The 71263-nt window shown below is 44.5% G+C and overlaps 4 protein-coding genes across 4 annotated transcripts; 1 reads left to right on the plus strand and 3 right to left on the minus strand.

Annotated features, from left to right (window-relative positions):
* Window positions 1–14594: 14594 nt before the first annotated feature.
* Window positions 14595–15155, minus strand: LOC137824854 (filament-like plant protein 1). The gene has a single exon (XM_068630532.1). It carries the CDS (start codon window positions 15153–15155, stop codon window positions 14595–14597), a length of 561 nt encoding a protein of 186 aa, XP_068486633.1.
* A 90-nt stretch (window positions 15156–15245) lies between these two features.
* LOC137824855 (predicted GPI-anchored protein 58) lies at window positions 15246–15863 on the minus strand. Its single transcript, XM_068630533.1, has one exon. The coding sequence runs from the start codon at window positions 15861–15863 to the stop codon at window positions 15246–15248; it is 618 nt and encodes a 205-aa protein (XP_068486634.1).
* An 18701-nt stretch (window positions 15864–34564) lies between these two features.
* On the minus strand, window positions 34565–35242 carry LOC137824856 (uncharacterized). Its single transcript, XM_068630535.1, has one exon. The coding sequence runs from the start codon at window positions 35240–35242 to the stop codon at window positions 34565–34567; it is 678 nt and encodes a 225-aa protein (XP_068486636.1).
* Window positions 35243–39561: 4319 nt separating this feature from the next.
* Window positions 39562–51524, plus strand: LOC137825670 (uncharacterized). Its single transcript, XM_068631400.1, has 9 exons — window positions 39562–39696; window positions 40731–41060; window positions 41256–41289; window positions 41472–41699; window positions 42068–42157; window positions 43322–43387; window positions 43470–43561; window positions 43643–43690; window positions 50954–51524. Exons 2-9 carry the CDS (start codon window positions 40732–40734, stop codon window positions 51063–51065), a joined length of 999 nt encoding a protein of 332 aa, XP_068487501.1. The 5' UTR covers window positions 39562–39696; window position 40731; the 3' UTR covers window positions 51066–51524.
* The last annotated feature ends 19739 nt before the right edge of the window (window positions 51525–71263 follow it).

Genomic DNA, 71263 nt, shown 5'->3' on the forward strand with positions numbered 1-71263 from the left:
AAGGAGCTGGGCCTTTGGGGGGCGATCTGCCCTGGGCAGCGGCGATCTCCACCACCGAATTTGGCACGGTCTGGGAACCCGACGCCAACCCATGGGCTCGGGCGAGCGCCCTCAATTCTGCCAGTTTTCCCTTGCCCAACATACGGTCTGCATAATGCAAAGGTACATGGGTCAGCTCAGAGAAAAAGATAAACACATGAGTCAATAAGCAAGTAAAGCAGATAAGTGGTGCAGAAAATAAAACCAAAGTCTTGTGCACAACAGACAAGACGCCCAGAAACAGTTAGCAGAGGTATCGCCAAGAGTAATGACTTAGACACTGAGGTGAGCTCTAACCTATGCGAACCTCGAGTTGATCCTCGAAGAACTCGAAGGAGGTGAGCGCAGTGGTGAGGAAGGTGATATTGGCATCTGCCACGCTCTTCCAGAAGAGGCACAGATCCTTGTCCAAAGCACCCATGCTGTCAGGACTTTTTGGCCTCCTGAAGCATCCCTTGGCGTCTTTGTTTCCCTTGTTTACCTAGTACAAGGGAAACCCGTCGAGCATCGAGGCATCCTGGTCGTTTTGGCGTATTTGAATGAACTTCCCCTTCCAATCCTTATAAGATTGCTGGAAGATAGAAAGGATCGACCTCCCAACAATCCCGTTCAGACTCACCCAAAGGTGATCTCCTGGGTGTTTGGCTTCAAAAAGGAAGAGGAAAACATCCACTGACGTTGGCAGTCCCAGATGTGCACAAATGATCTGGAACGCCCTTACGAACGCCCAGCTGTTGGGGTGAAGCTGGGCGAGGGCGATATCGAGCTCGGTTAGCAGCTCTCGCTCGAAACGAGTGAAGGGAAGTCGGAGCTTCACCTTCTTGAAAAACATTGTGTAGAGGAAGCAGAACGACTCGCCACCGCTCGCTTTGTCGTCAGCACAGATCGGCTCCTTAGGGTGGCAAGGCAGCACGGTCACCTTGCTATCGTGCTCCTTGTGAAAGGAAAGATTCGACTGGTCCCCTTTCCTTAGTCGGAGTACCGCAGTTTCAGAGTTTATCGAAGAAGTTTCTTTCAGCAGTGCCGAGCTGGCCCATGGGTATAGCTTTTTGAAGTCTGGGGAAGGAATGGAGGCTCCTCCGACGACTGGTGGAGTAGCCTGAGCCAGGTTAGGGCGGGAGGTTGCAGGCCTCTCAGCCTGGGAAGAAGAAGCACCAGGTGCTCGTGGTGGGTTGTGAGCTTGAGATGAAGGGTTTCGTGACGAGGGAGGAGGATTCGCGGTGGTCTTTGTTCGAGCCATCGCGGAAACTGCAGAGGAAAAAGAAAAGGAAAGGTGAGCAGGGTTCGCAGAGGCTGACTCGATCGTGAAAGAAGGGTGAAAAACGAACGAACGAAGGTTCGTTGTAACGAAGACGAAGCCCTAAGTTACGACAAGGGAGAAATAGAAGAAACAGCCTACAGCGTATGCACCAGACAGTTAATGGATGATGCGAATCGGTTAAAATGCAGGAAAACTCAGCAGAAGAAGTAAAGGGAGTACCTTTCTAAGATCGGATGAATGCTGAAGAAAGTTGAGGATTCAGGAGGTTGAAGAGCGTCGTGAGCTTTTGCAGAAGAAGCTTGAAGCGTTTGAGAAAGCGAAGAAGTGATGGAACAGTAGAAGTGAAATGGGTTTAAGGGTTTTTCGAATGGGTTCTGGAAGCGCAAACGACAGTTAAAGGTAACCGTTGATGAAGCCACGTGTCGAGTGATTGGAAGAGTGTTTGGTGGAGTGTCAGGAAAGCAGAAAGTACAACCGTTTGGAATTCTGCGCCAGCGCCACGTAGATCGGTAGTGACATGACTCCTTTAGTCTTTTCGCTGGACAAGTCTTCGCTTAAGACTGGGGGGCTTGTGTACCGCCCTGGTAGTCGGAAGTGATGACGTGGAATCAAGCTATTGTATAGGCGTGTTGATGGGACGCCTGGCTGGCAGAAAGGAAGGAAGTCGGGGGGCTCGTGTAGTCGCCAGTTATTAAGTTGGCGTGCCCCGATCTCCAGCACACCAGAACCGGCGGTCACCGGGTTGAAGATGAAGTCGCCAGATGCGAACCCAGGCGACCTCGTAGTTAGAGATCGCCGAAACAAGGACATCGCCGAAGATGAAGGCAGATGGTCATTTCCCAGCTGGCCAGAGAACGAGCTCGGGAGATAGCATACTTGAACATACACGGTGAAGCAGGTAGGGCAGATCATGAAGGCGGCCGGCGAGACCACAGGGAAGGTGTGTACGAAGGCACCCGAACTCGCCATCCAGAAGAGATCACGCTCCAAGGCAACTATGCACTGAGTAGTATCATGCATAAGTAACTTAGCCAAAGAAGAGTCAGAAGTAGCGCCCGAGTCAAGGATGCTCCAGATGAAGGCACGTGTACAACTGGATGCGAGCCACGTGTCCAGATGTGTAACTGCAGGAGAGAGAAAGTATCCAGGTATATAAGAGTTTCCAACGAACTTCTGAGGTACGCACGCGTTTAGATTACTTCTTTACAACTGCGAGAACGAGAGTACACTGAGAGAGAACTGGTTACGGTTCCTTAGAGTTCTTGAGTTTTACTCTTGAGTAATTGGTGGTTCAGTCGCTGACTTGGGCGTTGGAGCGCGATCGGCCGCAGCGGCGCCGTTTCGTCTTTTGCAGGTTCTTGAGGTGGATCGCGGTGAAGGACGGAGGCTGACACGGCGCATACGTCGATCCAAGTTTGACGAGGCAAAGCTCCAGCGTTTTGGTCAACAGGTAGGATCAATCATCTTTACCTTTTTTAAGTATCTTTATGTTTTAGCTTTTTCTTTTTCAAATAATTTCTTTTATTTCTAAATTAATACTTTCTTTCATATACTTTTCTATTATAATCTTTCACAAACATTAATATAATTTATTAAAAACATAATATAAATTATTTTAATCTATAAAATTGTTTAATGTCATACATAAATGTTCCTAGCAGTTTACCCGAAACGCCGTTGTGCGCCTACGTCACTCTTACGTCCAGAATCCTTGCATTTGCACGCACCTTTCCTGTGATGAATGCCTGAAAACACAATGACAAAGGGCGCCCTAAAGGCCGTTTGCACTCTGACGCTCAAGTCAGTACTAGGGCTAGGAAACACCAAAATGTATAACTGTCACTATGGGTGTTAAGTGGCGCAAGGGAATAACGTACCTTGCCAAGTTTGTTACCTTCCTTTTTATAGACTAAAACTAGGGTTTCCTTTTTACCTGAAATGGGCTTTTCTGATGGGGCGGGCCCAACACTGTCGTTACCCTACTTTCAAGACAACCTAGCGCGTGGGTTCCCTCACTAGAGTGCGACCTCTGGCAGGCTGACCACCTGGGTACTTCCACGTGCACCTGATCTCTGTGGTCACTCGCCTCTGGGAGTGCCCCAACTGTTCATATGCCATGCATGCAGCTTGTCCTTGGAACACGACCTTCACAGGTCATATCTTTCCAGTGGCTCTGTACTTGTGTTACGCCTAAAACGCATCATCCACTCTACACGCATGGACCCTCATGACCTAGGTTTCTCCCTTACTAATAACTGGTGTGTGGTCTGGAATCCACCTCTCGTGGCCCAGCTCTACTGTTCAAGTCCGATGTCCGACCTCTCCACACTGTCTAGTGGCACGTCGGTACATCCTGGTGACCGATGGCTGACCACTCTTTGGTTCCCTGGCGCACGTGCTTCGCAAGATACTGGCCCACACCGCTCGTGGGACCCTGCTTACGTGGCACCAATAGTACCAGTGGTCAACGACGCCCGAGGACTGGTCGGTACACAAGCCCCCCAGTCTCGAGCTGTAACTTGTTCAGCGAAGAGGCTAAGTCCTTGCCCTAGGTGACCTACATGGCTCTTTGTGTCAGGACGTAAATACTGTGCCAAAGTGACGTCTTTCTGAGCCTGTCTTATCTATGCACACGTGTTTTGATCAACGGCTAGGGCTTAATGTCGCTTACGCTTCTTTATTTGCCTTAAACTTTCAAAAACGCGTGAGTTCAATCACTGTTCCATCATTCTCTGAAACTCTTGATTGCTTCGTCTTCTTGCTCAAGCATTCTCGCGTTTCCTCTACACATTCCAGCATCTTCTTGCTATCTGATCGGAGGTACGGAATTTGACTACTATTCGCACTCGTTTATTGAATCTAATTCTGGATAACTGCCTGGGTTGTTTAATCTCTGCATTTCTATCGCTCTCTGTTTTTCTCCTGTGTTTCCTTCGACTTAGGGTTCAAGAAACCTGGGACTCTGGTGGAGCTAACTCTTGTTATCGTAATGTTGTGTTTGTGCGCTCTTCCTTCGTGCATTCACATGTTTTATCTCTGTGTTTCTATTCTGAAATTTGTACGCAGGTATGGTTCTGAGTGAAGAGAAGTGGGCCAAACTGAATGATATCCTTGCTCACCTCCGCGGGATTTCTATGGATGTGGGCACTTCTAGCCACCACGCCCTTGCTTCCGCTACCGCGCCCTCGCCTACTCCATCCACTCCTGGAGTCGCGGTCCCTCCTGCCACCACCCAATCGTCTCGCGCTCCATTTCTTTATAAGGGTAAAGCGGTGGAGATCGAATCAGACGAGAACTCCGCCGAGGGGCCAATCTCTAAAAGACTCAGGCCTACGCCAACGATGGTCTCCCATTCATCTTCTACCGGTCGCTCAGTTTCGCCCCTGGATCACATGACCAGCGTGGCCCTGTTTCCTGACCTTGGTGTGACGAGTGCTTCTGTGACTCCTCCTGCCCTTGAGCTACCCCTTGTCCTTTAACATGCTCTTAAGGGCTTTCAACTAAGGGTGACTGTGGACTTGGATGAGGCTGCTGCGAGGGAAAGACTAGGCTTCAATTTTGGGGCTCTTCTTGCTCAGTCCAACGCCCTCCTAACCAGGTCTGAACTGAGGGTAGTAGAGGCCAAGACTAAAGAAGAAACGTCCCTACTGGCTTCGCTTGTTGCCCGCGAGGCTACACTGGAACAAGAGTTGGCCTGCCTTCGTCGTTCTGGGAAGGATCTTTCCAAACAACTTCGCGCCAAATGCCGAGAGGTTTCCGGGCTGGAAGCAAGAATCCTGCCCTTGCGAATTCGAGTCTTCGAACTAGAAGAGGCGGCTGAGGTGTCTAAATCCAAGATTGCGGGGCTCAAAAGAAGGTCCATCAGTCGAGAGGTGCAGCTAGGTCAAGTGGAGGCCGAACTCCTTCAACAAGCTAAGAGATTTGAAGAAGCTGAGGCTGAGCTTACTGGAGATGTTCTTGATGCCTAAGACGCGGGTTTCGGAGATGCCCTCGCTCAAGTTGCTTGCGCACATCCTGGGATGGATACTACGCCCTTCACGGTATCAAACCGTGTCGCAAACGGGCAAATCGTTCCTAGGGTCCTTCCTTAACTTGTATTTGGTTGTTAGACGAACAATTTATTATCTGCTCAAAACTTTACTTTCTCGAACATATAGCTTCTTTTCATTTCCTTAAATCGAAAATTGCTCTTTAACTTGCTTTACTGCTAACTCATGGTGCCTAGCACCAAGACGCTTCTTCTAGCGTTCCGTGATATGCTCCCCTCATAGTGAGGAGGGAGTTTTAATCTGTGAACTAGATCGTTGCTCAAAAGGAGAGGTGTTCTTTACGAACCTACTTCTCTACTTTCAAGGCCACTAATTGCAAGGGGAACAAACCCTCAACTGACCTCGGCTTCGCTCAAGGGCGTGGAGGATTTATCTGATGAATTATTTTGTTCAACCTTGGCGTTTTCACTTGAGAGGGCAGGTGTTCTCTCGCGAATCTACCTCTCCACTCTCAAGACCTCTAACGCAAGGATGCTCTTTAACTGACCTCAGCTTCGCCCAAAGGCGCGGAGGATTTATCTCGCGTACTATTTCGTTTAACCCTGGTGTTTTCACTCAAGGGGGGAGGTGTTGATAGAGATCAAATAAGAGAGGATTTTACTAATGGAGGAAGAGGTCATTCACCCAAACATTTGAAGTTCTTCCTTCTAGTCTTCTCAAAAATTAAAGAAGAATTAAAATAAAGAGAAGACCAAGCCTAAAGCCAAAAGAAAACTACAAGCTTTCAAGAATGGGCTTCAATTAATATCTCTCTTTATAGTTTCTTTTGTATAAATTTGTAAATAATATAGAATAGTGTTTAGGTAGGTGCTAAGAGGGAAACCTAAAGATACCTCTTGTGTAAAGCATCTTTAGATATTAGCTTTAGAAAAATCTAGAAGGTATCCCTTCTATTCTCCACTTTAGGCGCTAGAAGTGGAAGGGTTGCAAGGTGTACCGCCCAGGTGATCGGAAGTGATGACGTGGCAGCAAGCTATTATATAGGCGTGTTGAACGGGACACCTGGCTGGCAGAAGGGAAGGAGGTCAGGGGCTCGTGTAGTCGCCAGTTATTAAGTTGGCGTGCTCCGATCTTTAGCATACCTAAACCGGCGGTCACCGGGTTTGAGATGAAGTCGCCGGATGCGAACCTAGGCGACTAGGTGATTAGAGATCGCCGAAAGAAGGACATCGCCGAAGGATCAGGGAAGCTTGTTCCAGGCTTTAGAAACAGAGGATGAAGTCGTCAGATAGTCATTCCCTAGCTAGCCAGAGGTTGAGGTCGAGGAACAGCTTACCCGAGCATGCACGATGAGGCAAGTAAAGTAGATCATGATGGCGGCCGGCGAGACCACAGGGAAGGTGTGTATGAAGACACCCGTACTCGCCACACAGAAGAGATCACGCTCCAAGGCAACTATACACCGAGTTACTCCTTGCATGGATAACTTAGTCGAATAAGCCTGAAGAGTAAGAAGTGACGCCCAAGTCAAGGATGCTCCAGATGGAGACAGGTGTACAGCTGGATGCGAGCCACGTGTCCAGATGTGTAACTGTCAGGAGAGAGAAAGTGCGCAGGTATATAAGAGATTCTAACGAACTTCTGAGGTACGCGCGTTTTAAAATATTTCTTTTACGCTTGTGAGAACCTGAGTACGCTGAGAGAGAATTTTGCACGGTTCCAGAGAGTTCTTAAGTTTTCTCTTAGTATTTGGTGGTTCAGTCGCTGACTTGGGCGTCGGAGCGTGATCAGCCGCAGCGGCGCCGTTCTGTCTTTTTGCAGGTTCTTGAGATGAATCAAAGCGAAGGACGGAAGCTAACACGGCGCAAAGTCGATCCAGATCTGACGAGGCAAGGCTCTTGCGTCTTGGTCAGCAGGCAGGATCATCAGGCGCCCACCGTGGGGCCGTGTAAAACTTGTTCCCATCCGCAACGTGAGTTCTTGGAGTTTCTGCAGTTTCTGTGTGGTTGTGTGCTGGTGCAACCATTTTCCGCTGTTCGTTGAAGTTTTGTTCGGTAAATTCGCGTTTCCACCGTTCGTTTGAAGTTTCTTTCGTTCTTATTCGGTGAGGTGAAGTTTTTCGCCGTTCACGCGAGTTTCAATCGGTGAGATCGAAGCTTCACCGTTCGTTTGGATTTTCGACCGGTGAATCAGAGGTTTTGGTGGAGGAGTGGTAGGTTCGTGTCGAGATTGGAAGTTTCTGCGAAGGTCTTTGCTGTTGAGATTGTGTTCTTGAAGTTCTTTGGAGTTCACGAAGTTCTGACCGGTTGATTGCTGGATCGATCGTTGCTGAAGGAGGTTTTGTTCGTCGCTCGTTGTGGTCTATTAAGTTTTCATGAGAAAGATGAGAAGCAACCGTTCAAGTCCAGTTGTGCCAGTTGCTGCTGAAGGCGCCATGACTATGGCGCAGATGGTGGAGATCATGCGTGCACTGCAGGCGAATGTGGAGGCCTCGCGCATAGAGCAGGCAAAGATGCATGAGGACCTAGTTGCCTCTCAGGCCAGGAATGAAGAGCTCAGCAGAGTGACTGAGGAGTTGCACCAAGCTCTTCAGGAGCAGAGAGGGCGCCTAGTCGCTGCAGAAGTCGCACCATCGTCGCCACCTCACGTTTTCCCCATGCCATTCGCTCAGGCGATCACGGACACGCCTATCCCTGCGAGTGTGGTACCCGTGAAGGCTACTTTTACCGGCGTGGAGGATCCTGAGGCACAACTCACCACGTTCCACACGCAGATGATGCTGTCAGGAGGCTCGGATGCTGTGTATTGCAAGATGTTTGTGAGCACGCTCCAGGGAACAGCGCTGGAATGGTTTGTGAGCCTGCCTACAGGTCACAACCAATTTCCAGCAGTTTTCGAAGCTTTTCGTCGAGCAGTACATAGTGAACAAGGCGCCGCCTAGGGTGTCTTATGATCTGTTCGACATAAGGCAGTACCAGGGAGAGTCCCTCAGGGACTACTTGAATCGTTTTGGGGCGCAGATGGTCCGCTCGCCAGCCAAGGACGAAGAGATGTTGGTCTACGACTTCAAGAAGAGCGTGCTGTCGGGACCTTTCTGCGAGGCGTTGATCAGGGCTCACCCCGCCACGTTTGCTGAGGTTAGGCGACTTGCGGTGGCCCACATCGCCGATGAGAGTGAGGTCGCCGAGAAGAGAGGGAGCGTGGCCCCCGCTAGGCCACGTGCCCAGACCAGGATCCAGCTGCAGAGGGTGCTGGAGACAGCGGCGGCTAAGAGGGATCAAAGGACCCGCCATCCTTATGATCCAAGGAAAAATAAGGGCAGGGGCCCAGGGCGCCCCAGGGAGTACAATCGCCCGCCAAAGCATAAGTTTGTCATGGGGTTGGCAGACCTGATCGCCATTCCCAATATAGCAGCCAGGCTCAAGGCGCCTGAGAAAGTGGGCGACAAGGTGTTAGGACCAAAGCCCGACGCCTGGTGCGAATTCCACCAGGGTTTTGGTCACACTGTGGATTCATGTTTGGCATTGGGATACCAGCTCGACGACCTGGTCAAGAGCGGGTTCCTAAATGATTACTTGCTGGACAGGAGGGCGGGGGGAGCGTCGAGCTCCCAGCCGGCAAGTGGTGAGGTCCAGCAGCACGAGATGCCCACTCATGGAGAGATCCACACCATCGCAGGAGGTTTCTCGGGTGGTGGGTGCACCGCGTCACAGAGGAAGAAGTATGCGAGGTCTGTGATGACGGTGGACATGTTCGAGGACCACTCGCCAGACGTGGACATCACGTTCACAAGGGAAGATCTCAGGGACGTTGTGCCTCATGACAACGATCCAATAGTCATCTCGCTTGTTACGGCGGGAAGGAAGGTCCACAGGGTTCTGGTGGACCAAGGAAGCTCAGCAGATGTGATGTTCTGGCCGACTTTCACACAGCTGCAGTTGCCCCTTGACCAGCTGAGGCCCTATGGAGGGTGCTTGTATGGCTTTCCTGGCGATCAGGTGGAGGTCAGGGGGTACATAGAGTTAAGAACTACATTCACGGATGAGGCAGGCTCAAGGACGGAGAAAATCAAGTACCTCGTCGTGAATGCTCCCTCAGCTTATAACATTCTGTTGGGAAGACCAACGCTCAAAAGAATAGGAGCTGTGCCTTCCACCAGGCACATGAAGGTGAAGTTGCCATCGATGGAAGGGGTGGTGATCACCATCAAATCTGACCAGAAGGAGGCGAAGAAATGCTATGAGAATAGCCTCAAAAACAAGAGGTCAGTAAGTTACATCACAACGACGCCGCCTCCCGGTGTGAAGCCCAAGCCAGCAGAATGGCGAGTTGTTGATGCGGCGATGGAGGTGGCCGCCGGAGGTGACGTCACCATGCTGGATGCTGAGGTTGAGGGAAAGAACGCCGATCGGGAAGAAGAGGCGAGGAACCGCCCAGAGGAAGCGAGGGAACTGGGAATCGCCAGGGCGGAATCGCCAGGGAAGCTAGACCCAAACCCGTCGAGGAGTGGCTCGAAAGGGAGATCGGGGGAAAGGTCTTCAAGCTGGGAAGATCCTTGGAGGCTGAGCTCCAAGACCAGATCGCCAAGGTGATAGAGCGGCATCTGGATGCTTTTGCATTGTCTGCTTCAGACATGCCGGGAATCGACCCCGATTTCTTGTGCCACCATCTAGCAATGGACAACCAGGTCAGGCCGGTGCGACAAAGAAGAAGGAAGTTCAACGAGGAGAGAAGACAGGCGATCAGGGATGAAACACAGAAGCTCCTCGCCGCAGGCCACATCAGGGAAGTCCAGTACCCTGAGTGGTTGGCCAATGTCGTATGGTGAAGAAAAGCAATGGGAAGTGGCGCATGTGCGTCGATTTCACTGACCTGAACAAGGCCTGCCCAAAGGATTCGTATCCTTTGCCAAGCATAGACGCCCTGGTCGACAGTGCTGCAGGGTGCAAGTTGCTGAGCTTCCTGGACGCCTTCTCGGGGTACAACCAGATAAAGATGCATCCCATGGATGAAGAGAAGACCGCCTTCATGACCGAGAGATCGTGCTACTGCTACAAGGTGATGCCCTTTGGGCTGAAGAACGCGGGGGCCACGTACCAAAGGTTGATGGATAGGGTACTTGCACCAATGTTGGGGAGGAATGTGCAAGCGTACGTGGATGATATGGTCGTGACCTCGCCGGAGAAGAGCAAGCACGTTGCGGACTTGGAGGAGTTGTTCACCACAATCGCCAAGTTCAGGTTAAAGCTGAACCCCGAGAAGTGCATTTTTGGCGTGGAGGCGGGAAAGTTCTTGGGATTCCTCTTAACTGAAAGAGGAATAGAAGCCAATCCTGATAAGTGTGCTGCCATCTTGGCGATGAGGAGCCCAGCTACCGTGAAGGAGGTGCAGCAACTTACAGGTCGGATGGCCGCCCTGTCTCGTTTCGTATCGGCTAGCGGAGAGAGGGGCTATCCGTACTTTCAGTGTTTAAGGCGGAACAACAAGTTTGCCTGGACGAAGGAGTGTGAAGAGGCCTTCGTCAAGCTTAAAGAGTACCTGGCGAGCCCGCCGATTTTGTGCAAACCGTTGGTGGGAACCCCTCTCAGGTTGTACTTTGCTGTGACTGAGAGGGTGGTGAGCGCGGTGCTCGCCCAAGACCAAGATCAGGCTCAGAAGCCTATTTACTTCGTCAGCAAGGTGCTGCAGGGCCCGGAGGTGAGATATCAGGCCTTGGAGAAAGCTGCACTGGCTGTTGTATTTTCGGCGAGGAGGTTGCGCCATTATTTTCACAGTTTTACCATACTGGTGATGACCGACTTGCCCATCCAGAAAGTCTTGAAGAAGCCTGATGTAGCTGGTAGGATGGTGAAGTGGGCGGTGGAGCTGTCGGAGTTCGATATCAAGTACGAACCCCGAGGTCCGATCAAGGGGCAGATTTTCGCTGACTTGTGGTCGAGCTCTCGTCAGAAGCAGCGCGGGTTGAGGGGGATGATTTCCATTGGGTGCTCTCGGTGGACGGATCGTCGAACCAGCAGGGTAGCGGTGCTGGAGTCATCCTGGAAGGGCCCAACGGTGTGCTGATTGAGCAGTCCCTGAGGTTTGCTTTCAAAGCCAGCAACAATCAAGCAGAATATGAGGCGCTGATCGCCGGAATCTTGCTGGCCAAGGAGATGGGGGCTAGGGTGTTGATGGCTAAGAGTGACTCGCTGTTGGTCACGGGACAAGTAACAGGCGAGTTCCAGGCCAAGGATCCACAAATGGCGGCTTACCTGGAGTATGTGCGGGAGTTGAAGAGTTCCTTTGTTTCCTTTGAAGTGGTGCATGTGCCCAGAGAGCAGAATGCCCGAGCTGACTTGCTAGCTAAGCTCGCCAGTTCGGGCAAGGGGGGTAGACAGAGGACGGTGATCCAAGAAACTCTGAAGAAGCCTAGAGCATTTGTGGCAGACCACCTGGTTCTTCAAATAAGCAAGTCAACGGAGAACACGGCGAGGGGTCACAGGTCTTTAACTCAGGAGACTTTGAGATCGCCGAGAATAAGAGCATGTCGGGGGGAGAAGGTGAACGTGGCGCAGGTCTGCGCTACCCATGAGCCAGACACCTGGATAACACAGTACAAGCGATGCCTGGCAGATGGCCTTCTCCCACTGGATCCGACGGAGGCCAGGAAGATAAAGAAGAACTCCAGCAAGTTCACGATGATTGATGGCGAGTTGTATAGGTTTGGGTTCACACACCCGCTCCTGGAATGTGTGCACGGAGAGAAATGTGCAAGAATTATGGCCGAGCTCCATGAAGGGATATGCGGAAGTCACGTCGGGGGCCGAGCTCTGGCCGCGAGAACCCTCCGTGCAGGTTACTACTGGCCAACAATGAGGGAGGACTGCAAGAAGTATGCACAGTGCTGCAAGCAATGTCAGCAGCACGCCGATTGGCACAAAACGCCTCTTGAAGAGTTGAAGTCGATTTACAGCCCTTGGTCGTTTCATACGTGGGGGATCGACATTCTGGGACCTTTCCCATTAGCGATCAGGCAGATGAAGTACTTGGTGGTGGCGATTGAATATTTCACCAAGTGGATCGAAGCAGAACCAGTGGCCCAGATCACCGCGCACAAGATCGAGAGCTTTGTGTGGAAGAACATCGTGTGCCGGTTTGGTGTGCCTAAGCGCCTGGTGTCGGACAACGGGACTCATTTTGCAAGTCACCTGTTGAAGAAGCTGTGCGAAGAGGTGGGAATTCAACAAGTGTTTGCATCCGTCGAGCATCCCCAAACAAATGGCCAAGTAGAGTCCGCCAATCGGGTATTGCTAAGAGGCTTGAAGAGAAGGCTAGAGAAGGCCAAGGGATCGTGGGCTGAGGAGGTACCCCGCATAGTTTGGGCGTACCACACCACCGAGCTGTCAGGAACCCATGAGACCCCGTTTAGCTTGGTCTATGGGTGCGACGCAATGATTCCAGTGGAGATCCAGGAGAGCTCGCCGAGATTCCAGAACTTTGTAGCGGAAGGCTCGAATGAGGAAAGAAGGTTGAATCTGGATTTGTTGGATGAAGTCAGGGAGGAGGCGAGAGTAAAAGCCGAGGCAGTAAAAAGAAGGATTGAACGAAGGTATAACTTGAAGGTGATGCCAAGGCAGTTTAAAGAAGGCGACCTGGTGATGAGGAAGGCCCACCAGTACGAGATGGAGAACAAGTTGTCGCCTAAGTGGACGGGACCATTCAGAATAACCGAGGCGCTCGGGAACGGCGCTTACCGCTTAGAAACATTGGAAGGAGGGGCGATTCCTCGCACTTGGAACGCCACGCACCTCAAGTTATATTACAGTTGAAGCTTTGTAAGTAAAAACAAACACGAAGATTTTTGCAAGCTTTCTGTTAAAACAGTTTGAAGGGGGCACTCTTTTTTCCCTGAGGAGGGTTTTTAATGAGGCCACCCAATAAAGAAGAGTTTTCGAAGTTTAAAGTGTTTTAGATTGCACGCTTATTGTTACGAAAGTTTTAGAAAAAAGACCTTGTCACTCGTATGTGATTTAAGGCAAGTTTGAAGTTATGTTGCATGCTTTCTAAAAAGTTTTTAATTCCCCATTGCTTTTCGACGATTGGCGGCATCAGTTAAAGTTAAAAGTCCCCATCGCTTTTCGGCGACTGGCGACATCAGTTAAAGTTAAAAGTCCCCATCGCTTTTCGGCGATTGGCGACATCAGTTAAAGTTAAAAGTCCTCATCGTCTTTCGGCGATCGGAGGCACCAGCAACGTTTAAAAGACCTCAACGCCCTCGCGCGTCCTGAGGCGAGAAAGAGATTAAAAGACCTCCTCGCCGTCGAGCGAGTGCAGGCGAGAAAGTGAAAAGTCCTCAGTGCCTCCGGGGGAGAGAAGATGTAGCCCCTGGGGCAATGTAGAGGCACCAGTAAAAAGTCCTCAGTGCCTCCAGGGGAGAGAAGATGTAGCCCCTGGGGCAATGTAGAGGCACAAGGTAAAGACCTTCTCGCCGTCGAGCGAGTTCAGGCAAGATAAAATCCTTCTCGTCTCGAACGAGTTCAGGTACGGTGTAGAGGGTGGAAGAAGTTTGCAGGATAGCTAAGGTAGGTTCGAAGAGAACGCCTAGCTGTCCGGCTTATTGTTCTTAAACTCAGGGAAGTAGAGAAGGATCCGAAAGGCGCCTCTACCCCCCAGATGAGGGAACAATAGCCAAGTTCAGAAGGCAAAAGGGGGCTTACATCGCCGGGATCCTCTGGCGATCAGAAGAAATTCAGGCGATGGCAAGAGTAAGGGCCCATTTTGATGGAGCAGATCAGGTGAACTACATCTTAAACTATCAGTTGGATTGAAACTTGCTGTTTAGTAAGTAGTTTCGCGCTGAAGTTCGTTGTCTTAAAGTTCACAAGTTATTAAAATGCCATCGTTCGAAAGGTGATAGTTTGATCGAGTTTGAAGCAGTAAGTAAACGGTAGAATCGCTAAGTTACTTTGTTTAAGCGGTTTTTACAAGGAGAAGCAAAGCAGGCAGAGAGACCATATGTAGAAGCAGAAAAATTTATAATAAAGGCAGTATCAGTTCAAGTACATAAGAAGAGAGGAAAAATATTACAAGCAAGGCCTAAAGATTGTGCAAAAAGATATCAGGGAATAAGCGGTGGAGGGAGATGACTAATCTTCAGAAGGCACGATCTTCCCATCCACCACTTCATTATATGGTGATACCATGGAGAGGTCGAGCTCGGGGTACTAGCAGGCGACTTGCTCCAGGGCGGCGTCGAACCCAGCGGCGAGAACTTGGGCGGAGCTCAGTTCGAGCTCTTCGTTTTGCTTTTTGAGCCCCTCGGTTTGCTATCCTAGCTCGTCAGCTCGTTTCTTCAGTTCTTCAGTTTTCTCACGAGCTTGAACGAGGTCTTCAGCAACCTTTTTGCTTTCCTCCCGCACCTGGGCCAGCTCGGCAACAGTTCTTTTGTTTTCCTCTCTAGCTTCGGCGAGCTCAGCCACGGCGTCGTTCCTCTCCTTTTCGACCTTTCCAAGGAGAACCTCCCGATTAACCAACCTTTTCTCGAGGTTCTCTACCTTGGCTGCATCCACTTTTATTGATGCCTCCAAGTCAGCCACCTTGAGTCGGTAGGGAACCAACTTGCTCTCCAGCTCGATTTTATCTTGAGCTAGGAGGTGCAGTTTCTGGCGTAGATCAGAGGCCTCCTTGCGTGCAACCCTCAGCTCGGCACTCATGGCGTCTTCCACCCTTGAGTGATCAATCTCCGCCATCATGAGGTTGCAGGACAGCTTCTCCGCCTCGATCCTTATCAGGCGATTCTCCTCTTGGAGTGTGGAGATATCATCCTGGAGTTTTTTGGTGGAGCTCTCCACAGATTTTGTTATGATGGAGGGGAGGTCCTCTGCCATCATTTTGAGCTTAGCTGTGAAGGGCCCCCAGATTTCTTTGACCGCGGGGGGAAGGCTTGCAGCCGCTGCTGGTGGAGGGGCTGAAGGGGCCTAGTGCTGACTCTCACCACCACCCTCTTGAATTGGTTGAGGAAGTTGGGTTTCCTGGCGTGGTGGTGAAGAGGGGGACTCGGTAATGAGTATTGGCGAGTTGTGAGCGCCCTCATCCCCACCTGGTGCAGCTTCAGCGATTGAGGCAGTTGAAGGAGGACCCTCTCCAGCGGATACGAATGGCGTGGAGGCGCTCGGAGGGTTCTCCATGAAGTTAGGCTCATTGCCTTCAACCGCAGGAAGTGCAGCTGCCAAGGGTATCGCTTGGACTGGCGATGTTGGAGCTGGGGGAGAAGGCGGTGTTGGTGTTGGTAGAGCAGGTGGTGAAGAAGGTGCCGCCCTTCTCCTTTTGGTTATGAGGCCGTCCTCGGTTGCCTCATCATCTTCATCTTCATCTTCTTGAACCACTTGAGGAGTTTTCCTCTTTGGTTTCTTTAAGACGAGCTTCTTTCGTTGAGGGGCGGGCAGTGCCTCTGGAGGAGCTGGGCCTTGAGGGGGCGATCTGCCCTGGGCAGCGGCGATCTCCACCACCGAGTTTGGCACGGTTTGAGAGCCCGACGCCAATCTGTGGGTTCGGGCGAGCGCCCTCAGTTCAGCCAATTTGCCTTTGCCCAACATGAGATCTGCACAGTGCAAGAATATACAAGTAAGAGCGAAGGCAAAAGTAAAATATACAAGTACGGGTGCGAATGATGCAAACGAATGGTGCGGGAAATAAAAACCAAGTCTAATGCGCCACAAGCAGGACGCCCAATAATAGATAACAGAGATGCAGCACAAGACGAAAACCTAAAAGTCGAGGTAAGCGCTAACCTATGTGAGCTTCGAGTTGGCCCTCGAGGAACTCGAAGGTGATTATTGCGGAGGTGGGGAAGGTGATGTTGGCGGCTGCTACGCCTTTCCAGAAGAGGCATAGATCCTTGTCCAACTCGCCCATGTTGTCAGGACTTCTTGGCCTTCTGAAGCTTTCCTTGGAGTCCTTACTTCCCTTGTTTACCCAGTACAAGGGAAAGCCATCGAGCAGCGAAGGGTCTTGATCATTTTGGCGCACTTGGACGAACTTTCCTTTCCAATCTTTGTAAGATTGCTGGAAGATAGAGAGGATCGATCTCCCAGCAATTCCGTTTAAGCTCACCCAGAGGCGGTCTCCAGGATTCTTGGCCTCGAACAGGAAAAGGAAGACGTCTACCGAGGCCGGTAGTCCCAAGTGCACGCACATAATTTGAAATGCCCGCACGAATGCCCAGCTGTTGGGATGGAGCTGGGCAGCGGTGATGTTGAGCTCGGTCAATAGTTCCCGTTCAAAATGGGTGAAGGGAAGCCTGAGTTTCACCTTCTTGAAGAGAGTGGTATAAATGAAGCAGAACAACTCGTCGTTGTTCCCCTTGTCATCCACGCAAATTGGCACGTCAGGAGGGCAAGGCAGCACCATCAGTTTGTCGTCGTGCTCCTTGTGGAACGAGAGGTTGGGTTCGTCCCCTTTCTCCAACCGTAGCACCGCCAAAGCAGAGTTTACTGAAGAAGTCTCCTTCAGCAAAGTTGGGGTGGCCCATGGGTAAAGTTTTTTATAGTCTGGAGTGGGAATGGAGGCTCCTTCGGCAACTGGTGGGGTTGCCTGAGCAAGGTTGGGACGAGAGGTTGCAGGCCTCTCAGCCTGGGAAGAGGGAGCACCAGATGCTCGCGGTAGGTTATGCGCTTGGGATGGAGGGTTTCGTGATGAAGGAGGAGGATTCGCGGTGGTCTTTGTACGAGCCATCGCAGGAACTGCAAAGGAAAAAGAAAAAAAGAAAGATGAACGAAGGTTGTAGAGATAGACTCGATTGTGGACGAAGGATGAAAAACGAACGAACGAGAGTTCATTGTGATGAAAGTAATGGAAGACGGAGCCCTAAGTTGCGAGAAGGAAGAAGAAAAGGAAAAAACAACCCACAGCGTATGCACCAGACAGATAATGGATGATGCGAATCGGTTAAAATGCAGCAGGTATCAACAGAATGAGTAAAGGAGGTACCTTTCGATGATCAGATGAACGTTGAAGGGAGTTGGGAATTGAGAGAGTTGAAGAGCGTCGTGGGTTCACAGAGGAAACTCAGAGCGTTTTTGAGAAGGCAAAGAGAAGATGAAGCAGTAAAAATGAAAGGGTTTAAGGGTTTTTCAAACGCTTTTGGAAGCGCAAACGACAGCTATAGATGACCGTTGATGAAGCCACGTGTCGAGCGATTGGAAAAAGGTGTTTGGTGGCGCGTCAGAAAAGCAGAGGGTACGAGCGTTTGGAATTCTGTGTCAGCGCCACGCAGATCGGCATTGACGTGACCTCTTAGTCTTTTCGCTGGACAAGTCTTCGCTTAAGACTGGGGGGCTTGTGTACCGCCCAGGTGATCGGAAGTGATGACGTGGCAGCAAGCTATTATATAGGCGTGTTGAACGGGACACCTGGCTGGCAGAAGGGAAGGAGGTCGGGGGCTCGTGTAGTCGCCAGTTATTCAGTTGGCGTGCTCCGATCTTTAGCATACCTAAACCGGCGGTCACCGGGTTTGAGATGAAGTCGTCGGATGCGAACCTAGGCGACCAGGTGATTAGAGATCGCCGAAAGAAGGACATCGCCGAAGGATCAGGGAAGCTTGTTCCAGGCTTTAGAAGCAGAGGATGAATTCGTCAGATAGTCATTCCCTAGCTAGCCAGAGGTTGAGGTCGAGGAACAGCTTACCCGAGCATGCACGATGAGGCAAGTAAAGTAGATCATGATGGCGGTCGGTGAGACCACAGGGAAGGTGTGTATGAAGACACCCGTACTCGCCACACAGAAGAGATCACGCTCCAAGGCAACTATACACCGAGTTACTCCTTGCATGGATAACTTAGTCGAATAAGCCTGAAGAGTAAGAAGTGACGCCCAAGTCAAGGATGCTCCAGATGGTGACAGGTGTACAGCTGGATGCGAGCCACATGTCCAGCTGTGTAACTGTCAGGAGAGAGAAAGTGCACAGGTATATAAGAGATTCTAACGAACTTCTGAGGTACGCGCGTTTTAGAATATTTCTTTTACGCTTGTGAGAACCTGAGTACGCTGAGAGAGAATTTTGCACGGTTCCAGAGAGTTCGCTGAGCGTGATCGGCCGCAGCGGCGCCGTTCTGTCTTTTTGCAGGTTCTTGAGGTGAATCAAAGCGAAGGACGGAAGCTAACACGGCGCAAAGTCGATCCAGATCTGACGAGGCAAGGCTCTTGCGTCTTGGTCAGCAGGCAGGATCACAAGGTAACCTTGGATAGCTTCCTTTGTAAGCTTCTTGTACACTCATGACCGGTCCTTCTCCTATAAAAGGAGGGCTTGAGTCCTTCAAATACATTTTGATATTTTGAGTACAGAAATTCTCCCAAATTGGTGAGTGATTGAGAGACTTGTGTCTTCTCTTATTCTAGTCTTATCTTGAGAGCAATCTTGGAACCTCAAGTGGCGGCATCTACACTCATCTTCAAGCTTTGCATCCTTCAAGTGGCGTGTTCCTCTCCAAGGACTCCAACCACATAAGTTCTTTTCTCCTTTCCATCTTATTCATCCATTTCCATTCCCAAATAAACTCTAAAACATGTCTTAGGCATTTCTAGTCTTTGTAATCGGTTCATTTGCATCTTTTCTTACTTTTGTTCGGTTCATTTGATTCCTAGCATGTTTTGTTCGGTTCATTTGAATTCTTGACTGTTTTAATCGGTTCATTAGCTTTCTTTCATGCTTTTGTTCAATTCATTTGCTTTCTAGGTAGTTATAATCGGTTCATTTGCCTTCTTGTTCATTCTAATCGGTTCATTTGACAAGAAATGGGTTTCCAAATGAGTTTTGGCTTGGTTGCTTATGATTTGGTGAGTTCTTGAATGAAAGAACATTGATCCAATTCTAGAAAAGTGCCTAATCATATTCCAACTCAAGTTGAATCCATAACATGTCTATGAAACATCTCTATCTTGTTATTGGAATCATATCATGTGGTATCATGAGTCTTAGGTTTGTTCTTGTTTGTGTTTTGTTTTGGCACTTTTAATTCAAGAACTTTACATTCTTGTTGTTACCTTTCTGTTTTAGGTTTATTTTGGGTATTTCTTGTTGTTATTACATTGTGTTTGTGTCATTTTGATGTTTGAATCCTTATAAGTTTTGTCAAAGTCATGTTTCTTCAAAAAATGTTATCAATTCTATGTGGTCCTTTTGTTGATAATTTTTGTTTCTTGATTTTGTGTTCAGTACAGTTTTATGTGTTTGTTTCTTGATCCTTTGGTGCATTTTCTTTGTAGTATTGAGTTCATACTTGTGTAATAGACATATACAAGTTCTTAAACATCATTTCTATTATGTCTTTGCTAGTTCTTAATTCTGTTTTTCATTCTTCTTAGCTTTCCTCTGTTTTCTTGAAAACGTGCTGACTGTTTCGATTTATTGCAATTTATTCACTTACTGGAAATTTCTGAAATTCTGGATTTGAGTTCTTCAAAGTGTTATAAAAAATTATAAAAAAGAAGTACATCAAAATTCCAAGTACAAAAAAAATGATAAATGAAATACGTTCAATGTGTAATTCTGCCGAAAAAAATACAATAATATGGCAGTGATTTTGCAAAATTTATCGCAAATAATTGGCTTACTGTTTTTGTGTAATTCCAGTGCCATTGTTGAGATAAGATCTTGAACTTTCAGTGGTTACAATTTCAAAATCCAGTTCGCTTTATACAATTCCAGATAAATCTGTGAAGTCACGCACAGTTTGCATAAAAAATATTTTTTCCAGTAGTTCTGTTTTTGTTTTCTTCATCTATTCTAGTGCTTTTCTCTAGGTTTATTTTGTGTGCCTTCCTTTTCATTGAGTACCATATTTTCTTGCTTGTCTTTTATTCACTATTCTTTGTGTTTGTTATATCTCTTGTATTCCTTTTGTTATAGCCTTTCTTGTTTACACCTTTTCTTGTTTATCTTTTATTGTTCTTTAAGTTTTGTGGTGCTTTGGCTTTGAGATAGAGTGTTTTTGCTTTGACATCTTTCATTTGAGGTTACTAAGGCCTCAAGAGCAGATTGGTTGAGGGAAGTATCTTTCTTGGAGTGACTTGAGTGATTTTTACTTTTCAGCACATTCTTATAATTGTTCTTTTTGCTAACCTTGTTTTCTTAAAATTTGTTGCTCTTGTGTTTGCTGTTTTCCTTTTCTAATGGATACATATTCAAGTGCTGAATCTTCAAAACCACATTCTACTCATAAGGCTTATGTTCTTAATGAGTTAAAAGAGGCCAAGAGAGCTCTTGCCCTCAAAGATGAGGCGTTGCAAAGATTGGAAGAACGAATGGCAAAGGTTGAATTAAAGCAAGAAAGATCTTCACATTCCATTCATGGTAGACAAACTTCTCCTCGGCATTCTTCCAAAGATTCTTCAAATGCTCACGGCCATGGAGAGGAGTATAGAAGAAGGAGGCATCGTCATCATTCCCATGGAGGAAGCCACCACCGTGAACAAAGGCATCACCAAGAAGCAAAGTCTCAAGTTCCTTTTGTAAAAAGCTTTAGTGGTGATAGTGATATGATTCCAAAAACAAGATAGAGATGTTTCATAGACATGTTATGGATTCAACTTAAGTAGGAATATGATTAGGCACTTTTCTAGAATTGGATCAATGTTATTTCATTCAAGAACTCATCAAATCAAAGCAACCAAGCCAAAACTCATATGGAAACCCATTTCTTGTCAAATGAACCGATTAAAATGAACAAGAAAGCAAATGAACCAATTAAAACTACCTAGAAAGCAAATGAACCGAACAAAAACATTAAAGGAGGCTAATGAACCGAATAGAACATGATAGGAATCAAATGCACCGAACAAAAGTAAGAGAAAATGCAAATGAACCGATTACAAAAACTAGAAAAGCCTGAGACATGTTTTTTAGAGTTTATTTGGGAATGGAAATGGATGAATAAGATGGAAAGGAGAAGAGAACTTATGTGGTTGGAGTCCTTGGAGAGGAACACGCCACTTGAAGGATGCAAAGCTTCAAGATGAGTGTAGATGCCGCCACTTGAGGTTCCAAGAGTGCTCTCAAGATAAGACTAGAATAAGAGAAAACATAAGTCTCTCAATCACTCACCAATTTGGGAGAATTTTTGTACTCAAAATATCAAATCTGTATTAGAAACTCTCAAGCCCTCCTTTTATAGGAGAAGGACCGGTCATGAGTGTACAAGAAGCTTACAAAGGAAGCTATCCAAGGTTACTGTACCGCCCTGGTGGACGGGTGTGATGATGTGGCATCCTGCTACAGTATAGCCGTGTTGACAAGGCGCCAGGTTGGCAGATGGGAAGGAAGTCGGGAGGCACGTGTGGTCGCCGATTGTTAAGTTGGCGTGTTCCGATTTCCAGTTTACCAGAATAGGCGATCGCCAGGTTGAAGATGAAATCGCCAGATATAGACCCAGGCGACCAAGCAGTCGGAGATCGCCAGAACAAGCACATCGCCGAAGATGAAGGAGAAGCAGATTATGAAGGCGGCCGGCGAGACCAAGGGAAGGTGTATGAAGGCCCTAACTCGCCAGTTTCAGTAGAGATCGCACTCCTGAGTTAGCTATGCACTGGGCAGTACCATGCATAGGTAACTTAGCCAAAATGAGAGTAGAAGCAGCGCCAAGTCAGGGAGCCTCCAGATGATGGCACGTGTACAGTTGGATGCGAGCCACGTGTCCGATTCTGTAAACTGCCAGGAGAGAGAAAACCACCAGGTATATAAGAGTTCTTAACAGATTTTCTATGGTACGCGCGTTCAGTTCATACACTTTACGCTTGCGAGTGACAGAGCTGTTTGTGAGAGAGAGAGTTTGCACGGTTCCAGTTCTTAGTATTTGGTGATACCGTCACTGACTTGAGCGTCGGAGTGCGATCGGCCGCAGCGGCCCCGTGTCGTTTCTTTGCAGGTTCTTGAGATAGATCCAGAGGAGGAACGGAAGTGAGAAGCGGCGCGCACGTCGATCCTTTGACGAGGCATTCTCCAGCGCTCCGGTCAACAGGCAGGATCATCAGGCGCCCACCGTGGGGCCGTGTAAAACGTGCTCCCATCCACAGCGTGAGTTCGTGGAAGTTTTCGAGGTTTTCTGCGCGGTTGTGTGCTGGTGCAACCGTCGTTTGCAGTTTTCTTTGAGTTTCGTTCGGTAAGTTTGTGTTTTGTGCCGTTCGTTTGTCTTTCAATCGGTGGAGTGAGGTCTTTTGTTGCTTGCGCGCAATCTGTCTGGTGGAAGTTCGAATTCTTTGGTGGTTTTCTGCGAAGGTTTGCGGTGTTCTTGGGTTCTTGCACAGTTTCTTGAGTCTTCTCCGATCGATCGCTGATTCGTTCGTGGTTGAAGTGTTATTTGCTGTATTTCTGTGGCTCGCTGAAGTTAATGAGAAAGATGAGAAGCAATCGTTCCAGTCCCGTGGCTCCCGTCGCAGCTGAAGGCGACGCCGCCATGACCATGGCGCAGATGGCAGAAATGATGCGCTCGTTGCAGGCGACTGTGGAAGCCTCGCGCGTGGAGCAGGCAAGGATACATGAAGACCTGGTCGCCTCTCGCGCCAGGAACGAGGAGCTCAGCAAGGTAGCTGAGGAGCTGCGTCGAGCTCTTCAGGAGCAGCAGGGTCGTTCTTCAGCTGAAGAGGTGGCACCGTCGACGCCACCTCGTGTTTTCCCAATGCCTTTCATTCAGGCGATTACCGACACGCCAATTCCCACGAGCGTGGTTCCGGTTAAAGCTGTTTTTACTGGCGTGGAGGATCCAGAGGCTCATCTGACCACGTTCCACACACAGATGATGCTGTCAGGAGGGTCGGACGCCGTCTACTGTAAGATGTTCGTAAGCACGCTCCAGGGAACGGCGATGGAGTGGTTTGTGAGCCTGCCTAATGGCCACATAACTAATTTTCAACAATTCTCGAAAATCTTTGTCGAGCAGTATATTGTGAACAAGGCATCGCCCAGGGTGTCCTATGATCTGTTTGATATAAGGCAGTACCATGGGGAGTCCCTCAGAGACTACCTCAATCGCTTCGGCGCACAGATGGTCAGGTCGCCAGCCAAGGATGAAGAAATGTTGGTCTATGCCTTCAAGAAGGGCGTGCAGCCAGGGCCATTCTGCGAGGCCTTGATCAGGGCTCATCCAGCGACGTTTGCTGAGGTCAGGCGACTTGCGGTGGCCCACATCGCCGACGAGAGCGAAGTCGCCGAGAAGAGAGGCAGCGTGGCTCCCGCCAGGCCACGCGCCCAGACCAGGATCCAGCCACAGAGGGTGCTGGAGACGGCAGCGGCGGCCAGAAAAGACCAAAGGACTCGCTATCCTTACGATAGGAGAAATAAGGGAAGAAGCCAAGCGCGCCAACCGCCAGCACGCCAACAACCAGCACGCCGGGAATACAATCGCCCGCCTAAGCACAAATTCGTCATGGGACTAGCGGACCTGATCGCTATCCCTAACATATCTGCTAGGTTGAAGGCGCCCGAGAAGGTGGGCGACAAGGTGCTGGGGTCAAAGCCGGACGTTTGGTGCGAGTTTCACCAGTGCTTTGGCCACAACCTGGACTCGTGTTTGTCTTTAGGATACCAGCTCGACGATCTGGTTAAGAGCGGGTTCCTAAACGACTATCTGCTGGACAGAAGGACCGGAGGAGCGTCGAGTTCCCAGCCGGCAGGTGGAGAAGCCCAGCAACACGAGATGCCTATCCATGGGGAGATCCACACCATTGCAGGGGGTTTCTCAGGTGGTGGATGCACCGCATCGCAGAGGAAAAAGTACGCGCGATCGGTGATGTCAGTGGACATGTTTGAAGATCACTCGCCGGAAGTGGACATTACGTTCACCAAGCAGGATCTTCGGGACGTTGTGCCTCATGACAATGATCCCATCGTTATTTCGTTGATCACGGCGGGAAGGAAGGTCCATAGAGTTCTGGTGGACCAAGGAAGCTCGGCAGACGTAATGTTCTGGCCGACTTTCACGCAGCTGGAATTGCCCCTTGACCAGCTAAGGCCCTATGGAGGGTGCTTGTATGGGTTCGCTGGCGACCAGGTGGAGGTCAGGGGGTACATTGAGCTGAGAACCACGTTTACCGATGAGGCTGGGTCGAGGACGGAGAAAATCAAGTACCTCATCGTAAACGCCCCTTCAGCATATAACATCCTGTTGGGAAGGCCCACTCTTAACAGGATAGGCGCAATTCCATCGACTCGGCACATGAAGGTGAAGCTGCCGTCCATGGAAGGGGTGGTGATCACGATAAAGTCTGATCAGAAAGAAGCGAAAAAGTGCTATGAAAATAGCCTGAAAAATAAAAGATCAGTGAGCTATGTAACGACCACCCCGCCTCCCGGTGTGAAGCCCAGACCGCCGGTAATAGAGGAGGCCGCCGGAAGGGATGTAGAGATGGTAGATGCTGAGCTGGGGGAGAGGAATGCTGGCCTGGAGGAAGAAGAGGCGCGGAATCGCCCTGAGGAAGCAAGGGAACTGGGGATCGCCAAGGCGGTGATCGCCAGAGAATCCAGGCCCAAACCCGTCGAGCAGTGGCTCGAGAAGGAGATCGGGGGGAAAGTTTTCAAGCTCGGAAGATCTCTGGAGGTCGATCTCCAGGACCAGATCGCCAAGGTGATTGAACGGCATCTGGACGCGTTTGCCTGGTCCGCTGCGGACATGCCCGGGATCGATCCCGACTTCTTGTGCCATCATCTGGCGATGGACAACATGGTGAGACCGGTGCGACAAAGAAGGAGGAAATTTAATGAAGAGAGGAGGCAGGCGATCAAGGACGAGACCCAGAAACTCCTCGCTGCAGGCCACATCAGGGAAGTCCAGTACCCTGAATGGTTGGCGAACGTCGTACTGGTGAAGAAGAGCAACGGGAAATGGCGCATGTGCGTCGATTTCACCGATCTGAATAAGGCTTGCCCAAAGGATTCGTATCCTTTACCAAGCATTGATGCCCTGGTTGATAGTGCTGCAGGGTGCAAACTGCTGAGTTTCCTGGATGCCTTCTCGGGCTATAATCAGATCAAGATGCATCCCATGGATGAAGAGAAAATAGCCTTCATGACGGAGAGGTCGTGCTACTGCTATAAGGTGATGCCGTTTGGGCTGAAGAACGCGGGGGCCACGTACCAGAGGCTGATGGATCGAGTACTTGCACCGATGCTGGGAAGGAACGTGCAAGCTTACGTCGATGACATGGTCGTGACCTCGCAGGAGAAAAGCAAGCACGTTGCAGACTTGGAAGAATTGTTCACGACGATCGCCAAGTTCAAGTTGAAGCTCAACCCGGAGAAATGCATTTTCGGCGTGGAGGCTGGAAAATTTTTGGGTTTTCTCTTGACTGAAAGAGGAATAGAAGCCAACCCGGACAAGTGTGCCGCCATCTTGGCGATGAGAAGCCCGGCTACAGTGAAAGAAGTCCAGCAGCTGACGGGTCGGATGGCAGCCCTATCTCGCTTCGTGTCAGCAAGTGGAGAAAAGGGACATCCCTATTTCCAATGTCTGCGGCGCAATAACAAGTTCGCTTGGACGAAAGAATGCGAGGAAGCTTTCGTCAAGCTGAAGGAATATCTGGCGAGCCCGCCGGTTCTGTGCAAACCACTGGCGGGAATCCCTCTCAGGTTGTATTTCGCTGTGACTGAGAGGGCGGTGAGTGCGGTGCTCGCCCAGGACCAGGATCAGGCTCAGAAGCCTATTTATTTTGTGAGTAAGGTGTTGCAGGGCCCAGAAACGAGATATCAGGCCCTTGAGAAGGCCACGCTGGCTGTGGTGTTTTCGGCGAGGAGGTTGCGCCACTACTTCCACAGCTTCACAATTCTGGTGATGACTGACCTGCCCATCCAGAAGGTCTTGAAGAAACCTGACGTTGCGGGAAGAATGGTGAAGTGGGCAGTAGAATTGTCAGAATTTGACATTAAATATGAGCCTCGAGGCCCGATCAAGGGGCAAATCTTTGCAGATTTTGTAGTCGAGCTCTCATCCGAGGCAACGCGGGTTGAAGGTGACGACTTCCGTTGGGTACTCTCGGTGGATGGATCGTCGAACCAGCAGGGTAGCGGTGCTGGAGTCATATTGGAAGGACCCAACGGCGTGCTGATCGAACAATCGTTGAGATTCGCCTTCAAAGCCAGCAACAATCAAGCAGAGTATGAGGCGCTGATCGCCGGGATTCTGCTGGCCAAGGAGATGGGAGCCAGAGTGCTGATGGCTAAGAGTGACTCGCTGCTAGTCACAGGGCAAGTAACAGGCGAGTTCCAGGCTAAAGATCCACAAATGGCGGCTTACTTGGCGTATGTGCAGGAATTGAAGAGTTCCTTTGCCTCTTTTGAAGTGGTACATGTGCCCCGAGAACAGAATGCCCGAGCTGACTTGCTTGCTAAGCTCGCCAGTTCAGGCAAGGGGGGTAGGCAGAGGACAGTGATTCAAGAAACTCTGAAGACGCCGAGGGCATTTGTAGCAGATCACCTGGTCCTTCAGATAAGCAGGTCGACGGAGAGAGCAGCGAGAAGCCACAAGTCTTTGACGCAAGAAACTCTGAGATCGCCGAAAGTTAGAGCTTGTCGAGGAGAGAAGGTGGACGTGATGCAGGTCTGCGCCACCAACGAGCCAGACACTTGGATAACGCAGTACAAGCGGTGCCTGGCAGATGGCCTCCTCCCGCTAGATCCAGCAGAAGCTAGGAAGGTAAAGAAAAATTCCAGCAAGTATACCTTGATTGATGGCGATCTGTACAGGTTTGGGTTCACTCACCCACTCCTGGAATGTATACACGGCGAGAAGTGCACGAGAATTATGGCAGAGCTCCACGAAGGAATATGTGGAAGTCACGTCGGGGGTCGAGCTCTGGCCGCGAGGACTCTCCGTGCAGGCTACTATTGGCCATCCATGAGAGAAGATTGCAAGAAGTATGCCCAATGCTGTAAACAGTGCCAGCAGCACGCCGATTGGCATAAGGCACCTCCCGAGGAGTTGAAGTCGATCTATAGCCCTTGGCCGTTTCATACTTGGGGAATCGACATCCTGGGACCTTTTCCACTGGCGATCAGGCAGATGAAGTACTTGGTGGTGGCGATTGAGTACTTCACCAAGTGGATTGAAGCAGAACCAGTGGCCCAGATCACCGCACACAAGATCGAAGGCTTTGTATGGAAGAACATCGTGTGCCGGTTTGGAGTGCCTAAGCGTCTGGTGTCAGATAATGGGACTCAGTTTGCAAGCCACCTGTTGAAGAAGCTTTGTGAAGGGGTTGGAATTCAGCAAGTGTTTGCATCCGTCGAGCACCCTCAGACGAATGGCCAGGTGGAATCAGCTAATCGGGTGTTGTTGAGAGGTTTGAAGAGAAGGCTTGAGAAAGCCAAGGGAAGTTGGGCTGAGGAGGTGCCCCGTATAGTCTGGGCGTACCACACCACCGAGCAGTCCGGAACCCATGAGACCCCGTTTAGCTTGGTCTATGGGTGTGACGCCATGATTCCGGTGGAGATCCAGGAAAGCTCGCCGAGATTCCAGAACTTCGTAGAGGAAGACTCGAATGAAGAGAGAAGGCTGAACCTGGATCTGCTGGATGAAGTCAGGGAGGAGGCAAGGCTGAAGGCTGAGGCGGTGAAAAGAAGGGTCGAGCGAAGGTACAATTCTAAGGTGATGCCAAGGCAGTTTAGAGAAGGCGATCTGGTGATGAGGAAGGCCCACCAGTACGAGATGGAGAGTAAACTATCACCCAAGTGGACTGGACCGTTCAGAATAACCGAGGCACTCGGGAACGGAGCCTACCGCTTAGAGACGCTGGAAGGAGGGGCGATCCCTCGTACCTGGAACGCCACACACCTGAAGTTGTACTATAGTTAAGAGCTTTGTAAGTAAAGACAAACACAAATGTTATATTGCAATATCTCTGTTAAAACAGTTTCAAGGGGGCACTCTTTTTTCCCTAAGGAGGGTTTTTTAATGAGGCCACCCAATAAAAGAAGAGTTTTCGAAGTATAAGGTGTTTCCAGATTGCATGTGTGCTATTTTCGAAAGTTTTGAAAAAAGACCTTGTCATTTGTACATGATTTGAGGCAAGAAAAGATGTATCGCGTGCTTTCTAAAAGTTTTAAAGTCCTCATCGTCTTTCGGCGATTGGAGGCACCAGTTAAGTTTTTAAGTCCTCATCGTCTTTCGGCGATCGGAGGCACCAGATGGAAGACCTCAACGCCCTCGCGCGTTTTGAGGCAAGTTAAAGACCTCCTCGCCGTTGAGCGAGTGCAGGCGAGAAAGAGAAAAAGTCCTCCGTGTTTCTGGGAGCGAGAAGATGTAACTCCTGGGGCAATGTCGAGGCAAGGTAAAGACCTCCTCGCCGTTGAGCGAGTGCAGGCGAGAAAGAGAAAAAGTCCTCCGTGTTTCTGGGAGCGAGAAGATGTAACTCCTGGGGCAATGTCGAGGCAAGGTAAAGACCTCCTCGCCGTTGAGCGAGTGCAGGCGAGAAAGAAAAGGTCCTCAGTGCATCCAGGGGGGAGGAGATGTACACCCTGGGCAAGTTGAGGCACCAGACAAAGTCCTTCTCGCCGTCGAGCGAGTTAAGGCCATTTAAAGTCCTTCTCGCCGATGAGCGAGTTCAGGCGAGTTAAAAGACCTTCTCGCTTGTGTGCGAGTATAGGCAAGATAAAATCCTTCTCGTCTTGAACGAGTTCAGGTATGGCGAAGAGGGTGGAAGAAGCTTGAAAGGTGGCTAAGGTAGGTTCGAAGAGAACGCCTAGCCAGCCAGTCTTTAGCTCTGAAGTTCAGGGGGGTAAAGGAAGATCCCAAAGGGCATTTCTGCCCCAGATAAAGAAATGACTGCCAAAGCCTGAGGCTAAGAAAAGCTGGTGTTACCAAGAGGTCTTGGTGATCGCGAAAAGTTCAAACACGGCGAGAAGGTTGAAAGGCCTGTTTGATAAAGCAGGTTGAGTGGGACGTTGTTTGAACCGCGATTGAGTTACAGTTCGTTGCTTGGACACTTTTCTTATGATCAGGTTAGTGCCTCAAGGGTACAAGTTGTTTAAAGCGATTATTGCTTAAGTTTGAATTGGCTCGAGGCAGTTACGCCAAAGATTGTGTTTGCATAATCGCTAAGTTAAACTCGGCAAAGTTAAACATACAAAGAGGTTGAAAGCGCTCAAAAGGAGTCAGAAGGAAGAATATCCAAGTTTCGCTATTGAAATAAGTAACTGTTCAAAACACATATGCAAGAGTTTTTACAAGGTAAATACAAGTGAATTTATAAAGAAGCAGATGGGGTGGAATTGGTTGAGCCTTCGGCGGGAACGACCTTTCCATCTACTACTTCGTTGTTTAACGACACCATGCTGAGGTCAAGATCAGGGAATAGGCATGCGAATTGTTCCCGAGCGGCTTCAAATCCAGCAACCAGAATCTGAGCGGAGCTTAGCTTAAGTTCTTCAATTTGCCTTTGAAATTCTTCAACCTGTTGCTTAAGCTCCTTGTTCTGCTGCTCCAGCTCTTCGACTTGTTTTCGCAGTTGTTTGTTAGTCTCTTGAGCGTGGAGAAGGTCGTCAGTAACCTTCTTGGATTCAGTTTGAGCTTGGGCCAACTCGGCAGCCATTTTCCCCTTCTCCTTGTTTGCCTCGGCGAGATCAGTCATGGCGTCGTCTCTCGCTTTCTCTACTTGCCCAAGTAGCTTCTCGCGGTCGATTGACCTTTGCTCCAGTTTTTGTACCTTATCGGCATTAGCTTGAATGTGAGCCTCCAGGTCGCTCGCCTTGGTGCGCAGAGGCACTATTTTGCTTTCTAGCTCAACTTTCTCTTGGGCAAGTTCATGGACTTTGCGGCGAAGGTCAGCAGCTTCCTTGCGCGCTAGCCTAAGCTCGGTACTCAGGGCATCCTCTACTCGAGAATGTTCCATTTCCGCGAGTGTCAGGCTGAATGACACCTTCTCCACCTCGACCTTCATAGTGCTGTTTTCGGTCTTGAGGTTGTAGATATCATCCTGTAGCCGCCTGGTGGAGCTCTCCACAGCTCTCGTTATGATCGATGGGATATCCTCTGCAATAGTTTTGAGTTTGGCGGTCAGAGGTTCCCACATCCTTGTGACTTCAAGGGAAAGGTTGGATGCCTGGAGAGGCGCCAGGGGGGCTTGTGGAGGGTTCTCGCCGCCACCTTCTTTACCAGGGTTTTCAATGTTTGCTTCCTGGCGTGGCGACGCAACCGGGGATTCGGTGATTAGAATTGGGGAGGTGTGAGCAACCTCATCCCCGGTCGGAACGTTCTCTGCAGCTGAAGCATTTGAAGGAGGGCCCCCTCCAGCTGAGATATGGGGCGTAGAGGCACTTGGGGGGTCCTCCAGAAAGTTTGGCTCTTGAGCCTCGACTGCTGGTGGCGCAGTGGCCAGTGGAGTTGCTTGGACTGGTGGTGAAGGGGCTCGTGGTGTTGGCGATGAGGGAGGAGGGGCAGGTGTTGATGGTGGTGTTGAAGCTGGAAGAGGGGGTGGGGCAGGTGGGGAAGGTAGTGCCACCCTTTTCCTCTTTGTAACGAGGCCATCCTCAGTGACCTCGTCGTCCTCTTCCTCATCCTCTTGGACAACTTGGGGGGCTTTTCGCTTTGGCCTCTTAAGGACCAGTTTCTTTCGTTGGGTGGGCTCCTTAGGCGGTGATCGCCCATGAATGATGGCCTTCTCGACCGCCGAGTTGGGCACCGTCTGGGAGCCGGTCGCCAACCCGTGGTTGCGGGCGAGCGCCTTCAAGTCAGCGAGCATGTTCTTACCCAACATGGTATCTGCATGAAACGAAAGTGCATGAGTTAGCTCAAAGGGGAAAAAGATTAGTGTACAAGGCAATGAAACAGCAAAAACAGGCATATGCAGAAAAGATAAAACCAAAGTCTTGTGCGTGTCGCACAAGACGCCCAGAAACAATATCAGAAGCAATGTCAAGACAAGAGTGTAGCATCCTAACCTATTTGGAATTCCAACTGGTCCTCAAAGAACTCGAAGGAAATCAGGGTGGGGGTCAAGAATGTTATGTGGGCATCTGCCACCCTCTTCCAGAATAGGCAAAGGTCTCGATCCAAAGCTCCCATGCTATCAGGGCTTCTGGGCCTCCTGAAGCAGCTCTTGGACTCCTTTTTCCCCTTGTCCACCCAGTACAAGGGGAAACCGTCGAGAAGGGAAGTGTCTTTGTCATTTGCACGAACCTGGATGAACTTCCCCTTCCAATCCTTGTACGACTGCTGGAAGATGGTGAAAATGGATCTCCCAGCAATGGCATTCAGGCTGACCCACAGGCGATCTCCTGGGTGCTTGGCCTCAAACAGGAATAAAAACACGTCCACTGACGCGGGCAACCCCAGGTGGGCGCATGTTATCTCGAAGGCTTGGACAAACGCCCAGCTGTTGGGGTGAAGCTGGGCGGCAGCGATGTTGAGCTCGGTTAAGAGCTCCCTCTCAAATCGAGTAAGAGGGAACCTGAGTTTGACCTTCTTGAAGAAAGTGGTGTAGACGAAGCAGAAGGGCCCATCGGCGCTCACTTTGTCATCGGCGCACACTGGCAGAGCGGCGGGGCAAGGCAGCACCATCATTCTCTCATCGTGCTCCTTGTGAAACGATTGGTGGACCTCGTCCCCATTGGTCAGTCGCAGAACCGCTCCCGCAGTGTTCACCGACGAGGTTTCCTTTAAGAGGGTTGGGTTAGCCCATGGGTATAAAGCCTTGAAGTCTGGCAGAGGGATGGGGGCTCCTCCAGCGTTTGGTGGAGTCGCCTGGGCCAGAGCGGTTTGGGAAGACGCAGGCCTCACAGCCTGCGAAGAGGGAGCACCACGAACTTGCGTTGAGTCGTGTGCTTGTGAAGGGGGGTTTCGCGCTGATGGAGGGGGGTTCGGGGTGATCTTTGTACGAGTCATGATAGCAACTGCAAACGAAGAAGAAAGGAAAAAAAAATAATCAGGAGGGTTACAAAGGCTGACTCGATCATAGAAGGAAGGTGAAAGACGAACGAATGCGAGTTCGTTGCGACGATCGACAAAGCCCTAAGTTACGCAGAAGGAGAAATGGAAAAACAGCCCACAGCGTATGCACCAGACAGTTACAGGATGATGCAAATCGGTGAAAATGCAAGGAAACCCAGCAGATGAAGGAAAGTAGTTACCTTTCGATGATCAGGAGAACGTTGAAGGGAGGTGGTGATCTAGAGCGTCGAGGAACGTCGAGAGTTTTCGCAGAAGGAAATGAGAGCGTATGCAAGTGTGAAGAAAGTGATGGAACAGTAGGAGCGTAAGGGGTTTAAGGGTTTTCGAAATAAGTTTGGAAGCGCTAACGGCAGATGAAGAGAGCCGTTGATGAAGCCACGTGTCGAGCGATCGCTGAAGGGTTTGGTGGAGCATCAGAACAGCAGAAAGTACGATCGCTTGGAATTCTGCGTCAGTGCCACGCAGATCGGTGTTAACGAGGGCTCTTTCAGTCTTTTCGCTAGACAAGTCTTCGCTTAAGACTGGGGGGCTTGTGTACCGCCCTGGTGGACGGGTGTGATGACGTGGCATCCTGCTACAGTATAGGCGTGTTGACAAGGCGCCAGGTTGGCAGATGGGAAGGAAGTCGGGAGGCACGTGTGGTCGCCGATTGTTAAGTTGGCGTGTTCCGATTTCCAGTTTACCAGAATAGGCGATCGCCAGGTTGAAGATGAAATCGCCAGATATAGACCCAGGCGACCAAGCAGTCGGAGATCGCCAGAACAAGCACATCGCCGAAGATGAAGGAGAAGCAGATTATGAAGGCGGCCGGCGAGACCACAGGGAAGGTGTATGAAGGCCCTAACTCGCCAGTTTCAGTAGAGATCGCACTCCTGAGTTAGCTATGCACTGGGCAGTACCATGCATAGGTAACTTAGCCAAAATGAGAGTAGAAGCAGCGCCAAGTCAGGGAGCCTCCAGATGATGGCACGTGTACAGTTGGATGCGAGCCACGTGTCCGATTCTGTAAACTGCCAGGAGAGAGAAAACCACCAGGTATATAAGAGTTCTTAACAGATTTTCTATGGTACGTGCGTTCAGTTCATACACTTTACGCTTGCGAGTGACAGAGCTGTTTGTGAGAGAGAGAGTTTGCACGGTTCCAGTTCTTAGTATTTGGTGATACCGTCACTGACTTGAGCGTCGGAGTGCGATCGGCCGCAGCGGCGCCGTGTCGTTTCTTTGCAGGTTCTTGAGATAGATCCAGAGGAGGAACGGAAGTGAGAAGCGGCGCGCACGTCGATCCTTTGACGAGGCATTCTCCAGCGCTCCGGTCAACAGGCAGGATCAGTTACCTTGCAACTCTTCCACTTCTAGCGCCTAAAATGGAGAATAGAAGGGATACCTTCTAGATTTTTCTAAAGCTAATATCTAAAAATGCTTTACACAAGAGGTATCTTTAGGTTTCCCTCTTAGTACCTACCTAAACACTATTCTATATTATTTACAAATTTGTACAAAAGAAGCTGTAAAGAGAGATATTAATTGAAGTCCATTCTTGAAAGCTTGTAGTCTTATTTTGGCTTTAGGCTTGGTCCTCTCATTATTTTAATTCTTCTTTAACTTTTTAGAAGACTAGAAGGAAGAACTTCAAATGTTTGGGTGAATGACCTCTTCCTCCATTAGAAAGTCGTCCAAAACATCACGTCTGCCGAGCTTTCATGATCTACTAGCACTCGGTGCACTTTCCTTCCCGCAGTCATCGCTGAGATCACTATCGGATCGTTGTCATGGGGGACAACGTCGTCCAGGTTGGCCTTGGTAAAGACCAGGCCAACGTCGAAAGCGTCGTCGGTCCTTTGTGCTTACCGCCATCACCGTTTGTGCATATCTCCTCTGTTGAGAAGCAGTACAACCTCCTCCCGAGAACCCTCCTACGATGGTGTGAACTTCGCCATGCACAGGGACTTCGTGCCCCAAGCTTCCCCCTGTCGCCGCCACGTCCTCGATCACCTGTTTTTCTCGCAAGTAATCCTTCAGGAGACCGTTCTTCACCAACTCATCTAGCTGGTGTCCAATGCTAAGCAATTGCGTATGGGATGGCTGAATGCTTGGTGGAACTCACACCAGGCATTCTTGTTGGGCTCGAGCCTCTTGTCGGTCTTGGGAGGTACCTTCAGCCTTTCCGCTACATTTGGGATAGCGATGAGGTCCTTTAATTCTACCATGAAGTCGTGCCTTGGTGGCACATTCTCCCTCTCGCGTCCCCTGGCATGAGGCTTCCTTGGTTGATAGGGTTGTTGCTTCACAGGGGTCTTCATTTCTGCCGTTGCCTCGTGTACCCTTAGGGTTTGAGGGCGACCTGTCGCACGTGGTCGCGTGGGAACCACTTACGTGCGTTTCTCGTTAACTTCTTCCTCCGCCGCAATATGAGCCACCGCGCGGCGCCTTTTCTTGGCGAAGGTCTTAGGGTGGTTTCGGATGAGTGCCTCGCTGAAGGGGCCGGGTACGATGCCCTTCCTGAACGCGTGCACCATCATCCTTTCGTCCTTGAAGTTCAACCTTACTACCTGTGCTCCAAAGTGGTGGAGGAATTCCTTCAATGACTCTCCTTGATATTGTCTTACGTCAAAGAGGTCATAAGAGATGGACGGGGGAGCCCGATTCGCGATGTATTGTGCTCTGAACAGCTTTGTGAGTTGCGGAAACGATGTTACATGGCCATCAGGGAGGTTGATGAACCAGTCCATCGCTGTTCCCGTCAGGGTGCTCATGAACAGCTTGCATCTCACCGCATCAGAGCCCCCCACCAGCATCATCTGCATGTGGAAAGTCGTAAGATGAGCCTCCGGGTCTCCTATTGCGGTATCCACGATTTCTTGCGAGAACGGCGTCGAGAACTCCTTGGGCAGTGTCACAGGCTCTTGATCTACACCCTCACGCTCGCCTGCGCGGGTTTTCAGATCCCTGCGCAGTTCCTCATTCGAACGACGCAGTTCTTCGCTCGTTGCTTGCGACGCCACCAAGTCAGCTTGGATGCATTCTTGGTTTGCTCTCAACGCGGCCATCTCTTTTTGAAGGGCTCACATCATCTCCATAACCTATTGTAGGGTAAGGCCCTCACCCCCGTTTGGTGCAAGAGGTCCCTGTCTCGTACTTCTCATCTCCTGGATCTCTCTAGTTCTTGCTGGTGGGACAATGTTTTGTATCGGGCCCCACGGTGGGCGCCAAATGTTCCTGTCGATTGACCCGAAACGCCTTCGTGCGCCTACGTCAGTCTTACGTCCAGAATCCTTGTGTTTGCACGCGCCTTTCCTGTGATGAATGCCTGAAAACACAAAGACAAAGGGCGCCCTAGAGTCCGTTTGCACTCCGACGCTCAAGTCAGTACTAGGGCTAGGAAACACCAAACTGTATAACTGTCATTGTGGGTGTTAAGCGGCGCAAGGGAATAGCGTACCTTGCTAAGTTTGTTACCTTCCTTTTTATAGACTAAAACTAGGGTTTCCTCTTTACTCGAAATGGGATTTTCTGATGGGGCGGGCTCAACACTGTTGTTATCCTACTTTCAGGACAATCTAGCGCGTGGGTTCCCTCACTAGAGTGCGACCTCTAGCGGGGTGACCACCTGGGTACTTCCTCGTGCACCTGATCTCTGGGGTCACCCGCCTCTGGACCTGGGTACTTCCTCGTGCACCTGATCTCTGGGGTCACCCGCCTCTGGGAGTGTCCTAGTTGTTCACGTGCCATGCATGCAGCTTGTCCCTGGAACACGACCTTCACAGGTCATATCTTTCCAGTGGCTCTGTACTTATGTTACGCCTAAAACGCGTCATCCACTCTACACACATGGACCCTCGTGACTTAGGCTTCTCCCTTACTGATAACTGGTGTGTGGTTTGGGATCCTCCTCTCGTGGCCCAGCTCTACTGTTCGGGTCCGATGTCCGACCTCTCCACACTGTCTAGTGGCACGTCGATACATCCTAGTGACCGATGTCTGACCACTCTTTGATTTCTTGGCGCACGTGCTTCGCGAGATACTGACCCACACCGCTCGTGGAACCCTGCTTACGTGACACCAATAGTACCAGATGGTCAACGACGCCCGTGGACTAGTCGGTACAATAAAAATAGTATCCCTGTCACTAGTTGTAAACAGGTTAGCAAGTCATGAAAATTGAAAAGCACCGCGTCATATTGGGTAGCCACCTCGCAAGAATATACTTTCGTCGTATCCGTAACTCAGTTGCGATCTTTCATGGTGCATAGTGTTTTCATATTCCACGTGCCACAGCATGCCAACCCCAACCATGACGCGGACAAATCTAGCAAGTTAAAGTTTATTCCATTTCATCTAATAAAATTGTCCATAAATGGTAATTATTTACAAGTTAAATACAAATAGAATAGTAATTTGGTTCGTTTTATCATACGAAGCAATTTTATCAGAAAATCAATCACGAGCTTATTGGAAAAGTCACTCTTGCCATTTTTCTTTTTTATTCAATTTATTTTTAAGGGTATAAAACCATTTTAAAATGAATTTATTTTATATATAATTGTTTTAGGATAAAATAACTACTTACCAACTCATTTTTATTCTCTGTGATAATTAAAAACAATATTCTGTAAATATAAAAATAATTTGGTTTGAATAATCAAGTATTTAAAAGCATAAAATAAACATTTTATGAAATCTAAAAGTAATACACTCTTCCGTAAAGAGTGTTTTTATTCTAAGGTGTAAAGAAGTGATTTGTTTTGTAAACCAGCTTATGATTTTGAGACATGATCGTGAAGATTGTTGAAAGTTGTTGAAGACAATAAGGGAATCCATTTGTAAAATATTTTTTTGAGACTCAATTTAGTAAGAATATAAAAAATTATAAGTATATAAATGAGTATAAGAATTGAATAAATACCCATGGTGAGATTGATTAATATTTATAGACTTATTTGGATTTAGGTTAAGGTATTCAAAAGATATTTAAAATAAATAAGAGATATGATTGATAATTGAATATTTTCATTCAATTAATTATTACTAAGTTATATAGTTGTATCTGATTTGATTAGATTGTATCCATTTTGATTGGATTGCACCCGATTTGATTGGATTTTATACCATCATGTGTATATATGTATATCTTGGATATGGATAGGTATATAAGGCCTCCAATCTCAAAATTTATAAATGAGGTGCATGTGGATCGATTTTATGGATGAACTGGTTTTAGTGTTTTATGAATGTTCATCGGATTATTGTGATTTGATGATATTTTTTTTGTTATGAATTGGATTACTCTGATATGGTCGTTTATTTTCAAATGACTTGTCGAATTATGATGGTAGCTTATGTTCAAGAGATTATGTATAACTTTTTCTTCTGATGATCCTTTACTCTCGGATAATAATTATGTATAACTTTGATTCGATGATCATTTGATCCCAAACAATGATTGTGTATAACTTGGATTCGATTATCATTTGTTCTAGGATAACAATTATGCATAGCTTTAATCTGAAGATTGTTTCAAATAGTGATTATGTATAACATTTTTCTAATGAGTTTGATTTCGGATATACAATGTTATTCCAATGATCTTTTGATCTTGGTGAGTGTTTTCTCTATGACCTTTTGGCTTTAGATAGCAATTATTCTAATGATCATTTGATCTCAGATAGACACTATTGTTCTAATAGATGTTTCACCTAGACGAGTGTTTTTTCTAAGACCGTTTGGTCTTTGATTGCAATTAATCCGATATTGTTTGATCTCGATGAATGTTTTTCTAAGACTATTTGGCCTTTAATAACAATTGTTTTGATGATCTTTGATCTCAAATGAACACTAATGTTTGGACCTCAAATCTGTTGAAGTAACATTGTTAGGGTCAATCACCGCATCTGATGGATAGTCTGCTTTGGAATTTAGAGCTCCATCACATTTTTGTACCTAGAAGGCACTTTGGAGGGCTAAAGGAGGAAAATGTATTTAAATTGCCCATGGTCTCGACTCCTAAGCGATGTGAGACTATTGGACATACCGGAACAAACCCTCAACTGAGGGCTATGGGAACACAAGTTCATCTTTGGAACCATTTTTCCATTCCCACAAACGATGTCAATGTGTTGACCTCAAGTTCGTTGAGATAAGATTGTTAGGGTCAATCACCGCATCAGAAGTATTGTCCGATTTAGAGCATCGAGTTTAATCATGGATTTGTCCTTACAAGGCTCCTCAGAGGGTTAAGGGAAAAAATGTGTATTTAAATTATCCTTGACTTCACACTAAGCAATGTGAGATTGTTGGACATATAAGAACAATTCCCTAGTCAAAGGCTAATGGGAACACAAATTAGTCTCTAGAACCACTTTTTCATTCCTATAGACGATACCAATTTTTAGTCTTAAGTTTGTTGAGATAACATCATTAAGACTAATCACTTTATTCAAGATATTGTCCACTTTGAAATTTGGAGTTTCATTAAGTTTTGTCCTTAAAAGATGTCTTGAAGAATCAAAAGAAGAAAATGTATTTACGTTATTCTTGAACTTGACTCCTTAGCAATATGTGATTATTGGATCTACCAAAAAAAAAAAAATATATATATATATAACAATATTAATAATATATTTTCCATTACACTAACATATTTTATCTAGTAAAATTAATGACTTTTATTAAATATGAATAAAAACAATATATATTATACTTTATTTAAAATAAAAATATGGAAACATTAATTGAAAGAATAGATAATTGGATATTGCAATAATGTAAAAAAAATCCATCCCCATTCTTAGAACCCATTGAGTTACATTGCTTAATGAATTTTGTTTAAAGTTTTGAAATTTACCGTTTTCACCTTTTGGATCGTTATGATGAAGGTAAGATTTTGCTGGTTTGAATGCTGCAAAATGGATATCCTCATCTGCGATTTTTCTAGAGAGAAGTAACAGAACTCTAGTGCTTTACAAGGATGTTTCGAGCTCGTAAAAGATGAACATTTTCGTTAGCATGTGTTGCATGACGTTCGATTTCACAGACCCTGGTAAGAATATGGTGGAGAAAGAGATGAAGAGAAAAAACTTTGTGGAACTCGTTGATTTTGTTTCCTCTTGTAGTCCTCAAAGTTTGATGAACCTATTATTCTAGTTGTGAGACAAATCTCATCTCTGTTCCAAATTAATTGTCATATATACTATTATAATATCAATTTATCATTTACTTAACATCATAAAAATCATAAAAAAACAGAGTCATTTTAAAAATAGTTGAAATCAATTTAACATTTTTAAAACTGGAAAATAATTTATATTTTGAGCTTATAACTAATTAAGTCAAAATATAATTATCAACCGATCAATCACAATAAAATAAAGCCTGTTAATTTATTTATTTCTCTAAAGAGAATCGTTCCATCAGCAATAAAATCATTCAGGCTTTCCGAAACCACAACTCACCGCTTCCCACATTTCTTCATTGTCCACATTCCTCTTCTCCTTACTGTCTCCTCGTACGTTTCTAAACTTCAATAATCCTCTGTTCACTTTTTTTCTCTCTTCTTCGTTTGGCCCTTCATTTTGCTTGCACAGCTATTATATCCAATTTTCTTTTTCGCAGCTGTTTTCGGAAAATTGTTACATTTTAACGTCCATGCATTCAAATTTCTATCACTCTTTTTCCTTTTTACATGCTTCAATCTGTCTGTTTTGTTTTTTCTACAGTGCTTTGTTTATGGAAATATGTGTTATTGCTGTATTACGGGAAATTAGCCTCACAGTTGGAGAAATAGTTGCGCTATTTGCTAAGCGATATTGTAGCATTGTTGTGTTTATACATACCAGTAGGCTAAAGATATTGAAAGACACGGATGGGTTCAAATTTAACTAGCTATACGATGTGTTATTGTTTGTATTGGGGTCACATAATCTTGGCCCAGTTATTGAAATCAAATTTTGGATTATAGTTAGTTAATTGAGAGTTTTCATTTTGACCTGCACTCTTATGACGATTTTATCAAGAAGTGATTCTTGATCAGGGGATTGGATTGTAAATTGTAATCGTTCTATAATATTCATTCACTACAAGCGTAGAAGCATGATAATCCCTGTAATCTCTTGATGTAGCAGTATCTATCTGGGATCCATATACTAACAGTTACCAACAATTGTTTTATATATGAAGTTAAGCGAATAAAAAAAATATTTGTTAGTTAAATTGAAATGACAGTTGTCTCATATAACTGTAACATTAGTACGTGATTGCATTTTCAACCATAGAGAACTAAAAAATCACAATATTGTGACTGTAGTTGTTGTGGAGCACAATTTTATATGCCTGCTAGTATTAGCCGTACGTACTTGCACAAACTTATTATGTTTTGGTTGACACTGTTAGTGATTTATGAATAGATTGCTCTTAAGCTGTAAAAACACTTAAATAGTTTGAGAGTATCGTTGAAACTAGCTAATATTAAAGTGCAGCAAAAGGAATATTTTGAAACAAAAGTGTGTAACTTAATTATTAGCGTCATTGTTTATCTATCAGGATGCTGCAGCAGGATGGCCCTGATACAACCACCCTCAGCTATTGGTTAAATTGGAGGTTCTTTTTGTCTGCAGTTTGTGTTTTGCCGTCTACGGTCCTTGCATTTGTTGTAATATGGAAGGATATACATTCAAGGAAATTCACATCTGGCAAAGGAGAACATCAGCGAGAGGGAACTTTGCCTGGCGATGAAGCATGGAAACCATGCCTTAAAGAAATTCGCCCTGTTTATTTGATGGCTTTTCGTGTTATTGCATTCTTTTCTCTTTTGACATCGCTAGCGGCCAAATTTCGTATTAATGGTGGCTCCATATTTTATTATTACACTCAGTAAGTATTCCTTTCTCTTTACGTAAGTCTTGTAGCTCAAGTATAGATATGCCTTAAAGTTATACTACAAAACGAATTTGAAGCCATTTGTGGTTTTTGGCTATCTTAGTTTAATCAGTTTCATTTCCTTTTATTCCATTTCCTTCCCGGTAGCTCCAAACACTTCTGATGATGGTTATTTTGAATTTCTTGCAGGTGGACCTACACTTTGGTTACAATTTATTTTGGGGTATAGCTTCTAATTTTTCTTAGAGGCCTTTAATAAAATCATTCCTTTTCAATACGTATTATGTCAGTTTATGATGCTTTATATTCTAAAGATATAGTACTTTGGCATACGCTTTGCCAGAAACTGTAATCTCTGAAGTCTTGGCATATTTGTATCTCACAAGATGAAATTTCATTTTGTAGTATGGATCTGTGCTATCAGTTTATGGGTGTTATCAGCGCAACAGATCAAGCACCACCCTTAATGCAGGTATTGTTAGACTAGATGCAGAGCAAGGGCCATACATGCCTCTCTTGCACCAGGATACTACAAATCCGTCTAGAATCGACCACCTTGCTGATCCTCATGCTGAAATACACAAGAATCAAATTACACCCATTTGGAGTTATATTTTTCAAATTTTGTTCCAGGTATGAGCAAGAAATTAACAGGTTTATAGAGGACCAGATAGGCATGTTTGTTGTCAAAATGAAAATCAAACTCAACCTTTACTTCTTGCTTTCGTTATGTGTTTGTTTATGTTCAAAATCTGATTTTGAAGAAGATAAAACAAAGAAAAAATCACATATTATCTTATTATAAACCAAATTTAGTTTTTGGAAAAATTATGTCATTTTTTCTTCCTGTTTCCTTTCTCTATAAGTGTTATGAAGAAGTTCATCTAAACAAACTCAATTTACGTGCACAATGTCAAGGATTTAACTGCTATCCTTGTTGACTTCAATGTTGCATTAGTATCCTCCTGATTTTAATATGCCTATTTAATGTCTTTAAATAGATGAGTGCAGGGGCGGTGATGCTTACAGACTGTGTTTATTGGATCATTATATTTCCATTCCTTACTCTGAAGGACTACGATTTTACCTTTGTGAGTAGAAAACTTCTGGATATTCTTAGCTGTTCTTTCTTCTTGTTTGTGCTTAAATTGATTGCTTCTTAACTTTACTTTTTGCTAACCTAGTTGATGTGACATCTACCTATTATAAAGCTTTGAGCTTGGGGCACAATAGTTGTATGCTTTTTCTCTCCTTTTTCGAATGTCTATCCTTTTTCAAGCATAATTAGGCCAAGAAATAGGAGACTCAAATGCATCCATACATCAATTTGTGTCATTTATCTCTATGTGATACTTTTGGATACTTTATCCATACTTACAGATGAAGTATCAATTCTATGAAATACTAATACTTTTATGATGACAATAATTTAAAATTTTTATTTTGACAATATCTAAAAAATGTGATTTTAATTTGGATTCATACAATTGCAATTACATATTTATTATGTTTTAAGAATTTTTTGTATATCTATAAACAAATATTTCTCACGTATCTTATTGTGTTGTTTTCAAAATAAACATATACGCAAATTGGATACACATCGTATCCGATACACTCGATACACCTATCAGATACACATTGAATCTAATTATTATGTACTCCTATAAGATTTTGGGTTCTGGGAATGTAATAAGATTTTAATATCATATGGTTTCTAGTCAAAGAGTTCACCTTCATTGGCTCTTCAAAATGACGACTCACAGTGCTATGTATATTTTGATCAAAACATTCTTGTTTGTGATATGCATATGCTTGTAATTTTGCACATTTTGACATTTTTGAATTCTAATTCGTTATATTGTGTTTTGTGTGGTCATATATGATCCGATCCACGTTGAATTTGAAATCTTGTGTCATAGAACAAATAAATTGAAGGTGGAGAATATAATGTTGGCTTGCTGGTAAAATTAAAAGGGATGAAGGGATAGGTTGCTGATTTGAGTCCCCCTAACAAAAAAAATACTAATATACTAACCATTGACATTTTCCATTAAAAACCAAATACCCTGAGGATGTCAATAATTTGAAACAATTGAAGATCATAATTCTATATTACAGAAATAAGTAATAACCACATATGAAGTAGATTTTTACAAAATTAATACTACGCTATATCATTGATTATGATAAGACTTATTTTTTCATTCTCTTCCTCCTAATGATTTAATCTGATAGTTCTGCATCTTATGTAGATGACAGTGAACATGCATACACTAAATGTTGTTTTTCTCCTTGGAGACGCAGCTCTAAATTGTCTGGTGAATATTTTCATAATATTTTGAGATTCTTATTCGGGGTTACTGCAGTAGACATTTTGAATTAGTTTAATCTACGTTTCAGCCAGTACACTGGTTCGGAATGGCTTTCTTCGTGTTATGGACAAGTTTGTATGTCATTTTCCAGTGGACAATTCATGCCATTTCCTGGATTTGGTAAGCTACGGAATGCTTTGGATGTCAAACTTTCCACACCAGTGGCTTTACTAACAATAGTGATAATTATCATTGCTACAGGTGGCCATACCCGTTCCTTAATTTGTCTTCACCCTATTCTCCAATGTGGTATGACATTTTTCTCTACAATATTCATTTGGATATTTTCAAATTAGTTGACAAAAAACTTATTTGAATTTTTTCCTGCAAAACTTGCGGATTTGTGGGAACAGCGTATTCCCTCTTTATGTAAGGTTTTATTATGGAGTTTTCTTTCTTCTGTAAAATGTACTTAAGAATTGTGAAAGGAAGTGACAGTTTTGGAAAAAATGAAATTTGAGGTCATCGCCTTTGCATTCTATTAAGAAGTATCAAATTCTATTTCGGCACATTACTTGAATGATCTCCAAAACAATGTGAAAGACTTAAGAACATCATTAGCGAGCATCACACAGGAAACATTCTCAAATTATGATTAAGGGACATTGAGCTTGATTGGACCCGATTTAGTCATTCTTATAAAGGCCCAACACAACCACTATAAATAGGTGAACACTCTAAGGTCAAAGGTAATGGAACTCTGATCCCACAGTTACACCCTTTACTTAGACTCAAACTAACTAGAGCGTCAGAGTATAATCCCAGGTACTCCTACTAAGAAGACCGAAGACCCGAGAAGACTAAAGACCTGAGAGATTGGGGATCAACATAGGAGAGGTGTGGTTATGCTCTCTCAAATATAGTTTTTGTTATTTATCTCAAGTTGGTATTAGAGTGGATTAATCTTGCTCTGTTGGTCTCAATCTTCGGCAAAATATCCTTTGTCCGCCTCCATCGTAGTTCTCTCCCTGGTAACCACCGGATCTGGAGTGTATCTCCAAGCGACAACCAGCCCCATCAGTCTCACAAGCAAAATTTGCTCCATGCGAACAATTATGTTTCATAGTTGCTAGGAGCGTGACATCCACACGTCGCCTTTCTCTCACCAGAGTGATGTTGTGTCGTTGCGCCTCTTCGACAGGGTTCGTTTAACCACCTTTTTGTTCTAACTACTGTTTTTTCATTTCCAGTATGGTTATAGGTCAAACCTAGGGTTTGGTTTTTCTTCTTTTGGACTTGTTGTGTACTTCTTTGAAACTCCTACTATTAACTCCGAAAAGTTGAATGAGAAAAATGATCTCTCTTGTTCTTCCTCGGTTGAACTTTGGTTCCTTAGCCAAGGTTTTCAGGATGACCTTGAACAAGATAGGAGTAATGTGCCATCTGATCAAGTTGAGTAGTGGAAGAGAACAAATGATATTTTGGGTACTCTTAGATTGTTTAAAAGGTTCAACTAATTTTGGAAAAAGCTCAAAATATATTTGCAAATGATATTAAGTGCTTTTATGACTCTACCAATAGGCTTGCCTTTCTTACATAAACATACCACAACATGATGTCTTTTATGAGTGAAGTTCAATCTTCTCTTGAAGAGTTAAAGATGTTCTTGGAGGTTAAGTGATTTGACGAGATAAAAAAAGGTTGGACTAATTCTATATGGTGATGATCCTATGTGCCATACATCCATACTTAAACATGTTAGAGTTCGACTCTTAACAGGACATGAAGTCCCTTCCATGGAAAGTTTGACAACACGATTCTTTCAGTTCGAACACTTCAAAGTAGGAATGTTCAAGAACCTACGAAATCTTCTGTCATGGTTTCCACACGTGAAAGAGGAGGAGAAAATGGTAGAGGATGACGTGGTGGTAGAGGATGTTTTCAATGCACATACTGTAAGATAATGGGTCAAATTCAAGAGAATTGCTTCCTTTTGCACGAATTTCCTAAAAAGAAAACCAAGTAATGTGTTTGAAAGTGATGTATCAAGTAAGGGAGTGAGGGAATTGTTGTTTGAAGGAGGAAGACCAATTATTTTTTCCAGACAACCAGGCATGTTCATGTTGTGGCCATAACCCTTTCCCAATTTCTCCTTAAAAAGGATGGTTATTTCATAAGAATAGATTGATGTTGCCAAAGTAGTTTTCCAAGCTTCCTACCATTTTATCAATTTCATTCATAACCTAAGTTGGTCATTTGAGTTTTTTATAACCCGCAAGCACATTTCATCTCTTTTTTATTAGGAAGGTTGAACATTGACATCAATCACTTTATAGTTAAGTGTGATACTTGCTTACAAAAAAAATGAGAAATGTGAGACACTGCCTCATGCAAGAATTCTACAAATTTTAATAGTGGGCCACTTACGGTATAAAACAAGGGTACAATCATGGTGTTAGTAGATAGACTCACTAAATATACCCACCCATATGAGACATTGCCTCATGCAAGATTTCTACGGATTTTAATAGTGGGCCACTTAGGGTATAAAACAAGGGTACAATCATGGTGTTAGTAGATAGACTCACTAAATATGCCCATTCATTGGTGTTAACCCTTTATTGATACGGAGATGGTTGAAGCATTATTATAGAAATTATAAAATTGCATGGATTTCCTACTTCATATTCATCTATTAAAGATACAATTTTCCTTGTCCAGTTTTGGATAGAATTGTTCAAGATGGTGGGTACTAAATTCAAGTATAATTAAGCTTTCCATGGACAAACCGAGGTTCTTGGCATAAGTGGTTGAGTTTAATTTTAAGTCCCACATTTAGAAGCCTTTCCAAATAACATGACAACTTCTTTAGTGGATGACTCATTCATTCTGACCATTTGACGAATCTCCTACTTTAGACAATGTAGACGACTTTAGAAAGAGAAAAAAGTTCATTCCCAAGAATTTGTGTTCTAATATGATCATATTCAAGAATTAATCCTAATAAGAACTTAAATATATGAGATTATTCAACAAATTGAGCAAGAGTGACAACATCTCCACTATTTTCAAGCTTCAAATTTTGATACAGGCCCAAAGGTCCAACTCAATCTATAGACCCTTTAGCATTTCATAGTATTCTGCAACAGAAAGAGGCCCTACTTGGCATGAAAGATCTTGCTTTGTAACTCATAACATGTAGAGATGAACTTATAACATGTAGAGATGTTTTGTTGCATGGAATAAGTATCTACAAGGTCTGCCCGAATTTCACTCGCACTAGAATAGAACATATATTTTCTATTGACTTTTGTAGTTATGGATCCTGGTAGCCTTGTAATGATTTGTAAGTCATCATTGTCCCAAATTTAAAAATTGGGGTTATCCTGTGAAATGACCTTTCCTTATGGTTGATTATACCCGTACCCTTTAACATTCGTTTGATAAATATGAGATAATTTTGACCATTAAGACAATTGTCATTAGGCAAGTGTGGAAGATCGACATTGCTTAGTGGAATTGTGTTACGAACCAAGAAAAATACACCCAAAGATAAACCAAGAACACAAATTCTACTGAATAATCTCTGTATTATTTCTTTTGCACTTTACACTCTAAACATCCACAAAGGAAACGATTATTCCTTTTACACCGGACTTTCCTTGTCTACCAAACTGAATTCAAAAAACGTAACCAGCTTCACTGAACCGGTGGTCTTTATTTAAAGACCACTAAATGCACTAATCGCTACAAACCACTTTATTTAAAGACCACTAACCGCACTAACCACTACCTTACAAACCACTAACCGCTACTTTACAAACCACTAACTGCTACCTTACACTTTTTTCCTTACATTTTTTCTATAATATACCTTCCAAGTCCTATCCTGATTTTGTGTCCTAACATTACTCTCCTCAGACAAAGCAACCTTGTCCTTAAGGTTAAATTCTGGAAACTGTTCCTGAATGGTCTTCACATCTTCCCATGTCACCGTGTCCCTATCCCCCTCATTCCACTTTATTAAGATCTGTGGGATGGATGTTCCTTCTCCTCTTCTTCCTCATTTACATTGTCCTCCATCTGCCTCAACAACCGTTGATTCTCATCCGTTGGGCCTCCTTATCCTCTGCACAAATAATTACCCTCAAATTCTTCTCTGGACAGTGATGTCCTGGACTGTACGACCGTTCACAATGGAAGCATCTTCCTTCTTCCCTTTGTCTCACATACTTCGGATAAGGGAGTGTTTTGAAACCCTTGCTCCTTGATCCTTCTGCTGGCCAAAATTCTCTACTGGAGGAAACAGTCTCCTTTTTCTCGCATTGCTAGCCACACTAGACGTCATTGGCCCACTGTTTTCCCCTATACACTTCGGTACGACTTGTAATTCTCGAATGTCCAAATGAAGCCATACTCCTGAACCCATTGTTGCCCCCCTTTTCTTCCTTGAAAGTCTCTTCTACATCAATGACAATCTCCATTGCTCTCATCACCACTTTTGGATCATGAGGTCTGATCTGGTTCCAAATCTTGGGTTGTAATCCCGCAAAGAAATACCCCAGCAATTGCTCCTCCCCTATCGGCGGCGCCTGTGACACTAACTGATGTGATTCCACTAGCACAATTAGAATGATTCTTGACATTCTTAGGAATCAACTTGAGTTGGACAATAGTTAGGCACTTTTTCTTAGAATTGGATCAATGTTCTAAGTCAAGAACTCACCAAAACTAGCACCAAATCCAAACTCATATGGAAGTTCCACATATTGTCAAATTGAACCAACAAAAAGAGAGGAAAAAGCAAATACACCGAATAGAAATGAATAAGAACAGAATTGAACCGATTAAAATGAATTAAAAGGCAAGAAAACTGAAAAGGAGTGCTGGAATTATAAAAGCACCGAACCAAAACATGGAAAAGAAGAAGAACAGCTGCTGGAAACAGAAATAGCCGAACCAAAACAAGAACAAAAGCTCAAAACATGAATATCAAAAGAGAAGGAAGGAAGGAGAGGAGAAAGCTCATGAAGATGGATGTATGGTTGGATGATCACGCCACTAGAAGGATGGAGACTCCTAGATGAGTGTGCAAGCCGCCACTTGAGGTAACCATGGAACCATCAAGATAAGACTAGAGAAGAAGACACAAAGCTCTCCAATGCTCTATCAAAATTTGAGTATAGTTTCTCTAATTAAAATTCCAATCTGAAATGTACAAGGGCAGCACCTATATTTATAGCCTAAGGGTGCTGAAAATCAAACTAAGAGAATTCAAAATTCCCTCCTAAAAGCAACAACAACCGGCGCCTAAAACAAGACATGAGGAAGGTGTGATCCCTTCTCTCACTTTGGCACCTCCTTATTTACTTTTACACCTATCTACTAATACATCCCCCCTCCTAAAGCTCCTAACTAAAGACTAAAAGATGCTTTAATAATAGAGGTTTCTAATGTTTCCCTCTAAGCACCTTCAACCAAAGAAATTACAAAAAGAGTAAATAAACGTCCCCTAGCTCCTAAAGCTTTGAACATGCTTCTTGTAAGCCTTTGAGGTGGGCTTTGACCTCCATGGGCGTCCTCCATTTGAGCCTCTACCTCTTCTTGATCTTGTTGATTGGCCTCCATGTCCTCTTGAGCTTGATCTCCATCACTAACCCCTCAAATTCTTGAATGTATTCCTCCACTCTCCCCTGTTGTTTGAGTTTGGCCAGCTTCTCAAACACGAAACACCTCTCTTTTCCTCCAAACCTCCGGTTCAATGCCATGGAGAATTCCTGTCAAGAATGGTTGTTGGCGTTCTTTCTCCAAAAAGTGAATCATGAATTGGCACTACCCTCCATGCTGATGAAAGCCAATTGCAACCCTTCTCGGCATGAGACACTCTGTACCTCGAAGAACTTCTCGGCTCTGGCTAACCATCCTGAAGGATCCGCACCCTCAAAACTAGGTAACTCCACCCTTCTGGTCCATGGTTTCAATTGCCCTTCCTCTTCCATATCCAATTTGTTCCCGTGTCTGGACCGATCTTCTCTTCTTTCTTCCCCGTTCATCGAGCTTTCCCCTCCGTCGGACATTCTATCTCCCTTCTTGAATTCCCGCAAGAATTCCTTTATGTCAAGAAGGCTCTCCTTTAGCCCGCTAATGTTTGTCTTTAAGCCATTAATGTCTATCTTTATCTTCGTCATTAACCTCCCCTGTTCGCTGGTTACTTTCTCTAAAGCCACGGCTCTCTGTTCCATCCTCACTTCCTTTTTTTTTATCCGGCAGGTTGGACCAATTTGTTACGAACCAAGAAAAACACACCCAAAGATAAACCAAGAACACAAATTCTACTGAATAATCTCTGTATTATTGCTTATGCACTTTACACTCAGAACATCCACAAAGGAAACAATTATTCCATTTACACATGACTTTCCCTGTCTACCAAACTGAATTCAAAAAACGTAACCACCTTCACTAAACCGGTTGATCTTTATTTAAAGACCACTAAATGCACTAACCGCTACAAACCACTTTATTTAAAGACCACTAACCGCACTAACCGCTACATTACAAACCACTAACCACTACCTTGCCTTTAATTTCTTGCATTTTTTTCTATAATATACCTTCAAAGTCCTATCTTGATTTTGTGTCCTAACAAAATTGCCATGCTAAAATAAATAATAGGAATTCCTTAGGCCCATCCTAAACAAAACAGAACATTAAGACAGAAAGCTTTGGCAACAGCGATGGTGGAAACAACCACAAGTTGGGTGCACTTTAAGCAACCCAATAATTAAAGAAAATTGGTGAACTTAAGGCAACCTAAAAAGAATCGTAACTAAGATGGTAAAATAAAATGCGGAAGCAGAACTCTCAAGATTGGGTGCTCAAATAACAACTTGAAGATTAATATATTAATATGAAAAAAAGAAGATTTTTATTCAATTGATTGATTTTGAAATAGTACATCAGTTTTTATATATGATGAATTCTAACCCTAAAGTAATAGTTACAAATAGATTTATAGAATCGTAGTAGTAGCTTTTAATACTACACTTAGTATCATAAACTAACAAGAGATAGGACCCCTTCAGAAATAAATAAATAAATAAGGGGTGTATAGAAGGGCGATGCACAAAATTAGAATTAAGAGAGAGAAATGGCAAACTAGTTTCCTGCATGCCAGTAGGAAATTAGGGTGTGCACAAGTTATTTGGAGAGGGAAATATAAGTAGGAAATTAGGGTGTGCACAAGTTCTTTGGAGAGAGAGGGAAATAGAAGTAGAAGGTTGAGATGAGAGAAGGTAGGCAGGAATTAATTCAGGCTTGGAAAGAATTGGGCATTCTCCGATTTGTTTTTAACGTAAGTTCTCCTTCCCATTTTAAATCACTTCGGTTCAGATAGTAGATTATTACTAATACAATTGGAACTGCTTGTATTGTTCTAATGTCCTTGTTCTTATTAGCAAACATAGCATCAGTACCACGAAATCCATCCAGGATTATTTCCGACTCATTTTATTTCCTATTTCCCCATGAATGTCTTATCCAATGTGTTTTTTATTACCTTATTACCTGTAGGTACTTGTTGATTGCAGTGCTACATATTCCATGTTATGGCCTGTTTAAGCTCATTGTAGGAATCAAGCAGCATTTCTTGTCAAAATGGTTCCCTTCCTCCATTCAGTTCTAAAGATAGAGTGCTATCAGACTTGGGCCCTCAAGAGACAGAAATGGCACAGACTGCATTTAGCTCCCCCAGCTGCACTATGGATGGTTGAGGTTTGTTACTTGCTCATGGCTCAAACAAATTAGTGATATTCAACCAACATGTGGTAATTTGAAACTTCCAAAACAGTTTAATTCTGCTACCACCACCATACAACTGCCTTCCAGAGCAAAGTATAAGTAGGATTTATGTAGGAACTAAAAGAGTAAGGAGCTATTAATTTTATAGTTCAGTTCTATTCCTCAATAGTTGAAACTTGGAATCATGTTATGAGATTATCACAGTACCACTCATCAACCCATGGTCACAGATGAGTCCGCAGAGATGATTTTTCGTTTATATACTCATTTAATATTTGTAGTGGTATATAGTTTAGGTTTTGGTTTCTATGCATCAAAAAATATTTATTCCACTCCCTACAAATACCATATTAATCTAATACCCTCTTCAGTATAATATAAGATATTAATAGAGTAGTTTTTACTATTATTTTAAAAAAATAACTGTTAATGTGTAGCATAAAACATTGTTTATTAATAAATACTTTAAATCAATAACATGATAATCTCAACAATTTTCTAACTACTCAATATTAAAGATGTTTAGTTGTCTAATACTATCATGCAAATAATGATAAGTTAGAACTCATAAATTACTCCTAAGTTAGAACCCTGAGTCAGGATGACACTACTATTCAAAGATTTTTTAACAACAGTTAAAAGAGATTTTTAAAAATGATTTTGGACGCAACATTAATGAAGATATCATTGTTATTATAAATCAATGATTCTTTTCACTCCTTGGACCGTTATAAATAACGTTTTAACGATGATTTTATAGAAAAATCATTTTTGTAAATGGATGGAACAATGATGACACACTTAAGACTCCTTGTCAAAAATAACATTTTTTTTAAAGAAACAGAGACAAGCTTTATATGAACATTAAAAGTCTCTCAAACATAAAAGATTTATACATGAATCATTGTTAAAAATCATTAATGATGACAATTTGTACCGTTATTAAAAGTATTTTTTTAATTTTTTTTTCATAAAATATAAACTTGTAAATAGCATTTCAACATATATATTGGCACAATCAATTATGAATTTGACCATTGTCAACAAATAAATTAATCCATAATTATAAATATACATTAAACATAATTAATAAATTTAAATAAAATTTCAAAATTACATTTTTTTTATAGAAACATGATTGTACAAAACTTTATACTACTAAGTTATCTACTCTAAAGTGTTTGGTGCACATTTTATTGACATGTTTTATTGTTTCTTAGTCTAATAGTTGTATGTGTTGAAAAATGATAAGATCTGAAATTAAGTGAACATGTAACTAATAATACAATTTTTTAATGCATTGGTTGATAATAGCATATTACTTTATCACAACTTTTATCCATATAAGCTCACACAATCGTCATCCACTGCATCACGTAGTAGTTATACACTCATAATCTTTAGTTTGTTTATTACACCAGAATTCAAAATAAATTTTATTAGATAAATTAGTAACAATACTAAAGTGAATAGACATATTTAATTTAAATACCATAAGATGCATCCAGATGAGTTTTTGTGATCTTGCACTTCTATCAGTTAATATGTTATATCCAAAATAAATACGAAAATATAATTTTTTTTATATTAGAAATACATAACATTATGTAAAGTTTATGTAATAATAGTTGTTAAATAAAATTGACTTACTAATTTATTATTTATTTAATATAGTTAGACACTTCTTATGCAAGGAGAAGAACCATGCAATAGTATAATTTTGGATTAATAGAAATAGGAATTGTCAATGACATCTGCATTGAAAATTAGTTATTACAAAGTATTTAAATAATTTATTATACATTATTCAATAAAGATTGACTTACTATATGAAAGTCAGAAGGATTTACACAAATGCAAGAAAAGGTTGAGCCAACTTGTGGTTTCTAAACCTAACTTTTACGAAACTTAAGTAATGAGAAGTTTGAGACAAAAGAGAAGAGAAATATGATTTGTGTAGAGTTTCTTTTCTCTAATTCAAAGTCTGCTTTTTACAAGGAATGTGATGTGAGTTGAATCAAGCATAGACACTTTTCAGAATATGAACACAACATTATATGTGAAGAATGACAACAATTAAGAGTTGAAAACAAGGACAAACAATTAGGAACAAGTGGAGGAACTTAAGGAATCATCTTTGAAGTAGAGTCTTTAGAAGGATACTTTGAAAAAGATTTATTTTCGATTTTCCAAGAAGAGTGGTAATAGCCATCCTTATGAGAATTTTTAAAATAATTTTTCCTTGCAATTTGAGATTCTACCTTGATGGCAAGGTGAACCAAAGTTTCTAAAGAAGAATACTCATGAAGCTCTACCACATCTTGGATTTCCCTTCTAATACCACTAACAAATCTAGCCATTTTAGCATCATCACTTTCATGCATATCAACTTTGATTAAAAGCGTGTCAAGTTCTTTAAAATAATCATCCATACTAAGCATGCCTTGATGAAGCCACATATCAGCCACATGCTGATCTTTCACCTCTGAGGTCACCACCATGTCTTCCACATAGGCTTGCCCATTTCGCCCTATCATGTGAGCGAGCACTTTGTCCATCAGCCTCTGGTAGGTGGCGCCTGCATTCTTCAGCCCGAAGGGTATCACTATATAATAGTAGCAAGACAGCTCAGTCATGAATGTCGTCTTGCATTCGTCCCTGGGATGCATTTTGATCTGGTTGTGATGGAGATCAAGAAGAAGAAGAGAATGAGGTTGAAGTTCAAGATGCTCAAAGACACATTAGCTCATCATCCTTTTTACCTCAAAGGATTACAAGGAGCAAAGCTAAAGAATTAGGTAGTAGGCTTCAAATGTTTTCTCTTTTTATAGTTTCTTTTGTATAAAATTAAAAATACATAGACTAGTGTTTAGGAAGGTGCTAAAGAGGGAAACCTAAGACACCTCCTTTGTATGGCACCTTTAGGCGTTAGTTTTTAGGAAAAATCTAGAAGGTTCCTCTTCTCTCTCCTTTAGGAGCTATAATAGGAAGAGTTAGAAGGCTACCTTGCAAAGCTTCTCTTGTAAGCTTCCTTTGTAATTGTGACCAGTCCTCCTCTCTATAAAAGGAAGACTTAGGTCTCTGAAATAATAAGATTGATTTTGTGAGTATTGAACCTTTCCCAAATTGGTGAGTGAACTGAGAGAGACTTGTGTCTTTTTCTCTTCTAGTCTTATCTTGAGTGAACTCTTGGTCTCTCAAGTGGCGGCAACTACACTCATCTTGAAGCCTATCATCCTTCAAGTGGCGTGCACATTTCCAAGAGCTCCAACCACATAAGTTTCCTTATTCTTGTCATCTCCTTCTTCCATTTCCATTCCAAAACAAACTCTAAAACATGTCTTCGTTGTTTCTTGATATTTCAATCAGTAGAACTTGTTTGTCTTGTTTTTATATTCGGTAGTTTCATTTGGTTTGCTGTTCTTGTGGTTTTAATTGTGTTTCCTTGAGTTTTAATCGGTGCATTTGTGTTGTTTCTTGTTTTAATCGGTTCATATGTCCAAAAATTGGTTTCTATGTGAGTTTGGCTTGGTTACTTGTGTTTTGGTGAGTTCTTGAATGATAAGAACATTGATCCAATTCTTAAAAAGTGCCTAATCATATTCCAACTCTTGTTGAATCCATAACATGTTCATATCATATCTCTATCATGTTATTTGAATCATATCAGGTTGTACCCAGAAAAAGCATCCAGGAAACTAAGCATCATGCAGCCCGAGGCACTGTCCACCAAGGCGTCAATGCTCGGTAGAGGATAGGAGTCCTTCGGGCAAGCTTTGTTGAGGTTGATGAAGTCAACAAACATCCTCCACTTTCCGTTGGCTTTCTTCACCAGGACCACGTTGGCCAACCACTCAGGCTACTGGATCTCCCTTATCTGGCCAGCGCTCAGCAGCTTCTTCGTCTCTTCTTTTATTACCTGCCGCCTCTCCTCGTTGAACTTCCTTCTTCTCTGGCGGACAGGCCTGACCTTGGGGTCCATGGTGAGGCGGTGGCATAGGAAGTCAGGGTCTATGCCTGGCATGTCCGAGGCGGACCATGTGAAGGCATCCAGATGTTGTGCTATGACCTCGACAATCTGGTCCTATGCTGCTTGGCCTAGTGATTTGCCAAGTTTGAACGTCTTGCCTCCAATCTCCCTCTCCAGGACTTCTCTGCTGGTTCGGATCGCCTCTCCCGGGCCATCTCTACACAGGCGATCTCTGCAGGAGCGACCCCTTCTTCACTTGGTGCCCTGGTGGTGACCATGAACACCCCTTTCTTCTTCTTGAGGCTATTCTCGTAGCATTTCTTAGCCTCCTTCTGATATGACTTGATGGTTATCACCTTTCCTCCCAAGTCAGGCAGCTTCATCTTCATGTCCCTCGTTGACGCCACCACCCTCAGCCTGTTCAGCGTAGGTCTACCCAACAATATGTTATAAGCGGAGGGGGCATTGATGACGAGGTACCTGATGTTTTATGTGCGGGACGCGACACCATCCGTGAAGGTGGTCCTCAACTCTAAGTGCCCACACACCTCCACCAGGTCTCCCGCAAAGCCGTATAAACAGTTAGTATAAGGCCTCAATTGATCAGGGGACAACTATAACTTGTTGAAGGTCGTCCAGAACATCACGTCTGCAGACCTGGTGCTCGTGGTCGCGTAGGAACAACGCACGTGCGCTTCTCGTTGACTTCTCCCTCCGCGGCAATATGATCCATCGCTCGGCGCCTTATTTCGCCGAAAGTCCTAGGGCGATTCCTGATGAGCGATTCGCTGAAGGGTCTCGGCACGATCCCCTTCCTGAACGCGTGTACCATCATAGTTTCATCCTTGGTGTTCAACCTCACCACTTATGCCCCAAAGCGATTGAGGAACTCCTTCAGGGACTCTCCCTGATACTGTCTTACATCGAAAAGATCATAAGAAATGGGTGGGGGAGCCCGATTTGCGATGTACTGCTCTCTGAACAGCTTAGAGAGTTGCACAAACGACGTCACGTGGCTATCAGGGAGGCTCATGTACCAATCCATCGTTGTGCCTACCAGCGTTCTCATGAACAACTTGCACCACACCGCATCAGAGCCCCTAACCAACATCATCTGCGTATGGAAGGTCGTGAGATGAGCTTCTGGGTCCTCTACACATGTGAAGGTGGCTTTGGGCCCTACGAACGTGGTTGGTATTACGACGTCCATGATCGCTTGCGAGAATGGCATTGGGAAATCCCTGGGTGGCGTCGCAGGTTCTTGATCTTCCCCCTTATGTTCCCCAACCTGATTTCGCAACCCCCTGCGCAATTCTTCATTGGTTCTTTGCAATTTTTCATTTCTTGCTAGCGACGCAGCCAGATCAATCTGGATGCGTTCTTGATCTGCTCTAGATGCAGCCACCGTTTCTTGGAGAGCCTGCATCGTTTCCATGATCTGTTGTAGAGGCTTTCGCCTCCATTCAGTGCAACGGATCCTTGCCTCGTATTTCTCATCTTGATGGATCTTTCTCAATTCTTGTGAATGGGACAGTATTTTAAATCGTGCCCCACGGTGGGCGCCAAATGTTCCTGCCAGTTGACTCGATTGCCTTTGTACGTCTACGACAATCACACGCCCAATTATCTTTTCCTTCGTTTGTGCCTTTCTTCAATCAAACACCTGAAAATGCAAAGACAAAGGGCGCCCTAGAGGTCATTTTCACTCCGACGCTCAAGTCAGTATAGGGCTAGGAAACACCGAAACTTAGCTGTAAAAAGCTATTTGTGTAAACTGTGTGTGTATCCGCGTAAAAATTGCATACTTTATTAGGTTTAATACTACCCTTTATATACTCTAGGGTTTCCGTTGTTTCTGCTAACCGCAATTAAGGTTACTGAGGATGTGCCTTAGCGCCGCTATCACTCATTCTTAGGGCAATCTAGCGCGTAAGACTCCCTTACTGAAGTGTAACCTCTAACGGGATGACCACCTAGGTACCAACTTGTGCACCTAATCTCTAGGGCCATCCGTCCTGAGAGTGCCCTAGCTGTTCACGTGCCATGCATGCAGTTTACCCCTGGAACGTGACCCTCACGGGTCGTATCTCTTCCTGTGGCTCTTTACTTGTGTTACGCCTGAACGTGTCATCCACACCACACGTATGGACCCCTCGTGATCTAGGCTTCTCCCTTACTGATAACTGGTGTGTGGTCTGGGATCCACCTCTCGTGACCCAGCTCTGCTATTCGAGTCACCGATGTTCGATGTCACATCGCTCTCACTATGTTGTCGAGGACACATCAGCACATCCTGGTGATTGACGCCTGACCACTCTTCGACACCTTGGGTCACGTGCCTTGCGAGACAATGGCCCACGCCGCTCGTGGGACCCAGCTTACGTGATGATGGAGATCAAGTAGAAGAGGATTTCACTAATGGAGGAAGAGGCCATCGACCTAAACATTTAAAGTTCTTCCTTCTAGTCTTCTTAAAAATAAAGAAGAATTAAATAAAGAGAGGACCAAGCCCAAAGCCAACAAGAAGACTACAAGCATTCAAGAATGGTTTCCAATTAATATCTCTCTTTGTAATTTCTTTTGTATAAATTTGTAAATAATATAGAAATAGCTTTAGGATTTGCTAAGAGGGAAACCTAAACGACACCTCCTTTGTATAGCACCTTAGGCGCTAGTTTTGGTAGGAAGGGACTACAAGAATGCCTTTTCACATTCCTTCTCTCTTTAGGCGCTAGAGTATCTTAGAAGGCATTAGAAGGTGACCTTTCAAGCTTCCTTCTCTTGTACATTGTGATCGGTTTTCCCCATTATAAAAGGGAGGCTTAGGTCTTTGAAATAATAAGATTAATTTTTGAGAGTAAAGAACCTCTACCAAATTGGTGAGTGAGTGAGAGAGACTTGTGTCATCTTCTCTTCTAGTCTTATCTTGAGTGAATTCTTGGGCTCTCAAGTGGCTACAACAACACCCATCTTGAAGCCAACCATCCTTCAAGTGGCGTGCACATTTTCAAGAGCTCCAACCACATAAGTTTCCTATTCCTATTCATCTTCTTCTTCCATTTCCATTCCATAACAAACTCTAAAACATGTCTTTGTAGTTTCTTGTTGTTTCAATCGGTAGAACTAGTGTAGTTTCTATTTTTGTTCGGTAGTTTACCTTGGGTTGTTGTTCTTTTGGTTCTAATTGTGTTTCTTGAACTTTTAATCAGTGCATTTGTGTTGTTCTTTGTTTCATTCGGTTCATATGTCCAAAAATGGGTTTCTATGTGAGTTTGGTTTGGTTCTTGTGTTTTGGTGATTTCTTGAATGATTAAGAGCATTGATCCAATTCTTAAAAAGTGCCTAATCATATTCCAACTCTTATTGAATCCATAACATGTTCATATCATATCCCTATCATGCTATTGGGTTCATATCACGTGGCCTCATCATTACTAGCGGTCAACGACGCCCGAGGACTGGTCGGTATAACACCTATCTTCATAATGTTGCCTTCTCCATTCGGTTTCTTCATCATATCCATGATAATTTGGAGAACTTCTTCATTCATATCTATGAGTGTGTCTCCTTTGTCTTTGTGGTCGTTCATTAAGCATCTCCAATCTTTGGAGTCTTTCCTCCATTTGTCTCATTTCTTAGTCTTTCTGTGCAATGGTTCTTTTAGCTTCCTTCAATTCTCCAATTAGAAAAGCTTTTTGAGGAGAACGAAGTTTAGATGATTCACCACTTGAAAGATGATCCATAACAACAAACAAATACAAAACACAAAGAACAAACAATTAGAGAAAAAACTAGGTAAAAGCACAATTTGCTTGCAGTAGTAAAATGAATAAAAGTAAGCAACCACTCAAAGAAAAAATTTCTTTCCTTAGCCAAAGTCTCTCTTGTGGATTGGATAACTCTCAAGTGAAAAAGGCCAAAGCAAACAACACTTGCTCAAAGTAATATCACCACAAAACTTTAGGAAGGAAGAAAAGACAAACAAGAAAAGTTTAAAATCAAGAAAGGCTAAACCAAGGTTAGAAAAGGAATATGAAAAAACTTGGAATAGAAGACAATCAAGAAAAGCACAAAAGAAGACTCAAAGAACCTTACTAAACTTTTAACTATGAAACTTTTTTGAACTAGAAATTTGCTAAAGCAAAAGGATACAAAATTCCACAAAGTAGAAAACAATTTGTCAATCAAGTTGAATCCATAGATGTAAAAGTGAAATTCTAAACCAAGTGATAAGCAAGACGCTCTTTAAAACAAATACTTTGCTGTTTTTAATGTAACTTATGTGAAACCGTGACAGTTTTTGGAACCAAACACCCTTGCTGTTTTGAATTAACGTCAATTGTTCACTGTTTATTGTAAAATATGGTACTGTTTTGGAATTATAAAATAGCTTGCTGTTTTGGCTTTTTTTTTTTATCAAAATTGCATCATGCAAAGTGTCAAGAACATTCAATTTTCCACACAAAAAAATTGGTGGATTCAAAATAATTGAACACTTGCAATCATATGTTTGGAACTTAGCATCAACTTTTACTCAAACAAGCTTCTAATTAAAGTGTAAATTTCACAATTAAAAGCAAGTAAGAACACCTAGAACACTAATGAACAAATTACTCAAAGTAAAACACAAGATCAAAGAAAGGCATAACAAGGAACATATTCAAAACGAAAAAAATGCAATGAATATAACAAAGGCTTAAAAAAATTCTGCAATGAATTAAGGTGCTGGAAAATTAAAAAACAAGAATGTAATGACAAGAAAGTAAAGGTACTTGAATTTAAAGAACAAGAATGTAAAGGTACTTGAAAGTAAATGTACTTGAATTTAAATTGCTTGAATTAAAAGTGTCAAATCAACTCAAAAAGATGAACACAACCGTAGCTCAAGATACCACATAATGTGATTTGATTTTAGGTTGATTCATTAGGTGACACTTTTTAGAATTAGGATCGGTAATTCTTAAGCAATTAAGGTGAGAAGTGTAAGAATTGATGGCTTAAACAAGAGGGGGGGTGAATTGTTTTACCAAAGATTTTCGCAAATACTTGCTTTAGAATGAATCCTTAACAAACAACTCAGATAAGCACTTAAGGAAGGCAATAAAACAATCCAATAAAATAGTTATCAGAATTTCAACTAGTTATAGACACGATTTAATCGGTTGTTTAAAGCAACGAAAATATCAAATAGTTTGAGAGTTTGAGAGAAAGAGAGATTTACACACAAAGATTATATTGGTTCACTCAATCCCTGAGCTACATCCAATTCTCAATCAATCACAGATTACAAGTACACACCACAAAGAGGTGACTTTGAATCCCACAAAGCTTACTCATCCCCTTTGCACACACAACACCTCAAGATAGAACACCCTCTGTCTTTACAGGATTTCAAACACAAACAGTATGTAAAAGATGTACAATTACAAGATACTAAACAGGATAGAAAGCACCTGGATTTATAGAACTAGAGATCTTATGGTCAGCATTTGTCACCACAGCAAAGCTTAAAAGCAATCTTGCTCGTTTTGAAAAACACTTTCAAAACCAAATTTCTTTCTCAAATCTGAATCAATACTTGTTGTATTTCTCGTTGTTATTCGATATGAAAACGAAGCTATATTTATAGCCTTTGAAAAGCTACCGTTGTAGGCAGCTTTGATTCACTAAATCAGTTAAAACAGGTTTTCAAAATACTGTTATGAAAACACACATTTAACCGGTTGAAACCACGATTTAACCGGTTGAATGAGTCAAGCAGTTACGCAACTGATTCAAAATCAGTTTCAAAACTTCCAGCCAGCTAAGTGACAAACAACCGGTTATTTCGATAAATCAATCGGTTTTTTTCCCTTTGCTTGGAAAAAAACACTTAGTTGTTTAAAACAAATTTAATCAAGCTTTGTGTAGGATTCAAGGACTGATCTTACCAAGATTCTAAACACCCTAATCTAAACCCAAACCTAGAAAGTAACACAGCTTCAGGCTTCATGTGGATTTGATGCATCAAAGCTCCAATCTTCAACAATCTCCCCCTATTTGATGGAGACAAATCCTTGGGATGCTTTTAGGAATGTTCTTTGTTTAAAATCTGTTGAATCATGCATTCATTGAACAAACACAGAGTAATCTAATCCAAAACAGATATGCACCAGAAACTAGTTCTCACAAGGTGACTTCCAAAAGGAACATCAACAAAATCAGATGAGAAGCCAACACACTTACACAGGTGCAAAACAGATAAACAATCGGTTATTTCGCAGGAATAACCGGTTAAAATTTTGTAAAACAGAGTTTTCAACAGTTTTAAAAACATCAAATTTAAACCAGTTAAACAGATCATCACAACAATGTTCAAAGCAATAAAGAAAGCAGTTATTAAGAATATTACAGAACCCAACCAACTTCTCCCCCTATTTGTCTCATCAAATGGACAAAAGGTAGTATTAAAAACAACATAAAACAAAACCAAATGCTTAAAAACATAAACCAGAAATTTAAAATGAAGGATTGTCCTCCCTTTCAAATTGTAGTTCCAAAATCTGTCTCTGGACTTCTTCAATTTGCTCATCCAGTGAGGAAAAACGTGTGTCCATGTTGCTGAACCTTGACTCACACATGTTGTAGAGGCTCCTTTGATTGTCAGCAAAAGTGTTCATGCGATTAATCAGCAGCCTTTCAAAAGGTGACATTGTAGTCATCCTTTCTCTCATGTTGGTGTCATTTTGATTATCTTCTTGAGTTGCAACAGTTGCTTCATCTTGCATTGTTGTCTCCTCAGGTGCATCACCTTCATTTGTTCCACTTGGGCCAGCTTGGTCACCATCCTTGGTCACCCCTCTTCCACCAATCTTAGTAAATCCCATCTTACTAAGTGTACCGACCAGTCCTCGGGCATTGACCAAAGTCATGGTGGGGCCCGAAGGCTGGGTCCACTAGGAGGTTGGCAGGATGGACCAGAGTCTGAGCAGGTTCACGGATAAGGGGAGCCGAGAAGGGGGCGGCATCAAGGCAGGGCGTGGAGGCCTCGGGCCTCGGTAACCCAACGTGGCTGTCGTCGGGTTGGTTACTGCACGACCCAACTATGGTCTGGTGATAAACTAATGCAGAGAGGATTAGGTAGGACATACTGATTTTGTTGTGTTGTAGGTACCTAAAGGGGAGCAGTTGAACAAAGGCACGTTGGGGATGATCTTCGCACTGGCTGTCATGGTATGTCTAGAGGTTGGGTTGCTGTCAAAACGTGTAGGGTCACGTACCGCCCAGCGTTCATACATCTAGCATTGGCCTCAAACAATAGGAAGCTAATGTCCGTTGCGGCAATCATATACAAAGTCCCTTATACGTCACATTTGATGTTGGAACGTATATGGGTGACTTGCCACAAAGTGCTTGTGCTCGTTTTTGTGCCTCTCAAGATGCTATAGCAGAACTGACTATAGGCTTGTGGAAGTATTTTGGTTGTGAGTAAAAAGGTGCAGAGTTGGAAGCTGGCAGTATAAAGGGTAGTATTGTGGCAGGCAAATCATGGATGCAGAATCTAGCTTGAAGGATGGTGTGGTTGCTGCCATTTCTTTAACTTCCTTGTCATGATGGTGCACCTGTTAAATTATACCCTTAGTGGTCTAGATATGCTCTATATTCAATCCCACATGCTTTGAGATTTTTTGGGGTAGGTGCTACTATGATTCTGATAGTCCTGGGTATCTTTTTTGGGTGTGTTTTTTTGTAGTGTAACTCTCTTTATGATTATTCTGCTCCAACTATAAGGAGGAGTACACATGTGGCAGATGTATATGGGTTGGGATACCCCTGAAGTATCCCTCTTAATTTAATTAATTCATTGCTGATAAAAAAAAAGTAAAGATGGACCGAAAAAGTTGGTTTCCAAGCAACACTCCAGTTATCAGTAAGGGAGAGGCCTAGATCACCAAGCGCCATGCATGGGGTGTGGACGATGCGGTGGGGTGTGCCATAGTTAAAGAGCCACTGGGAAAGAGACGACTCGTAAGGGTCACGTCCCAGGGATGATCTGCATGCATGGTACGTGAACGGCTAAGGGACTACCAGGGCGGATGATCCCAGAGATTGGGCGCATGAGTTGGCACCCAAGCGATCATCCCGCGCCAGTTGCACTTTGAAAGGGGAGTCTTACGCACTAAAGGCCCTGAGTGCAGGGTTAGTGATGCTAAGGCATACCTCTAGTAAGTCTAGCTACAGCGGGCAAAGGAAGCAGAAACACTAAAGGGTATATAAAAGGTAACAAATAACAGAATAAGGTACACATTTCTAATGCAAGTAACACACAAAGAGAACACACACACAGTGATCTCAGAGTTAGGAGTTTTTGGTGTTTCTTTGCCCGAGAGTTTGACTTGAGCGTCGGAGTGCAAATGGCCGCGAGGGCGCCCTTTGTCCCATTCTTGCAGGTGTTTGTCTCATCAAGGGAAGGGAACGTAGAGATGGGAGTTCTTGGATGCGAAGTTATCAGAGGTGCACAAAGACGTTTAGGTCACCGGCGGGAACATTTGACGCCCACCATGGGACCCGATCTAAAACGATTGTCCCAACCGCAAGAAGTGAGAAAGATTCATCAAGAATCGATTAAGAATGAGGAATACAATGCAAAGCTCTACTGCACCCGGCGGAAGTGAAGGTTTGACCCTACAACATGTTATAGAGATGATGCTGGGCCTCCAAGAAGCAATGGCAGCGTCAAGAGCTAACCAATAACGCATCCAGATGGATTTGGCTGCGTCGCAAGCAAGAAACGAAGAACTACATCGAACCAATGAAGAGTTGCGTTGTGATTTGCGAAACCAGGCAGGGGATCGTGAAACAGAGGAACGAAAATGTGTTACTCCTCCCAGGGAATTTCCCATACCTTTTTCGCAGGCGATTATGGATGTTGTGATACCAGCTACGTTCGTGGGGCCGAAAGCCACGTTCACAGGGGCGGAGGATCTAGAGGCCCATCTCAAAGCTTTCCATACACAGATGATGCTGGTTGGTGGTTCTGATGCAGTAAGGTGTAAGTTGTTCATGAGCACGCTGGTAGGGACGGCGATGGATTGGTTCATCAGCCTCCCTGACGACCATGTGACATCGTTCACGCAGTTGTCGAAGTTGTTCAGAAAGCAGTATATTGTGAATCGCGCCCCTCCGCCCAATTCTTACAATCTCTTCGACGTAAGGCAGTACCACGGAGAGTCGCTGAAAGAGTTTGTTAACCATTTTGGGGCACAGGTGGTGAAGGTCAACACCATGGACGAGACAATGATGGTTCACGCGTTCAGGAAGGGGATTTGTCCAAGGCCTTTCAATGAAAAATTGGCCTATGCCTACTACTATGAATAAAGTCCGAAGTTTTCATGGACTTGCTTCTTTTTATAGAAGATTTGTACCTAACTTTGGTACAATAGCCGCACCTCTCAATGATATAGTGAAAAAGGATGTGGTTTTTCAATGGGGAGAAGCACAACAAAAAGCTTTTGATGTTTTAAAGGAAAAATTGACTAATGCTCCCATCTTAGCCCTTCCTATTTTTGCTAAAACATTTGAGATTGAGTGTGATGCTTCAAGTATAGGCATTGGGGCTGTTCTCCTTCAAGAGGGCCACCCCATAGCTTATTTTAGTGAGAAGTTGAAGGGGAGTCATCTCAACTATTCCACTTATGATAAAGAATTATATGCACTTGTTAGAGCTTTGTTTACTTGGCAACATTATCTTTTTCCTAAAGAATTTGTGATTCATAGTGATCATGAATCTTTTAAATATTTGAAAAGTCAAAACAAACTTAACAAGAGGCATGCTAAGTGGGTGGAATTCCTTGAGCAATTTCCTTATGTGATCAAACATAAGCAAGGCAAAATAAATATTGTGGCCGATGCACTTTCTAGAAGATATGCCTTGCTAAATCTTTTGGGTTCTCAATATCTTGGCTTTGATCACATTAAGGATCTTTATCATGATGACCTTGATTTTTCTCTTATCTATCAAGAGTGTCTCAAAGGAGGACACAAAGATTTTTTTATACAAGATGGCTTTCTTTTTAAAGGAAAACGTCTTTGTGTTCCTCTAAGCTTAATTAGATTATCTCTTGTTAGAGAAGCACATGAGGGAGGTTTAATGGGTCACTTTGGGGTTGCAAAAACTTTGGATGTGTTGCATGAACATTTCTATTGGCCTCATATGCATAAACATGTTCATAGTTTGTGTGATAAATGCATAGCTTGCCGCAAAGCTAAATCTAGGATGCATCCCCATGGTTTATATACTCCTCTCCCTATCCTTTCAATGCCTTGGGTTGACATATCTATGGATTTCATCTTAGGATTACCCAAGACATCAAAGGGAAAGGATTCCATTTTTGTGGTAGTGGATCGTTTTTCAAAGATGGCTCACTTTATTCCTTGCCACAAAGTGGATGATGCATGTCATATTGCAAATCTCTTCTTTCAAAAGGTGGTTCGTTTGCATGGGATTCCTAGAACTATTGTGTCCGATAGAGATTCCAAGTTCTTGAGTCACTTTTGCAAGACCTTGTGGGGTCTCCAGAATTCGTGGTCGAATTCTCTCCAACTCGGGGAGTATGATGGAGATCAAGATCAAGAAGAAATAGAGGCCAATAATCAAGGACAAGAAGAGGTAGAGGCCCAAGTGGTAGACGCTCAAAGAGTCATTAGCCCACCTCATAGGCTTACAAGGAGCAAGTTCAAGGAATTAGGAAATAGTGGAAGGTTGTTTTCTCTTTTTATAATATCTTTTGTTTCAAAAGGTGCTTAGAGGGAAACATTAGACACCTCTTTTGTAAAAGCATCTTTAGGCTTTAGTTTGGGGAGTGAGCTTAGTAGGGGGCGTGAGGTAGGAGTATTTTCGGTAGCTTATAGAATAAGCTTTGTAAATGACTGGCCCTTGCTCCTATAAAAGGAGGGCTTAGGTTCTTCATAATTCAGATTTGAGAATTCATATAGCAAAACTCTCCCAAATTGGTGATTGAGTGTGTGAGAACTTGTCTTCTCCTCTTCCTAGTCTCATCTTGAGTGCCTTGGTTCTCTCAAGTGGCGGCATTGCTCACTTATCTTGAAGCCTTCACAATTCAAGTGGCATGACCATCAACCAAGCTCTTCATTCTCATAAGTTCCTCTCTTCTCCATCTTTTCATTTCATCTCCATGTTCTTAAGAATTCTTAAACATGTCTTAGCTTCTTTCCATTCGGTCTTTTAGCTTAATTACTTGTTATGTTCGGTTCTTTTACTTTCTTATTCAATTTAATCGGTTCAATTGGCAAGAAATGGGTCTTCCATGTGAGTTTGGTGTTTGGTGCAAGTTTTGGTGAGTTCTTGAAACATAGAACATTGATCCATTTCTATTAGAAGTGCCTATTCATTCTCCAACTCAAGTTGATTCCATAAAATGTCAAAGAATCATCTATACCTTGCTAGTGGAATCATATCAGCCCGTGGCCCAGATCACGGCCCACAAGATTACGCACTTTTTGTGGAAGAACATAGTGTGCCGCTTCGGGGTACCAAAGCGCTTAGTGTCTGATAACGACACACAGTTTGCAAGCCAACAGCTGGGTAAGCTATGCTCAGAGGTTGGAATAAAGCAGGTGTTCACATCAATCGAGCACCCCCAGACGAATGGGCAGGTCGAGTCTGCCAACAGAGTCCTGCTCAAAGGTCTGAAGAGAAGACTTGATAAGACCAAAGGAACCTGGGCAGAGGAGGTTCCTAGAATAGTGTGGGCTTACCACACCACTCCCTAGTCCACCACTGGAGAGACACCCTTCAGCTTGGTGTATGGGTCGGACGCGATGATTCCAGTAGAGATCCAGGAGAGCTCGCCACGCTTCTTGAACTTCGTGGCTGAAGAGTCCAACGAAGAAAGAAAGGTGAATCTGGACCTACTGGATGAAGTCTGGGAGGAAGCAAGAATCAAAGTTGAAGCGCTGAAGAGAAGGGTGGAGTACAAGTACAGCTTGAAGCTGAAGCCCCGCTAGTTCCAGGTTGCCAACCTGGTGATGCGAAAGGCCCACCCATATCAGCTAGAGAACAAGTTGTCCCCCAAGTGAACTGGTCCTTTCAGAGTGACAGAGGCCCTTGGGAATGGAGCATACAGGCTTGAGACGCTGGAAGGAGGTGTGATTCCTCGTACATGGAATGCGGCCAACCTCAAGTTTTACTTCAGTTGAACAGTAACATTGTACGTATTTCTTAAGGGACACTCTTTTTCCCTTATGAGGGCTTTTTAATGAGGTCACCCAATAAATTTTGATTGAAATATTTTCTCGAATTTTTGTACAACACGAACTGTTCAACCTTGCGTTAGAGGTCTCGAATGTGGGAAAGGTAGGTTCGTAGAGAACACCTCCCCCCTCGAGTGAGAACGCCAAGGTCGAACGAAATAGTTCACTAGAAAAATCCTCCTCGCCTTTGAGCGAAGTCGAGGTCAGTTACGAACTGTTCAACCTTGCGTTAGAGGTCTCGAATGTGGGAAAGGTAGGTTCGTAGAAAACACCTCCCCCCTTGAGTGAGAACGCCAAGGTCGAACGAAATAGTTCACCAGAGAAATCCTCCTCGCCTTTGAGTGAAAACGAGGTCAGTTACGAACCGTTCGCTTGGGTTAGAGGTCTCGAGAGTGGGAAAGGTAGGCTCGTATAGAACACCTCCCCCCTCGAGTGAGAACACCAAGAGTGAACAAGTATGGTTTACCAGACAAATCCTCCCTCGCCTTTGAGTGAGGATGAGGTCAGATATGAACCATTCCCTGGTGTTAGAGGTCTCGAGTGCGGGAGAGGTAGGTTCGCAGAGAACACCTCCCCCTCGAATGAGAACGCTAAGGTTGAGAGAAATGGTTCATCAGAGAAATCCTCTTTTAAGAGGTCAGTCACAGGCTTTCCCTTGGGTTAGAAGTCTCGGGAGCGAGAAGGGCAAGTTCGCAGAGAACACCCCCCCCCTCGAGTGAGAATGCCAAGGTTGAACAGCGCAATTTATAGTTAAATCCTCCCCTGATTCTAAGCAAGGGCGAGGTCAGTACAGGTTAGTATGCATACCCTCACTACCTAGCAGAATATGCGGTAAGATGAGACAGGCAAGCGTGCTACCTTAAGTTTAAATGTTTGTCAAAGACGTGTTAGAAGCATCAGAACAACGTACAACAGTTAATAATCAAGACGAAATAGAATAGCAACGTTCAAACAGATCAAGATCGATAAGGTTAAAGCGGTTAAAAGCTTAAAACAGTTAAAGGACGCAAACAGTTGTAAGTAAATAAAGCATTCATAAGAGATAAAATTGTTTGCTAGAAGATTGAATACAGCTTATGATGGAGGTGCCTTAGGCACGATCTGCCCGTCCACGACACATTCGATGTCGCAAAGGGTGAGGTGTCCATCTCAGGGTGCGCACAGGCAACCTGAGCAAGGGTGTCCTCGAACCCCGCGGCATACGCGTCGGCAGTGTCCTCAATCATCTCAGCTTTCTTGAAGTTTCCGGCATGTTGGGTGAGCTCTACCTCCACATGGCCAAGTTGTACCTCCCGGTTAGTGGCCCTTTCTTCAAGCTTGGTCATTTTGGCCTTGGTTTGCTCAGCCTCGTCCTCCTGCTCGATTACCCTAGCTCGCAAGGGCAGGATTTTCGCCTCCAGTTGGACAGCTTCTTGACCCTTGTCGTGTAATCGCTTGGCGAGGTCCTTCTCCAACTAGCGGAGGCAGCTTAGTTCCTGGCTCAAGGCGGTTTCCCGGCGAGCAAAGGTTTGGGCCTAGCGAGCGAGTTCTTCCTTAGTCTTGGCATCCATCTCTTCACGCACCTTGGCCTCCAGTTCCTCTTGGGCCTCTAGTCTTGCCCAGCTTGCGAAGGCAAAGGAGTCGGCGAGGAAGTCCCCAAGACTATGCCCCATGCGCTCTTCTATGGGTTTTCATCCAAAGTCTCCTTCCTCTCTTGAAACCTCTTAAGGACGTGTTGGAGGACCGAGGGGAGCTCAGAAGCAGAGGGTGCACGGGCACCCTCGGGAGCGCTCTCCCCACCACCTTCAATGACAAGTGGTTCTTGGGGAGATGAAGAGCTGGGGGGTTGATCCCGGTACGATGAAGGAGGGGCTTCAATGGATGAGTGTGAGGTCGCCACAGCAGCAACCCTTTGCCTCTTGAAGACGATGCCTTCCCCGGTGTCCTCGTCCTAGTCGATTACTACCACGCCCTTGTCCTTCTCGAGAGGGGTCGGTAGAGGTGAGGCTTGGGCGGTGGCGAGGGGGATCGCAGCGATAGGAGCAGAAGAGGTTGACGCCTCAACACCACTCGTTGCCTCTTGGCGGCGAGCCAGGGCATCGACCAACCTAGCCCTCTTTTCCTCGTTCATCACCATACCTGTGCCAAGGTCAGAATTCAAGAGGTCAGCAAAGCAATACAAAATGCAAGAGTATGCAAGTATAGCAGTATGCTAATAGGCATGGCAAGAAGTAAAGACAAAAAACTTAAGATGTGCAAGTTGACCAAAGACACGCAAAGTGGGGTGATAAAGGTGTAGAGACAAGTACCGATATATCCTTTGAGATCAGAAGGGCTGAACTCGTGCTTAATCAGTTGGGCAATGTTGAACACCGCCCCCAAGCTTGCGAGGACTTGGCAGAGCTCGCGATCATGAGGGGTCAGCTCTTCCAGAGTCCTCGGCTTCTTGAACTCTAGTTTCTTCACCCAGTAGAGAGGGAAGCCATCCAGAAGGGTGCGATCGTAGTCGATACAACACACCCTGAAGAACTTCCCTTTGAAGCCCTTATACGATTGTTGAAACAGGGAGAGGAGAACTCTCCCTGCCACCCCGTTAAAGCTTACCCAAAGCTTTTTCCCGAGACTCTTAGCCTCGAAGAAATAGAGGAAGACGTCCACAGTGGGGGTGTGCCCGAAGTGGTTGCAGAGAATAGCAAACGCCCTCACGAAGGCCCAACTGTTGGGATGCAGCTGTGCAAGGGCCACATTAACCTCCGTTAATAGAGCCCGCTCGAACCCAGTGAGCGGCAAACGAAGTTTGATTCACTTGAAGATGGTGGCGTAAAGAAAGAAGAAGGGTTCCCCGTCGTTCGCGCATTCGTCAGCGCACACGAGTTCGCCCACAATACAGGGTTGGACGGACACATATGCATCGCACTCCCACCCAAACACACGGAGCATATGAGCGACCTCATCCTCCCTATGTTTCATCACATCCTTACTGGAGGTGAGAGCGGAGGTCTCAACGAGGAGGTCCGCGGAGGCCCAGGGGTAGAGGGCTTTGTAATCTACTTTGGGAGGAGGGTTGGATGTTGTTTTCGTTCGAGGCATCTCGAAGAAAGCTAAAAAGAAAGAAAAAGAAAGGAGAAAACAAAGGTTTAGAAGAGGGTGACGGCGTAACCCAGCAAAAACCAGAAAACCCCACACATGAAGAAAACCCAGAAAAACAAAGGAATGGAGAAAAACATAGGAAACCTAAAATGCGAGGAATTTAAACAGACCTAGGTAGTTATCATGCAGCGAAATCAAAGAACAAGGGAGATCAATGGACAAAAATCATACCTTTTATCGACGAGAGTTGAAAGTTCTGGTTTTTCGCGAAGGGAAGTGAGAGTGCTTGGAGAAGAAGAAGATGAAGCGTGCAAGAGGTTTCTGAGAATAATAGAACAGTGATTGGAAGAGCGCGTTTTCGAAAACCTAACGTAAACTAAGAAATGCAAGCGGCGTTAAGTCCTGGTCGTTGATCAAGACACATGTGCGCAGATTAAAACAGGCACAAAGAAGCATCACTTCGGTGCATTGTTCACGTCCTGTCACACAGAGCCACGTAGGTCGCCAGGGCGAGGACTTAGTCTCTTCGCTGAACAAGTTGCAGCTCGAGACTGGGGGTTTGTGTACCGACCAGTCCTCGGGCGTCGTTGACCACTAGTAATGATGAGGCCACGTAAGCTAGGTCCCACGAGCGGCGTGGGCCAGTGCCTCGCAAGGCGCGTAAGTCAAGGTGTCGAAGAGTGGTCAGAGATCGATCACCAGAATGTGTTGATGTGTCCTCGACAACATAGTGAGGGTGATGAGAGATCGGGCATCGGTGACTCGAACAACAGAACTGGGCCACGAGAGGT

This window comes from Phaseolus vulgaris, chromosome 8 (assembly GCF_000499845.2).
Source record: "Phaseolus vulgaris cultivar G19833 chromosome 8, P. vulgaris v2.0, whole genome shotgun sequence".
Classification (NCBI taxonomy): Eukaryota; Viridiplantae; Streptophyta; class Magnoliopsida; order Fabales; family Fabaceae; genus Phaseolus; species Phaseolus vulgaris.

Coding starts and splice junctions, on each gene's coding strand:
- LOC137824854 (XM_068630532.1), bottom strand. CDS start 15,155: ATGGCAGAGGACCTCCCCTCCATCATAACAAAATCTGTGGAGAGCTCC.
- LOC137824855 (XM_068630533.1), bottom strand. CDS start 15,863: ATGTTGGGCAAAGGCAAATTGGCTGAACTGAGGGCGCTCGCCCGAACC.
- LOC137824856 (XM_068630535.1), bottom strand. CDS start 35,242: ATGGCCGCGTTGAGAGCAAACCAAGAATGCATCCAAGCTGACTTGGTG.
- LOC137825670 (XM_068631400.1), top strand. CDS start 40,732: ATGCTGCAGCAGGATGGCCCTGATACAACCACCCTCAGCTATTGGTTA. Junction 41,700..42,067: donor TTTTTCAAATTTTGTTCCAG/GTATGAGCAAGA, acceptor GTCTTTAAATAG/ATGAGTGCAGGGGCGGTGAT. Junction 42,158..43,321: donor AGGACTACGATTTTACCTTT/GTGAGTAGAAAA, acceptor CATCTTATGTAG/ATGACAGTGAACATGCATAC.